Genomic DNA, 50735 nt, shown 5'->3' with positions numbered 1-50735 from the left:
ATTATGGGGCAGAAACTCCATAGTCTCACAGACTTGTAATCAAGATGCCAGAATGTTAGCCCTGACCCCAGAATCTGTATGTTCTAATCCATGTATTCAAAGTTGTAAGACAGTTTTCTATTCTAGTTGTAATGATGCCATGGAAATGACCAAATGTCTCTCAAGTATGAGAGAGGAGAAAAATTTGCTAAAGCATGACAGTGGTTATTCTAAAATGTATTGCAATCCAGATGCTATGTCTTGTCTCACAGAGAAAACTATTTATTCCGGAGAGGAGAACATGGACATTACCAAGAGTCATACAGTTGCAATAGATAATCAAATTTTTAAACAAGATCAATCAAATGTGCAAATAGCAGCTGTACCAACACCTGAAAAAAATGATGCTCCAAAATCATATGACCACATCAGAAGATGGGAAAATGAATGTAAATTGTAACTCACTTCCTCATGTATCTAAGGAAAGAATACAGCAGAGCCTGTCAAATCCTTTATCTATTTCATTGACTGATAGAAAGACTGAACTCTTAGCAGGTGAAGATATGGATTTGACTGAATGTCACACAAGTAACTTAGGAAGTCAGGTTCCTCTTGCAACTTATAATCTAGCACCGGAGAATACCACCAGTGAATCTCACTCTCACAACAAAAGCTCTTCAGATGAATGTGAAGAAATGACCAAAAGTCATAATGAACCATTTCAACGGCCAGACATGATAACCAAAAACAGCTTAACCGATACCTGGAACAAAGACAAAGATCAGGTTTTGAAGGTTTTGCCCTACCTTGATAAAGATTCTCCTCAGTCAGCTGATTGTAATCAGGAGATAGCAGCAAGCCATAATGTAGTCTACTGTGGTGGAGTTCTTGATAAACAAGTAGCTAATAGAAATATAGTTTCATGTGAACAATCTTTGTTTTCTACCACAAAGCCATTATTTTCATCAGGACAATCTTCTATGAAAAATCATGATACTGCTATAAGTAGTCATACAGTGAAATCTGTACTAGGCCACAATTCTAAACTGGCTGGGCCACTGAGGAAAAGTTTAAGCAATCCCACACCTGACTGTTGCCATGACAAGATGATTATATGTTCAGAGGAAGAGCAAAATATGGATCTAACAAAGAGCCACACCGTTGTCATTGGATTTGGTCCTTCTGAACTACAAGAACTTGGTAAAACTAATTTAGACACACTACTAGCCAGCTAACAACAACGAGCAGACAGATAGCTGTGAAAGTTGAAAAATGTGGTAAAAGTCCCACAGAAAAAAGTGGAGTACTTAAATCTAACTGTATTATGGATGTGTTAGAGGATGAAAGTATACAGAAACCTAAATTACCAAAGGAAAAGCAAAATGTCAGCATTTGGGGAAGGAAAAGTGTTGGCGGACCAAAAATTGATAAGACTATTATATTTTCAGAAGATGTTAAGAATGATATGGATATCACTAAGAGTTATACAGTAGAAATAAACCATAGACCTTTATTAGAGAAACATGATTGTCATTTGGTGCCATTGGCAGGAACTTCTGAAACGATTTTATATACATGTGGGCAGGACATGGAGATTACTAGAAGTCACACAACTGCCTTAGAATGTAAAACTGTCTCACCAGATGAAATAACTACTAGGCCTATGGACAAAACTGTAGTGTTTGTAGATAATCATGATGAACTAGAAATGACAAAGTCCCATACTGTTTTCATTGACTACCAAGAAAAGGAAAGAACAGACCGACCCAACTTTGAACCATCCCAAAGGAAAAGCCTAGGAACACCAAAAGTGATATGTACTCCTACTGAGGAGAGTGTTTTCTTTCCAGAAAATGGTGAAAGTGACCGTCTAGTAGCAAATGACAGCCAGCGAACACCTCTGGAGGAATGGTCTAATAATAGGGGCCCTGTAGAGGTAGCTGATAACATGGTATTGTCTAAATCAGCCACTTGGAAAAACATCAAAGCTGTACAAAATTCTGGATTGCTCAATGAACCTCTATCAGGCAAAAGTCAGAGAAGAAAAAGCCTTAAGCTAAAAAATGACAAGACCATTGTATTTTCAGAGAATGATAAAAATGATATGGATATTACCCAGAGTTGTATGGTGGAAATAGGTAACAAAAGTGCCCTAGAGAATAAAGAGGACTTCCATTTGGTGCCTTTTGCAGGGGCTTCTAAAACTATTTTGTATTCATGTGGGCAGGATGACATGGAGGTCACTAGGAGTCACACAACTGCCTTAGAATGTAAAACTGCCCTGTCAAATGAAATAGCTATTAGGCCTATGGACAAAACTGTATTATTCACAGATAATTGCAATGATCTGGAAGTCACCAATTGTGATACTGTTTTCATTGACTGTCAAGCCACAGAGAAAATATTTGAAGAGAACCCTGAATTTGGAATAGCAAAAGGAAAAAACTTAGGTGTTTCCTTTCCTAAGGTTAATAGCTGTGTTCAAGAAATCGCTGAAAAACAAGCACTGGCTATAGGAAACAAAATTGTTCACACTGAGCAAAAGCAACAACTCTTTGCTTCTACTAATAAAACTACTAATGAAATCGTCAAATTCCATAATGCTGCTATGGATGAAAAGGTCATAGGGAAAGTTGTAGAACAGGCCTGTACATTGGAAAAAGCCCAAATTGAAAGCTGTCGGTTAAATAATAGAGATGGAAGAAATGTGGGCTTTACAAGCAGTCATGCAACTGCTGTTTGTGGATCCAGTGATAATTATTCCTGTTTACCAAATGTTATTTCCTGTACTGATATTTTGGAGGGTAGTGCCATGCCCTTATGTGATAAAGATGAGGAAAAAGCCAATAATTGCCCAGTGCAAAATGATCGTGCTTATGCAAATGATTTTGCCAGTGAATATTACTTGGAATCTGAGGGACAGCATCTCTCTGCTCCTTGTCCTTTGTTAGAGAAGGAAGAAGTTATTCAAACCAGTACCAAAGGACAGTTAGACTGTGTCATAACACTGCACAAAGATCAAGATCTGATTAAGGAGCCACGAAATCTATTGGCTAATCAAACTTTAGTATATAGTCAAGATCTGGGGGAGATGACTGAACTTAATTCAAAGCGAATATCTTTTAAGCTTCAAAAGGATCAAATGAAAGTCTTTGTTGATGATATTCGTGTTATTTCTCAGCCTCATTTCTCAACTGACCAACCTCCATTACCTAAAAAAGGACAGAGTAGTATCAATAAAGATGAAGTGATACTGTCTAAAGCTGGAAATAAGAGTTTAAATATAGGAAATTGCTCTGCATCCATATGTGAAAAGCCCAAAATGCTCAATAATGAGAAGTGGTTTGCTGCAGCCTGTGAAAAAGAGCTGAAGGAAAATATTCAAACAACTAACTATAATACAGCTCTGGATTTCCACAGTAACTTAGACTTAACTAAGCAAGTCATACAAACTCATGTCAATGCTGAAGAAGCACCAGATCCTGTAATTACATCTAATGTTCCATGTTTTCATAGTTTCAAACCAAATCTGAATAATTTGAATGGAAAAACTGAAGAGTTCTTAGCTTTTCAAACTGTTCATACCACCCCTTCCAAAGCAATTATTTGAATTAGGGAATAAGGCACACAATGATATGAGTATAGTGCAAGCTACAGAAATATGTAATATTAACATAATCTCCAGCAATGCTAAAGATAGAGATGAAGAAAATAAAAAGTCTCATAATGGAGCTGAAACCACCTGTCTACCATCAAAGACAGTTTTTAAAGATAAAGTAAGGAGATGTTCTTTGGGAATCTTTTTGCCTAGATTGCCAAACAAGAGAAATTGTAGTGTCACCTGGTATTGATGACCTGGAAACAGATTCCAGCAGACACTACTGATTTAACTCACTTAGAAATTCAGCCAGTCTCCAGCAAAGATTCAGGCATTGGATCTGTTGCAGCTAAAATGAACCTAAGTCCTTCTTCAATATATAAATGAGGAAAATCTTCCTATATATCCTGAGAGATCAATTCTTCAGACTCTATTAACATAGAAACTGAGGAAGAAGGCTTTGATTAAGACATACCAAAAAGATATTTCACACATATGAAAATAAAATGGAAAAAACTTGCAATAGCCAAAAAAGAACGTGGGTACAAGAAGAAGAAGATATTCGTAAGGAGAAAAAAATCAGAAAAAATGAGATTAACTTTAGTGATACTACGCAAGATCAGGAGGTGAGCTCTGTCTTGAACCAAGGAATATTCTTGAGTTTTGGGTTTTGTTTTGTTTTTTAAATTGTGGGTATTCTCGAATTTTAATCTTAGTCTCGGGTAAGCAGAAAATGATTATTTCCACTTATAGGGCTGGAGAAGTATTATGTAGAACCTTCAGGAATTAATTGACTAACAGCTAGACTTCAAAGCAATTAAAGTGACAAATACAAAAAAATTAAATGGAAAATTGTACAAAAAGTAGCCAGAGTTATGATTGTATAATTTCAAAAGTGTAAATACTATCACCTCTAGTGATTTGTCAATTTGGCTTTATATAAGAATCTCTAGGGAGGGTATATATAGCTTGAAAAGTCATCTTCATGGAGTTTGTATTTGGGGAAGTAAAAAGTCTTCTATTTTGCCAGCTGCATGAAGTAAAGCTTGACTGAATTTCCTTGTCTGATAAGGATATGTAGAAGTTGAGAGTCCATTTTCCTTATTTTTAATTTTAATTTTAATTTATTTTATTTTTATTTTATTTTTGAGATGGAGTCTTGCTCTGTTGCCCAGGCTAAAGTGCAGTGGTGCCATCTCTGCTCACTGCAGCCTCCGCCTTCTGGGTTCAAGTGATTCTCCTGCCTCAGCCTTCCGAGTAGCTGGGATTGCAGGCACCGGGCACCACATCTGTCTAATTTCTTTTTTTTTTTTTTTTTGTATTTTAGTAGAGATGGGATTTCCTCATATTGGCCAGGCTGGTCTCGAACTCCTGACCTCAAGTGATCTGCCTGCCTCAGCCTCCCAAAGTGCTGGGATTACAAGTGTGAACCATTGCACCCAGCCTTAGAGAGTCTATTTCTTTAGTGTAGTAGGAGAATGCCTGGGTCATTTTGTATGAATTGAAAGAAGAAGACACATTTTTTTAAGTCAAGTACTATTTGGGGTAACTTGGGGAGAACAAATCTGTCACTTAGACCAAATTTTGTAGGCGAGGAATACAGATTAGGAAGTATCAGAGTTTCATAGAAAACAAAAGCTTCAACTCTGTTAAAAAGATAAGCATAGGATGGTGATTTCAAGTGGCTCTGAAAGATAATGTCATGCAATGGCTAGTCATGAAATTATGAGAAAGTGGCCGGGCGCGGTGGCTCAAGCCTGTAATCCCAGCACTTTGGGAGGGCCGAGACGGGCGGATCACGAGGTCAGGAGATCGAGACCATCCTGGCTAACACAGTGAAACCCCGTCTCTACTAAAATACAAAAAAAAAACTAGCTGGGCGAGGTGGCGGGCGCCTGTAGTCCCAGCTACTCGGAGGCTGAGGCGGGAGAATGGTGCAAACCCGGGAGGCGGAGCTTGCATGAGCTGAGATCGGGCCACTGCACTCCAGTCCGGGCGACAGAGCGAGACTCTGCCTCAAAAAAAAAAAAAAAAAAAAAAATTGTGAGAATAGAAGTAGCACTGTAAAATTTAACAGTAACTTTTTTATGAAAATTAACATTCTATTTTCTTTGCTGGAGATGGAGTTTTGCTTTTGTCACCCAGGCTGGAGTACAATAGTATAGTCTTGGCTTGCTACAACCTCTCCCTCCTGGTTCAAGGATTTTCCTGCCTCAGCCTTCTGAATAGTTGGGATTACAGGCGCCCGCCATTATGCCTGGCTATTTTTTGTATTTTTAGAAGAGACAGGATTTCGGTCCATGTTGGCCAGTCCTGGTCTTGAACTCCTGACCTCAGGTGATCCACCCACCTTGGCTTGCTAAAGTCCTGATATTACAGGAGTGAGCCACCGCGCCCGGACTGCCTTCTATTTTCAATAAATGTATAGATTATCTGCTATGTCTTAGGCACTGTTGTTGTTGTTTTTTCTTTTTTTTTTTTTTTTTTGAGATGGAGTCTTGCTCTGTCACCCAGGCTGGGGTGCAGTGGCATGATCTCGGCTCACTGCAACCTTGGCCTCCCGGGTCCAAGCGATTCTCCTGCCTCAGCCTCCCAAGTAGCTGGGATTACAGGCGTGCGCCAACACGCCCAGCTAATTTTGTACTTTTAGTAGAGATGGGGTTTCACCATGTTGGTCAGGCTGGTCTCAAACTCCTGACTGCAAGTGATCCACCTACCTCGGTGTCCCAAAGTGCTGGGATTACAGGCGTGAGCCACTGCGCCCAGCCAGGCACTGTTTTATGTGCTGGGAATGCAGACAAAAATCTACTCTCATGGAGCTTACATAATAGCATTTATTCATTCATTTATTTTTGAGACAGGGCCTTGCTCTGTTGCCTAGGCTGGAGTGCAGTGGAATGACCTCAGCCCACTGCAACCTCCATCTCCCTGGTTCAAGTGATTCTCATGTCTCAGCCTCCCAAGTAGCTGGGAGTACGGGTGCACACCACAACGCCCTGCTAATTTTTGTGTTTTTAGTAGAGATGAAGTTTCACCACGTTGGCCAGGCTGGTCTCAAACTCCTGGCCTCAAGTGACCTACCCACCTCGACCTCCCAGAGTGCTGGGATTACAGGCATGAGCCACCGCAGCCCATAATGGCGTTTATTTATTTATTATTATTATTGTTGTGTTTTGAGATCGAGTCTTGCTCTGTTGCCCAGGCTGGAGTGCAGTGGTGTGATTTTGGCTCACCGCAAACTGCCTCCTAGGTTCAAGTGATTCTCCTCTCTCAGCCTCCTGAGTAGCTGGGATTACAGGCATGTGCCACCACACCCGGCTAATTTTTGTATTTTCAGTAGAGAGAGGGTTTCACAATGTTGGCCAGGCTGGTCTTAAACTCCTGACCTCAAGTGATCTGCCTGCCTTAGCCTCCCAAAATGCTGAGGTTACAGGCATGAGCCACTGTGCCCAGCTCCCTTAATAGCATTTAGATAAAATAATATATTGTTTTCAGCCGGGCATGGTAGCTCACGCCTGTAATCCCAGCACTTTGGGTGGCCAAGGCAGGTGGATCACGAGGTCAGGAGATCGAGACCGTTCTGGCTAACACGATGAAACCCCGTCTCTACTAAAAATACAAAAAATTAGCCAGATGTGGTGGCGGGCGCCCGTAGTCCCAGCTACTTGGGAGGCTGAGGCAGGAGAATGGCGTGATCCCAGGGGGTGGAGCTTGCAGTGAGCTGAGATCACGCCAGTGCACTCCAGCCTGGGTGACAGCTAAGACTCTTCCTCAAAAAAAAAAAAAAAAAAAAAAGTTGTTTTCAAAAAGCATGTAAGAAGGTAGATGAAGATGGCATTTAAAGCTGTGAAGTCAAATGGTTAAAATAGTAAAAGCAAGACCACATAACTTATTCAGCTAAAGAAGTCTTGGTCAGCTGGAGAGGAAAGTAGAAAAGCCTGGAAATAAGTTTATTGTCTGGACTCTAGCCAGGGCCACCACATACAGCCAATATTCTAGTCTGGTTTTCTACAGTGTGGTTGCCCTGCTCTTGGTGGCTAGTAGTTGAATTATTGGATAGGTGAACATTTGATACCTTACAGGATCTGGTTTTAACTTCCATACATAATGAGAAATAATTTGCGTACACAGTATAATCCGTAGAGTTACATTCAATAAAATTACTTTTAACTCTAATTAGGCTTAAGATGCTTGTTACTTGTTCTAATTCTTTACTAAGATATTTCATATGAATTATAGATACATTGTATGTTAGAAGTAGTATTTATGTTAGTGTTCATCATAAGTATACAGTATATATTTTATTTTGATGATATTTCTTAATTGACAATTTCAGATTTTGGATCACCATACTGAACAGGATATAGATAAAGTGCTAACAGCGTATTGACAAAAAACCTGAGCAGGACCCCATCTAGTTGCAGCAGCTCTCTGGATTCAGTCAAGGCTGATGGGACCTGTCTGGACTTCAGCAGTAAGAGCTTCATAAAGGCTAAATAATAGCAGCCTTCTGCTTACTTGACTAATAATAAGTAATTTTCAGTTCAGGAAATACTTGAATGTTGTATATGCCTTTCTGGGATTATAAAAAGTTGATCAGTAAAATAATATTTAGTTTATTTTTAATTCTTAGTTATTGTAATGCACTGAGAAGTGACATACTACAGAGAAATAGTGATTTCCTTCATGGGCTTATAATTAGTGGAGAAACACTGGAGTCTTAAAGCTATAATATACTTTGCTGTGCTACATGACTGTCTTCCCAGAAAGATCCCAGTGGGTGGCTTCAGGATCAGAAACAATCTGAATGATAACCACAGTTAAGTTTACAGTTCAGTTTTGACTTGTTCATCACCAGAATTTGCTTTACTTCTAGCTTACCGCAGTAGTCAAATGGAATCACAGTTTCTCAGAGATACTATTTGTGAAGAGAGCTTGAGGGAGGTATGTTAAAATTATTTTTCTTTTTTTTAATTTATAAAGAAAAGAGGTTTAAACATCTCATTTCTAATACATGTAATATTCTTGGTTTTAAATTTTGTTTTATGAAATATTTCAAATATACAGAAGACTACTTTTCTTAAAGATCCAACCTAGCAATTAATTAAATGGAGTAGTAGTCACGATTAAAAGGTATTTATTTTGGCTGGTCATGGTAGTGCATGCCTGTAATCCCAGCAACATGGGAGCCTGAGGCAAGAGAATCACTTGAGCCCAGGAGTTCAAGGCTGCAGTGAGCCATGATCACACAACTGTACCCCAGGCTGGGTGACAGAGCAAGACCTTGTCTCAAAAAAAGAGAAAAAAAGATGTATGTTTTGGGTTTTGGGATTTTTAAAACTCTATTGTTATTCAATAACCTTAAGAAATAATCTTAGATAAAATCTGCTCATGTATAGCCTGCAGATAGCTGGATGATATTTCCATAAATGTATACAGTATACTTTAAGCTTTTAGAAACAAATGAGGTGGTTATATCAAAGTGAGATCACATTGAATTTTCGTGTGGACTTTTTTTTTCTTTTCTCAGAAACTCCAAGATGGGAGAATAACAATAAGGGAGTTCTTTATACTTCTCCAGGTCCACATCTTGATACAGAAACCCCGACAGAGCAATCTCCCAGGCAATGTAAGTGCAGTTTCTTGGCAAATTGGTTATCTCAGTTAAAATATGTTGCACTTTTTACTAAACTGCATCAAAGCAAACATTTATTTAAAAGCACACAAAGAATGGAAGAGAGCAAATTTTCCTATAGAGAGTTTTCTTTCTTTTTTTTTTTTTTGAGACAGAGTCTCGCTCTGTTGCCCAGGCTGGAGTGCAGCGGCATGATCTCGGCTCACTGCAACCTCTGTCTCCTGGGTTCAAGTGATTCTCTTGCCTCAGCCTCCTGAGTAGCTGAGACTACAGGCACGTGCCACCACACCCAGCTAATTTTTGTATTTTTGTAGAGACAGGGTTTCATTGTATTGGCCAGCCTGGTCTCGAACTCCTGATCTCGTGATCCACCCACCTCAGCCTCCCAAAGTGCTGTAATTACAAGTGTGAGCCACCATGCCCAGCCGAGAGTTTTCTTATAGTAGAGAGATTTGTTATTAGCATAAACAAAAAACAAAAATTTTCACATGAATTTTTTTATCATGGATTTTGATAAGATAAAATTTGAATTTTCCCTTCATTCCTTGCCATCTATTTTTTTGATACATTTTCTTGATTACAAAACTAAATGTGCTTTTTCCTCCATTATAAAAATCTAAGGGTAGCAGAGGTTTTTAATGAACAGTTTTCAAAATCAAAAATACGTAAACTGGATAAAAATCATAAATATTTGAATAATACAGTCAACAAACTCAATTTAAAAGATTAATAGAAAAACTTATATTCCTTACATAGGAATATTTTTTCTCTTTTTTTTTTTGAGACGGAGTCTTGCTCTGTCGCCCAGGCTGGAGTGCAGTGGCTGGATCTCAGCTCACGGCAAGCTCCGCCTCCTGGGTTTACGCCATTCTCCTGCCTCAGCCTCCCGAGTAGCTGGGACTACAGGCATTCACCACCTCACCCGGCTAGATTTTTGTATTTTTTAGTAGAGACGGGGTTTCACCATGTTAGCCAGGATGGTCTTGATCTCCAGACCTCGTGATCCCCCCGTCTCGGCCTCCCAAAGTGCTGGGATTACAGGCTTGAGCCACCGCACCTGGCCGAGGAATATTTTTTCTCTTAAGTCTATCAAACGTTTCCAAAAGTTAGTTATACCCTTGGCCACAAAGAAAACATTAATAAATTTTTTAAAATGGAGGTTTTATAGAGACTACATAATCTAATCTTGATCCAATACAATTTAGAACTAATAAAAGAACCAAAACATTCTGAGATTCTTAGAAATTAAGAAACACAGTATCTTGTAGACAAAGTGTCCCCAACCCCTGGGGTTAGGAACTGGGCCGTATAGCAGGAGGTGAATGGTGGTGGAGCAAACAAAGCTTCATCTGTATTTATAGCCACTTCCCATTGCTTGCATTACCAACTGAGCTCTGCCTCCTTTCAGATCAGCAGTGGCGTTAGATTCTCATAGAAGTATGAACCCTATTGTGAACTGCACACATGAAGGATCTAGGTTGCACACCCCTTAAGAGAATCTAATACATGATTATCTGTCAGTGCCTCCTATCACCCCCAGATGGGACCATCTAGTTGCAAGAAAATAATCTTAGGGCTCCCACAGATGCTATATTATGATGAGTTATATAATTATTTCATTATATATTACAAAGTAGTAATAATAGAAATAAAGTTTAGACTGGGCATGGTGGCTCACACCTGTAATCCCAGCACTTTGGGAGGCCCAGCCAGACAGATCACCCGAGCTTAGGAGTTCAAGACCAGTCTGACCAACATGGCTAAACCCGTGTCTAAAACAATACAAAAATTAGCTGGGCATGGTGGCACACACCTGTCGTCCCAGCTACTTGGGAGGTTGAGGTGGGAGGATGGCTTGAGCCCAGGAAGTGGAGGTTGCATTGAGCCAGTATTGCACCACTGCACTCCAGCCTAGGCAACAAAGCCGGATCCTGTCTCAAAAAAAAAAAAAAAAGAAAGTTCAGAATAAATGTAGTGTGCTTGAATCATCCTGAGGCTATCCCCTCTTCCTGGTCCTTGGAGAAATTGTCTTCCATGAAACTGGTCCCTGGTGCCAAAAAGGTTGGGAACTGCCGTTGTAGACAATGTAGTTGGGTAAAAAAACAGGAAACACTTCTAGATAATTCCTAGATCAGATAAGTTGAAACTATTTCTAATAAAGGAGAATATTTAATGGCTAATCTGTGGGACATATAGCAAAAGCTATACTTAGCAGGAATTAAAAGTCTTAGATATCTTTGTTGTCATGGAGTCTAAAACTAAAGAAATTTTTATTCATTTATTTACTTTTAGAGACAAGATCTTGCTATGTTGCCCAGGCTGTTCTTGAGCTCCTGGGCTTAAGCAGTCCACCCACTTTGGCCTCCTAAAGTGCTATAATTACAGGCATGAGCCACCATGCCCAGCCAGATTATTTTTAATACTCATAATATCCACAAAAAAAATAGAAAGAATTAATATAGGTAAAAAGTGGGGCCGGGCGCGGTGGCTCAAGCCTGTAATCCCAGCACTTTGGGAGGCCAAGACGGGTAGATCGCAAGGTCAGGAGATCGAGACCAACCTAGCTAACACGGCGAAACCCTGTCTCTACTAAAAAATACAAAAAACTAGCCGGGCGAGTTGGCGGGCGCTGTAGTCCCAGCTACTTGGGAGGCTGAGGCAGGAGAATGGCGTAAACCCGGGAGGCGGAGCTTGCAGTGAGCTGAGATCTGGCCACTGCACTCCAGCCTGGGCAACAGAGCGAGACTCCGTCTCAAAAAAAAATAAAAATAAAAAAAAAAATAAAAAAAAAAAAGTGGAGCTAATGAAATAGAAAACAAAAATTGGTGGAAAGGATAAATCCAGGCCAGGCGTGGTGGCTCACACCTATAATTTCAGCACTTTGAGAGACCAAGGCGAGAGGAATGCTTGAGCTCAGGAGTTTGAGACCAGCCTCGGGAAAATAGGGAGACCCTGTCTCTACAGAAAATTTTAAAATTGGCCAAGTGTAGTGGCCTGTGACTGTGGTCCCAACTACTCAGGAGGCTGTCATGGGAGGATCTCTTGAGCCTAGGGGTTCAAGGCTGCAGTGAGCCGTGATTGCACCACTGCCCTCCAGCCTGGTCAACAGAACAAGACCCCATCTCAACAACAACAACAAAAGAATAAATCCAAAAGCTGTACTTCGAAAAGACGATAAAATTAGAAAACTCCTGGCCGGGCGCGGTGACTCAAGCCTGTAATCCCAGCACTTTGGGAGGCCAAGGCGGGCAGATCAGGAGGTCAGGAGATCGAGACCATCCTGGCTAACGCGGTGAAACCCCGTCTCTACTAAAAAATACAAAAAAAAAAACTAGCCGGGCGAGGTGGCGGCGCCTGTAGTCCCAGCTACTCGGGAGGCTGAGGCAGGAGAATGGCGTAAACCCGGGAGGCGGAGCTTGCAGTGAGCTGAGATCCGGCCACTGCACTCCAGCCTGGGCGACAGAGCGAGACTCCGTCTCAAAAAAAAAAAAAAAGAAAACTCCTGAGGAGTCTAATTAAGAAGAAACAAGCAGCTGCACACAGTGGCTGGTTCCTGTAGTTCTGGCTACGTGGGAGGCTGAGGAGGGGAGATCACTTAAAACTAAGAGTTCAAGACCAGCCTGGGCAACATAGCGAGACCCCCCACATCTTTTAATTAAATGAATGAATGAAAAAAGAGAAAGCCGAAATATAGAAGATTAAGAAAGAATACATACTCATAGATTAAAAGAGATCAAAATAATTTTTTGATGGGTGCCATGGCTCACATCTGTAATGTGAGGTGGGAGGATTGCTTGACCCTAGGAGTTTGAGACCAGACTGGGCAACAGGAAAAATCCTGTACAAAATAAAATAATTAGCCAGGCCTGGTTGCACGTGCCTGTAGTCCCAGCTACTCGGGAGGCTGAAGTGGGAGGATGACTTGAGCCCAGGAGGCAGAACTTGCAAGGAGCCAAGATTGTAGCACTGAACTCCAACCTTGGAGATAGAGCTGGACCCTGTCTCAAAAACAAAAAACAAAAAACAAAAAAAAAAACAAGAAAGTGAAAAGGCAACCCACAGAATGCAAGAAAACAGTTGAAATCATACATCTGATAAGAAGCTTTATCCAAAATAGATAAAGAACTCTTACAACTCAATAATAAAAATACAGTCCAATTTAGGCCTGGCTTGGTAGCTCATGCCTGTAATCTTAGCAGTTTGAGTGGCCTAGACTAGAGGACTGCTTGAGCTCAGGAGTTTGAGACCAGCCTGGGCAACATAGTGAGACCCCATCTCTATTTAAATAAATAAATAAAACATAGTGAGACCCTGTCTCTATTTAAATAAATAAATAAAATACAACCCAATTTAAAAATGATCAAAGGATCTGAAAAGATATTTTTCCAAATAACAGTCATGTGCTGCATAGGGACATTTTGGTCAACAGCGAACCACATATACACAGGTGGTCCCATAAGATTTTTATGGAGGCCAGGCATGGTGGCTCACACCTATAATCCCAGCACTTTGGGAGGCCAAGGCGGGTGGATCATTTGAGGCCAGGAGTTTGAGACCAGCCTGGCCAACATGGCAAAACCCTGTCTCTACAAAAATTAGCCAGGCATAATGGCATGTGCCTGGAGTCCCAGCTACTGAATCTCTTGAACCCAGGAGGTGGAGGCTGCATTAAGCCAAGGTCACGCCACTGCACTCCAGCCTGGGCAACAGAGCAAAACTGTCTCAAAAAAAAAAAAAAAAATTATAATGGAGCTGGAAAATTCCCATTGTCTAGTGACATTGTGATGTTGTAGCACAACACATTACTCACATGTTTGTGGTGATGCTAATGTAAACAAACCTGTGCTGCCATTCCTATTAAAGGGTAGTACCTATAATTATGTACAGTAAAATAGTACTTGATAAAGATGACAAACCATTAGGTTGCTGTTTTATGTATTTACTATACTGTACTCTTTTTTTTTTTTTTTTTTGAGACGGAGTCTCGCTCTGTTGCCCGGGCTGAAGTGCAGTGGCCGGATCTCAGCTCACTGCAAGCTCCACCTCCCGGGTTTACGCCATTCTCCTGCCTCAGCCTCCTGAGTAGCTGGGACTACAGGCGCCCGCCACCTCGCCCGGCTGGTTTTTTGTATTTTTTAGTAGAGATGGGGTTTCACCAGATTAACCAGGATGGTCTCAATCTCCTGACCTTGTGATCCGCCTGTCTCGGCCTCCCAAAGTGCTAGGATTACAGGCTTGAGCCACCGCACCTGGCCTATACTGTACTCTTTATTGTTATGTTATTTTATTTTTTTGAACTAGAATCTCACTTTGTCACCCAGGCCAGAGTATAATGACCTTGGCTCACTGCAGCCTCAAACTCCGGTGCTCAAGTGATTCTCTTGCCTCAGCCTCCCAAGTAGCTAGGATTATTGGCACAAGCCACCACACCTGGCTAATTTTTAAATATTTCATAGAGATGCGGTCTCCCTATGTCGACCAGGCTGGTATCAAATTCCTGGCCTCAAGCAATCCTATCTTGCCCCTCAAAGTACTGGGATTGCAGGTGCAAGACACCATGCCTGGCCCTTATTGTTATTTTAGAGTGTGCTCCAACTTATAAATAAAACAAATTAACTGTAAAACAGCCTCAGGCAAGTCCTGCAGGAGTTATTCCAAAAGAAGGCATTGTTATCATAGGAGATGATAGCTCCATGGGTGTTACTGTTCCTCCAGACCTTCCAGTAGAACAAGAAGTGGAGGTAGAAGACAATGATATTAATGATTTTGAGCCTGTGTAGGCCTAGGCTAATGTGTGTGTTTGTATCTTAGGTTTTTGTTATTGTTGTTGTTTGTTTGTTTTTGAGACCAAGTTTCACTCTTGTTGCCCAGGCTGGAGTGCAGTGGCACGATCTCAGCTCACTGCAACCTCCGCCTTCCAGGTTCAGGAGATTCTCCTGCCTCAGCCTCCCAAGTACCTGGGATTACAGGCACATGCCACCACACCTTGCCAATTTTTGTGTTCTTAGTAAATATAGGGTTTCACCCTTTTGGCCAGGCTGGTCTAGAACTCTTGACCTCGTGATCTGCCCACCTTGGCCTCCCAAAGTGCTGGGATTACAGGCATGAGCCACCGCGCCTGGCACGTGAATATACTTTAAAATTCATTTAATTGTATACTTAAATGGATGGATTGCATTGTATGTGAATTATATCTCCATAAAGCTGTTTAGAAACAAATCAATTCCTGGAGAATTATATATTTGAATGTGAAAGGTAAATCAAGAATAGAAATTGGGAAGATGGGCACAACCCTTTTGGGCTTCAGCCTCATTGCCATGATAGCTACCCCTTGCCAGTAGAATCCTCTTGCCTCAGCTGTAGATAGGGAGGAGAAAGGAGCTTAAGTGTGCATCCAGGGGCTAATACTCTTTTTACTTTCCCTTTATAAGAAAAGTAGAAAGACTATCAGGGGACGAAGACCAAACAGAGGAGAGCAGAGGGGAAGGATTGGAACAGAGAGGATGCTGGCAGGGTGAAGGAGGGAGAGGATGCTTTACGAATTGATCCTTGACAAATTGATGTTATGAATCTTCCCCTTTCCTCCCAGGTCTTGCTGAAGTCAGGAGGGGCAATGATAGGAAAATACATGTGGGAACAAACTTATCAAAATGGGAAGAGAGTTCAGGGTACTTCAGGAAAGAAGTTGATAATCCCAAAATAGGAAAAGGCCAAAGAGATGGATTATATATGGACCATGGAAAATGAGGTTCATGGCTGTGGGAATCTGTTTCAGGATTTAAATGACTGTGGCTCTTTTAGGGTAGAGGAATTTGGGAATTTTTTTTTTTTTTTTTTTTTTTTTTTGAAATGAAATTTCGCCCTTCTTGACCAGGCTGGAGTGCGGTGGCACGATCTCGGCTCACTGCAACCTCCACTTCCCGGGTTCAAGCGATTCTCCTGCCTCAGCCTCGCAAGTAGCTAGGATTACAGGCATGTGCTATCACGCCTGGTTAATTTTGTATTTTTAGTAGAGGTGGGGTTTCCCCGTATTGGTCAGGCTGGTCTCAAACTCCCAACCTCAGATGATCTGCCCACCTTGGCCTCCCAAAGTGCCGAGATTATAGGCGTGAGCCACCGCACCCACCTGGGGAATGTATTCTTGAGGCAGGGGGAGAGATGTGTGCCAGCCCTCATAGACATGTACACAGCTCCCATATATACGTACAGTGGCAGGAACTCAGTTGGCAGCATGAGCAGAAGATGCTATTGTAGAGGCCCATGACCCCCTGCATGCTCATGTAGTGACTCAGGGCAAAGCACTGTAACTCACATCCCGTATAAGGTTGAGGAACTGTTGTGGTTTTTTTGGTTTTTTTTTTTTTTTTTTTTTTGAGTCAGAGTCTCACTCTGTCGCCCAGGCTGGAGTGCAGTGGTGTGATCTCAGCTCACTGCAACCTCCACTTCCCAGGTTCAAGTGATTCTCCCTGCCTCAGCCTCCCCAGTAGCTGGGGTTACAGGTGCCCAACACCATGCCTGGCTAATTTTTCTATTTTTAGTAGACATGGGATTTCGCCATGTTGGCCAGGCTGGTCTCGAACTCCTGACCTCAGGTGATCTGCCCACCTCGGCCTCCCAAAGTGCCAAAGTGCTGGGATTACAGGTGTGAGTTCCTGGCAGATCTCTGGAAACGTCATCTTGTGCTTCCCTTTATGTGTTATGAAAGTTTATGATGAAACCTCCTTTTAAAAAAAATGTTAGTATTATAGGAAATTTCAAACATATCAGAAAATAGAGAATAGTTTTATTAACCCCCTATGTGTCTATCACCCAACTTCAGAAATTATCACCTCTTGTCTTGGTGCTATGGCTCATACCTGTAATCCCAGTACTTTGGGAGGCCTAGGCAGGAGGATCACTTGAGGTCAGGAGTTCGAGACCAGCCTAGCCAACATGGTGAAACCCTGCTCTACCAAAAAAATACTAAAATTAGCTGAAAGTGGTGGTGCATGCCTGTAGTCCCAGCTACTCGCAAGGCTGAAGTGGGAGAATCACTTGAACCAGGGAGATGGAGGCTGCAGTGAGCTGAGATCATGCCACTGAGCTCCAGCCTGAGCAACAGAGTGAGACTCCGTCTCAAAAAAAAAAAAAAAAAAAAAAGATATATATGAAACATAAATTAATTTTGTGTATAGAAATTTCCCCTGCCCCCCATTATTGTGATGCAAACCCCAAACATCATCAATCTATAAATATTTCAGTATATATTTCCTAAAGAGATGAAGACTCTTATTTTAAAAACATATCCAATGTCATAATCATACTATAAAATGATTGATTATTCAGTCAGTGTTTATATTTCCCTGATCGTCTTATGCCTTTTTTTTGCCCCAGTTTGTTATCTTGGGATCCAAATGAGATTCAAACATTGCCAATTAGTTGAAATCTCTCTTTAGTCTTATAATCTATAAGGTCCTTTTCCATCTCTTTTTCTCTTTTTGTCTTTTTTTTTTTGTATTTTAAAAATATTTTTAATCTTCATTTTTTTTCTTTCTTTCCTTCCTTTTAATGAAGAAATTGGGTTTTTCCTGTAGAGTTTACCACAGTCCAGATGTTGCTAATTGTGCATGCCCAAATATTTCTCTACCCTTGTTTTTTTTTTGTAAATTGATGATAGGCTTGATCAGATTAACAGGGTTTTTTTTTTTTTTTTTCAAGTTTACTTCATAGTTGTAATCCATTAGGATAATGTCTGGTGATGACGTGTATGCAGCCATTAATTCATTAGGGGTTGTAAAGAAGTGATATACTCCAGGTTGAGCATCCCTAATCCAAAAAATCAAAAATCTGAAATGCTCTAAAACCCAAAATTTTTAAGTGCTGACGTGATGCCACAAATGGAAAATTTCACACCTGACCTCATGTAATGAATGGGTTGCTGTCAAAATGTACTGTGAGTCAGGAATGATGGTGATGCCAAACAGCCACAGATAGTCCACATGGGTGGCTGAGGTAGTGATACCTTTGCTTTATGATGGTTCAATGTATATAAGCTTTGTTTCATGCAAATTATTTAAAATATTGTATGAAATTACTGTCAGGCTATGAGTATAAGATATATATGAAGCCAGGCGCGGTGGCTCAAGCCTGTAATCCCAGCACTTTGGGAGGCCGAGACGGGCGGATCACAAGATCACGAGATCGAGACCACCCTGGCTAACACGGTGAAACCCCGTCTCTACTAAAAAATACAAAAAACTAGCCGGGCGAGGTGGCAGGCGCCTGTAGTCCCAGCTACTCGGGAGGCTGAGGCAGGAGAATGGCGTGAACCCGGGAGGCGGAGCTTGCAGTGAGCCGAGATCGCACCGCTGCATTCCAGGCTGGGCGACAGAGCAAGACTCCGTCTCAAAAAAAAAAAGATGTATATGAAACATAAATTAATTTCGTGTATAGACACGTTCCATCCCCAGGATATCTCATTATGTATATGCAATATTCCAAAAATCTGAAAAAAATTCCACAATACTTAACTGGGCACGGTGGCTCACACCTGTAATCTCAGCACTTTGGGAAGCCAAGGCAGGCAGATTGCCTGAGCTCAGGAGTTCGAGACCAGCCTGGGCAACATGGTGAAACCCTGTCTCTACTAAAAATACAAAAAAAGTAGCCAGGTATGGCAGCATGCACCTGTAGTCCCAGCTACTCGGGAGACTGAGGCAGGAGAATTGCCTCAACCTTGAACCCAGGAGGCAGAAGTTACAGTGAGCCAAGATCACACCACTGCACTCCAGCCTGGGTGACAGAGCGAGACTCCATCTCCGAAAAGAAAAGAAGAGAAGAGAAGAGGGAAGAGGGAAAAGGGAAAAAGGAGAGGGGAGGGGAGGATAATCTGGGTTCTAGTGTTGTCATATTTATATTTAGAGATGGGGTCTCTCACCATGCCCAACTAAAGTTTAAAAACTGTTTTAAAGACAAGCTCTTGCTGTGTTTCTCAGGCTGGTCTCAAGTTCCTATCCTCAAGTGATCCTTCTGCCTCAACCTCCTGGGATTACAGCATGAGCCACTGTGCCCAAGTCTGCCATTTATTTTTCTTTTCTTTTTTTTTTTTTTTGAGACAGAGTCTTGCTCTGTCACCCAGTCTGGAGTGCAATGGTGCGATCTCGACTCACTGCAACCTCCACCTCCCGGGTTCAAGCGATTTTCCCGCCTCAGCCCCCCAAGTAGCTGGGATTACAGGTGCCTGCCACCACGCCCGGCTAGTTATTGTATTTTTTAGTAGAGATGGGGTTTTGCCAGGTGGGCCAGGCTGGTCTTGAACTCCTGACCTCAGGTGATCTGCCTGCCTTGGCCTCCCAAAGTGTTGGGATTACAGGCGTGAGCTACCACGCCCGTCTGCCATTTCTTTTTTTTTTCTTTTTTCTGTTTTTTTTTTTTTTTTTTTTGAGATAGAGTTTTGCTCTTGTTGCCCAGGCTGGAGTGCAATGGCGCTATCTTGGTTCACTGCAACCTCCACCTCCCGGGTTTAAGCAATTCTCCTGCCTCAGCTTCCCGAGTAGCTGGGATTACAGGATGCGCTACCACACCCGGCTAATTTTGTATTTTTAGTAGAGACAGGATTTCTCTATTGTTAGTCAGACTGGTTATGAACTCCCAAACTCGGGTGATCCGCCCGCCCCGGCCTCCCAAAGTGCTGGGATTACAGGCATGAGCCACTGTGCCCAGCCTTCCATTTCTTTTTTAACCAGTACATACAGTTTTGATTGTTATGTTTAAGTCTAGCCTTAAAAATCTTTTTTTTTGGCCGGGCGCGGTGGCTCAAGCCTGTAATCCCAGCACTTTGGGAGGCCGAGACGGGCGAATCATGAGGTCAGGAGATCGAGACCATCCTGGCTAACACGGTGAAACCCCGTCTCTACTAAAAATACAAAAACTAGCTGGGCGAGGTGGCGGGCGCCTGTAGTCCCAGCTACTCGGGAGGCTGAAGCAGGAGAATGGCGTAAACCCGGGAGGCGGAGCTTGCAGTGAGCTGAGATCTGGCCACTGCACTCCAGTCCGGGCGACAGCGAGACTCCGCCTCAAAAAAAAAAAAAAAAAATCTTTTTTTTTTTTTGGCTGGGTGCAGTGGCTCATGCTCGTAATCCCAGCACTTTGGGAGACCAGAGCAAGAGGATCACTTGAGTCTAGGAGTTTGAGACCATCCTGGGTAACGCAGCAAAACCCCATACCTAAAAAAAAAAAATTTGGCCGAGCATGATGGCTTATGTCTGTAATCCCAGCATTTTGGGAAGCCGAGGTGGGCAGATCACCTGAGGCCAGGGGTTCGAGACCAGCCTGGCCAACATGGTGAAACCCCATATCTACTAAAAATACAAAAGTAGCCAGGCATGGTGGCACACACCTGTAATCCCAGCTACTATGGAGGCTGAGATAGGAGAATCGCTTGAAGCCAGGAGGTGGAGGTTGCAATGAGCTGAAATCACTCCACTGCACTCCAGCCTGAGCAACAAGAGCAAAACTTAATCTCAAAAAAAAAAAAGGAAAAAAAATTTCGTTTTAATTAGCCAAGCGTGGTGGCTGGCATGCACCTGTAGTCCTAGTTTCTTGGCAGACTGAGGCTGGGGAATTGCTTGATCCCGGGAGGCTGAGGCTGCAATGAGCCGTGATCACACCATTACACTGCAGCCTAGGTGACAGCCAGACCCCATCTCAAAAAAAAAAAAAGTCTAGTCATAGCTGGAGACAGTGGCTAACATCTGTAATCCCAGTGCTTTGGGAGGTTGAGGTAGGAGAATCACTTGAGGCCAGGAATTCGAAACAACGAATTGCTGGGCAACGTAGCAAGACCCCATCTCTACAAAAAATTTTAAAATTAGCCAGGCATGGTGACACACCTGTACTCCTAGCTACTGGAGAGGATGAGGCAGGAAGATCGCTTGAGCCTCGGAGTTGGAGGTTCATTTGTGGGGTTTTGTTTGATTTTTGTAAATAAGGAACTGACTTGATTTTTATCTTTTCTTTCTTTCTTTCTTTCTTTTCTTTTCTTTTGTTTTTTTTTTTTTGTTTTTGTTTTTTTTTTTTTTTTGACTGAATCTTGCTCTGTTGCCCAGGCTGGAGTGCAGTGGTGGAATCTTGGCTCACTGCAACCTACACCTCCCGGGCTCAAGCAGTTCTCCTGCTTCAGCTTCCAGAGTAGCTGGGACTATAGGCGTGCCACCACGCCCAGCTAATTTTTGTATTTTTAGAAGAGACAGGGTTTCACCATTTGGCCAGGCTGGTCTCAAACTCCTGACCTCAAGTGATCTGCCTGCCACCTCCCAAAGTGCTGGGATTACAGGTGTGATCCACCAAACCTGGCCCTGACTTGATTTTTTCAATACTGCATCAAGGACATCAAAGCCATTGGATTAGTGCTATAAAAACATTTTTAAATAACCAAATTTTCCCTGTCTTATTTTGTAATTGGAGGATATGCCAGAAAAGTTTGAGTTCAGCTTGGGATAGAGTAAGGATTATGGCTAGAGAATGGGAATAGTTACTAGGAAACTGGCTTAAAAAAAAAAAAATTAAAAAGCGTTCCTGGTAAGTTTGAATTTTTAGGTAGTATTTATTTTCTTAACATAGCCATATTCAAACTACTGTCATTCCCATGTGAGTAAGAAAAACCACAGTTCCAGTAAACATCTATGGGGAAAGGGACTTAGAAGTCAGAGACTTGAATTCAGATTCCAATTTTTTGCTTACTGGCATTATGAACTTGATGGAATATGTCAAATTTTTCTTTGTAGAATGTTTTAAAATAGGCACTCTGAAATTTGAGTTAATTCTTATATATGGTTTTGTCTACAAGATACCAGTTCTAAGGGACTGAATTTTTTTTTTCCAGTTTACTATAAACACACCACCTACTCCAGAAGACCTGATGTTAAGTCAATATGTTTACCGACCCAAGATACAGATTTATAGAGAAGATTGTGAGGCTCGTCGCCAAAAGATTGAAGAGTATGAAAGCTTTAATTTTTATGTGTGTTTTTTTGAGGGGAGGGGAGGGATCAGTGAATAGTTTGGTAAGGTTTTGATTAGAATAACACTGGCATGGGGTAAAGTTGATGGCATTAATTGGCAGTGTGATGTGGGAGAAAGAGCTTTGGCCTTGTAGTCAGATTGAAGCTCAATCTTGGCTTCAACACTAGCTGTGTAGCCTTGGGTAAGTCATTTAACCTTCATTTCCAAATCCATCAAGTGGGGTTAATAAAACCTACTCGGCCAATAGATATGAACAATAGAAATGGCGTATATAAATTGTTTTCATACCATTCTTAGGAAAAAATAGGTGTTCTAAGAGATGGGGTCTCTCACCATGCCCAACTAAAGTTTAAAAACTGTTTTAAAGACAAGCTCTTGCTGTGTTTCTCAGGCTGGTCTCAAGTTCCTATCCTCAAGTGATCCTTCTGCCTCAACCTCCTGGGATTACAGCATGAGCCACTGTGCCCAAGTCTGCCATTTATTTTTCTTTTCTTTTTCTTTTTTTTTTTTTTTTTTTTTGAAACAGAGTCTTGCTCTGTCACCCAGTCTGGAGTGCAATGGTGCGATCTCGACTCACTGCAACCTCCACCTCCCGGGTTCAAGCGATTTTCCCGCCTCAGCCCCCCCAAGTAGCTGGGATTACAGGTGCCTGCCACCACGCCCGGCTAGTTATTGTATTTTTTAGTAGAGACGGGGTTTTGCCAGGTGGGCCAGGCTGGTCTTGAACTCCTGACCTCAGGTGATCTGCCGTGGTGATTCTGTTCATAAGAATGAACAGTAATTATTAGATTATGATATCATAAGTTGATTGCTAGAGAACATCTTCAAAAGAAAATACCCTTTAGAGATTTATGCAAGTTGAGTAACCCTAATATGGAAATTGGAAATCTGAAATGCTCCAAAATCCAAAACGTTTTAGCCACCAACATGATGCAAGTGGAAAATTCCACACATAAATACTTAAGTACTTTACACAAACTTTGTTTCATGCACAAAATTGTTTAAAATATTGTATAAAATTACCTTCAAACTATGTGTACAAGGTATACATGAAACATAAATTAATTTTACGTTTAGGCTTGGGTTTCACCCGCAAGATTTCTCATATATCCGAATAGTCCAAAATCCAAAATACTTCTGTTCCCAAGCATTTCAGATAAGGGGTACTCAATCTGTATATAGTGCCTGAAATCAGATTGCCTTTGAGTGTATAATTTTACCACATTTACGCTTGTTTATGTATATGAAAGAACATGGTTTTACTTAGAAGATAGCTCATTGCTATGGTATACGTAAATACTGCAGACTGATTTACAAATTAGATATATCTAGATTGCCTTAGGTAAATCAGACTTTAAAACTCAGAATAATGTTTATGTCATACTCATCTGGGACTATCCGACTAAATTTGAACCAATCTAACAGAAAAGAAATAAAATAATCTTTAAGAATTATCTGTGTTTTAGAAGTAGAAGAAAAAGAATATTAAAAAATTTCAAAAAGAATTACGTAGTTTTAAAATCAGAAATGTAAGATATTTCAGATTTGCCTGATTCTGTTCATTTAACAAATATTTATTGAGCACCTGTATCTGCCAGTGTACTATACGATGCACTGGGGTTCATCACTGAACAAAACTGGCAAATTTTATATCTTCATATTGTTGGAAAGAGTTGGCTCGGTCAGGATTTCCCTGAGAATGTTTGTTTGTTTGTTTCTTTGTTTATTTTAATTGAGACAAGAGTCTTGCGATGTTGCCCAGGTTGGAGTGTAGTGGCACCATCTCAGCTCACTGCAACTGCCACATCCTGGATTCGAGCAATTCACCTGCCTCAGCCTGCCGGGTAGCTGGGATTACAGGTGCCCGCCAACATGCCGGGCTAATTTTTGTATTTTTAGTAGAGACGGGGTTTCACCATGTTGGCCAGGCTGGTCTTGAACTCCTGACCTCAAGTGATCCACCCACCTCAGCCTCTCAAAGTGCTGGGATTACAGGCCTTGAACCACCACACCAGCTGAGAATGTTTATTTTGAATGAAAGAGGATCTTACACTCAATGAGCAGTTGGTTTAGGTGTGCTTTACTGTTTGATTTTGCATCTATGTGCCTGCATATATCCTCTACAAGAGATCTTTTATCTCCGTTAGAAATTTATTTTCTCCATTTATTAACAAAATACTAATATATATTGAGACTATAATAGCTTTGCTGCTTTTATAAATGCTATTCTAAAAATGTGAAATATGACTTTAAACTGAATTGGAAAGTTTTATTTATTTTTTATTTATTAATTTTTTGAGACAGAGCCTCACTCTGTCACCCAGGCGCAATCTTGGCTCACTGAGAAATTCACCTCCCAGGTTCATGCCATTCTCCTGCCTCAGCCTCCCGAGTAGCTGGGACTACAGGCGCCCGCCACCACACCCAGCTAATTTTTTATTTTTAGTAGAGGCAGGTTTTCACCGTATTAGCCAGGATGATCTCTATCTCCTGACCCCGTGATCTGCCCGCCTCCGCCTCCCAAAGTCCTGGGATTACAGACGTGAGCCACTGCACCTGGCCAGGAACTTTTATTAAAATAATATACAAAAAAATTAAGTGGGCGTGGTGGCACGCGCCTGTATTCCCAGCTAACCGGGAGGCTGAGGCAAAGGCTGAAGCAAGAGAATTGCTTGAACCCAGAAGGTGGAGACTGCAGTGAGCCAAGATTGCACCACTGCACTCCAGCCTGGCAACAGGGTGAGACTCTGTCTCAAAAATAATAATAATAATGATAATAATAACAGTAGCTACAACTTTATAGCAGCGATCATTGACAGACCTTAGGATTCTTTATAAGCAAAATGTTTCACATTGGAACAAGTTGGTATGTTGAGATGAGAATTCTATTAGTGACAGAAGTTTTTTTGATTTATGACATTCTTGAACTGTTATTAAAGTGAATAATCAGATTGAATAATCAAGCTTTTTTTGAATGAATTCCCCTCTTATTATGTAGGAAAAAACTAGGAAGAATTAAATTAAGCCTGACTGTAGATCTGGGCTGGTTCGTTCAAGCTGGCTTCTGAACCCTGTGCTAATTAACTTTTCTGTATTTTAGATTAAAGCTTTCTGCATTGAACCAAGATAAACTGTTGGCTGATATAAATAAGAACCTGTGGGAAAAAATGAGACACTGCTCTGACGACGAGGTACTTTTGTCTCATTTTCTGAATGGGAATCAGTAAAGACATTCTGATCAATGTTTATTGTGAAATAAGTAACTGTTACTTGGTCATCAGTGATAAGTTATTTAACTTATTTTTTAGGTGTAATGTGGTACCAGGGTCTTATTTAATTACACACAATTGTTAATACGTAATCTTTTCAAACCTGAGATCAATTTAATATATGAACTATAGTTGAAGTTTATTTAGAGTTCCCTCCTGGCTATTTGCCTTTCACTTAGATTTAGACGAAGAAAAGATTTACTTTAATTGATTAAATAGCAAGCGACCCACTTTATAAATGTGCCCTAATATATTAAAAAGTTTCATTAACTAGGAGCCTGTCATTTTCTAATTCATAATATGAATAAGTGAATTAAAGGCAGGAATCAAAACTGAAATCTTTTTTCTGGTCTTACACAACAATTATATGGAATTAAATTTGCCAATGACACACGTCCTGCCTTAGGATAGGCAAATCCATTTACCCCTTCTGACTCATCTGTTTTAGTACAATGTACTCTCTAACTTTCCCTTCCAGCTGAAGGCCTTTGGAATTTACCTTAACAAAATAAAATCACGTTTTACCAAGATGACTAAAGTCTTCACTCACCAAGGAAAAGTGGCTCTGTATGGCAAGCTGGTGCAGTCAGCTCAGGTAATTTGAGACAGTTAATATCATAGAAAGAGATATTAAAATTACTTTATAGTGGTTATAGAATATGAAGAATGTTCCTTCGAAGACATGTGAGTAAGACTTGGGCAAAAACTTACAATTAAGAGGTAAGGTTCAATTTGTCAAAAGTGGCAAATCCTGGCATCTTGAGTAATACTGGAATATAATTACTAATGTGGACCTATGTCTAATCTCAAATACTATTATCCATCATACATACTGAAATAAAATATATAGGATTCTGGTCTCCCATTGCTAAGGACTATATCATAGTATTATCTTCTTCATAGTCCATACTAAGCTGTATATGTATGTACTTGTGTTTAAAGCAGCATTTCCCAAAATGATTAGCTTTTTTAAAAGGCTCTGCATTAAAAAACTTTCCATTGGCAAATAAGTATGGGAAATGTTGCAAGCAATATGCCCTTTCAGAGAAATACAATTTTTTAAAGTCTAAGCATAGGCCGGGCACGGTGGCTCAAGCCTGTAATCCCAGCACTTTGGGAGGCCGAGACGGGCGGATCACGAGGTCAGGAGATCGAGACCATCCTGGCTAACATGGTGAAACCCCGTCTCTACTAAAAATACAAAAACTAGACGGGCGAGGTGGCGGGCGCCTGTAGTCTCAGCTACTCAGGAGGCTGAGGCAGGAGAATGGCGTAAACCCGGGAGGTGGAGCTTGCAGTGAGCTGAGATCTGGCCACTGCACTCCAGCCCGGGCGACAGAGTGAGACTCCGCCTCAAAAAAAAAAAGTGTTTTTAAGTAATAAATATTAATATATTGTATTCCATGGAACACTTATAGAAATGCTAAAATAAGGCCGGGCGCGGTGGCTCAAGCCTGTAATCCCAGCACTTTGGGAGGCCGAGGCGGGCGGATCACGAGGTCAGGAGATCGAGACCATCCTGGCTAACACGGTGAAACCCCGTCTCTACTAAAAAAATACAAAAAACTAGCCGGGCGAGGTGGCGGGCGCCTGTAGTCCCAGCTACTTGGGAGGCTGAGGCAGAAAAAAAAAAAGAAATGCTAAAATAAAGTACCAAAATTAGTTTTATGTCAATATGCTTTTTAAATTATTTCATTTTCTTTTAATAAAATATTTTATTAAATTTATAAAATAAACTTATTTTCCGGAGTTCTTTTGGCTAAAACTTATTTTAATAAAATTATCTTTTATTTTTTAAGTTCCAGCTTAAAGCTTTGACCTTCATTTTAAGTTTTGCCTGTTTGTGGCCTGGGCGTGGTGGCTCACGCCTGTAATCCCAGCACTTTGGGAGGCCGAGGCAGGCAGATCACAAGGTTGGGAGATAGAGACCATCCTGTCTAACATGGTGAAACCCCATCTCTATTGAAAATACAAAAAATTAGCCGGGCGTGGTGGCGGGCGCCTGTAGTCCCAGCTACTCGGGAGGCTGAGGCGGGAGAATGGTGTGAACCCGGGAGGCGGAGCTTGCAGTGAGCCGAGATCGAGCCGCTGCGCTCCAGCCTGGGCAACAGAGCGAGACTCCACCTCAAAAAAAAAAAAAAAAAAAAAAAAAAGATTTGACTGTTTGTGATCATGATAGAGCAATTATGTGAGCAATCTGAACCATTTATAATATTTTCTTTAGAGGTTTAACCTGACAGTCTATAATCTTTTGTATTTAGAATGAGAGGGAGAAACTTCAAATAAAGATAGATGAGATGGATAAAATACTTAAGAAGATCGATAACTGCCTTAGTGAGATGGAAACAGGTAAAGTATTTTAAATACTTTTCCAAAAAAAAATTTTAATTGTATCTAAATGCTGTCCTACAGTAGAGAATGTTGATACCACAATATTGAAGACTTTTTAAGCAACTTGAGATATTAAATTAGAATAAATTGGCTGGACACAGTGGCTCACGCCTGTAATCCCAGCACTTTGAGAGGCTGAGCTGGGCAGATCACTTGAGGTCAGGAGTTTGAGACCAGCGTGACCAACATGGTGAAACCCCATCTCTACTAAAAGTTTAAAAATTAGCTGGGCGTGGTGGCGGGCGCATGTAGTCCCAGCTACTCAGGAGGCTGAGGCAGGAGAATCCCTTGAACCCAGGATGCGGAGGTTGCAGTGAGCCAATATTGCGCCACTACACTCCAGCCTGGGTGACAGAGTGAGACTCCATCTCAAAAATAATAAAACAAATACATAAATAAGTAAATTAGAGCAAATTAAACTTCCTTTACTATAGTCATCCATAATACAATCAAGAGCTTCTCAAGATAACCTAGACTGTAATTTTGTGTTTTTTAATAGATGAATTTATCTCAGTTTGAAAACTTATCTTTTCAGTTTGGCCTTTCATAATCCCAACTTTTTAGAGTTACTCTCCTGAAACTGCTTTCTCAAAGATCACATGATTCTGCATAGTCATCAAATTTTGTTCTTCTCAGTCCTTAGCCATTTTGACCTCTTTCAGCATTTGACACTGATGACTGTTATTTTCTTCCTGAAATGTTCATCTCCCTTAATCTCTGTGATAATGCACTACCTTGACCCAGTTGTTTTCTCCTGGCTGCTCCATCCAGCTTCCCTGTTGGCCTCTCTTTCTCTAACTGATCCCTTGTGGGGATTTATATTTTATCACCTATTCTTTTCTATATTCTCTCCCCCAGTGCTTTCGTCTGCCTTAATAATTATGTGACTGATTCCCAAATTTAAATTCCTCAAGCATTTTTTGAGTATGTACGGCATGCCAGGTACTGTGCTTAATATCAGAAAAGAAATAAAAATATTTAAGACACAGTTTTTGCCCTAAAGTAGCTTATAATCATTTCAGGTGAGGGCATCTTTAGCCTCTCTCTCTTGAGTTCCAGACTTAATTTCTAGCTTCCTTCTGAACCTGTATGCAAAAATATCCTTAAACACCTTAAACTCTGAATACAGTCTGGGCAACATAGCGAGACACTATCTCTACAAAAACAAAAGTTTAGCTCAGTGTGGTAGCACATGCCTGTAGTCCTAGCTACTTGGGAGGCTGAGGCAGGAAGATCTCTTGAGCCCAGGAGGTCAAGGCTACAGTGAGGCAAGATCACACCACTGCACTCCAACCTGTGCGACCGAGTGAACTAAATAAATAAATAAATTTAAATACATTCTCCCAGCTCAAAAATAAAATCCAAAAACTTGTTCTCTCTTATGATGTTTCTCATCTTTATTTATAGCAGTCACAATTCTTATACATTGTAAAAGGCTCAATACTTTCATTGTCTTTTAGGTTCTCTTAACAAGTCCTGTCATCCGCAGCTTCAGTATCTCATGTGTTTATTTCCCTTTCCCATTAAGGCTCATCTTAATTCTGAAATGTGCTATTTCAGTCTTCTATCTAACCTTTATACATTCTTACCATTATTCTGCCTCCTTCCAGTCCAAACTGCACATTGCTGCCAGATTAATAAGTATGAAAGACAGTTTTCATTAATGTTACTCCTCTGAAAAACTTCTGTCTTTCCATTTATTACAAAGTAAAGTCCAAACTTAACTTTCTTTTTTTTTTCTTTGAGACAGAGTCTCGCTCTGTCGCCCAGGCTGGAGTGCAGTGGCCGGATCTCAGCTCACTGCAAGCTCCGCCTCCCGGGTTTACGCCATTCTCCTGCCTCAGCCTCCCGAGTAGCTGGGACTACAGGCGCCCACCACTTCGCCCGGCTAGTTTTTGTATTTTTAGTAGAGACGGGTAACCCGTGTTAGCCAGGATGGTCTCGATCTCCTGACCTCGTGATCCGCCCATCTCGGCCCCCCAAAGTGCTGGGATTACAGGCTTGAGCCAGCACGCCCAGCCTTTTTTTTTTTTTTTTTTTTTTTTGAGACAGAGTCTCACTCTCTTGCCCAAGCTGGAGTCAATGGCGTGATCTCGGCTCACCGCAACCTCTGCCTCCCGGGTTCAAGCGATTTTCCTGCCTAAGCCTCCTGAGTAGCTGGGATTACAGGCATGCACCACCAGGCCTAGCTAATTTTTTTTTTTTTTTTTTTTTTTTTTTGCATTTTTAGTAGAGGTGGGGTTTCTCCATGTTAGGCTAATCTCAAACTCCCGACCTCAGGTGATCCACCCGCCTCGGCCTCCCAAAGTGCTGGGATTACAGGCGTGAGCCACAATGCCTGACCCAAACTTAACTTTCTCTGTGGTTGGCTTAAAGGGAAAAAAAAAGGTCCAAACTTCTGAGCTTGACATTTCATACCCTCCACAGTTGTATTCAGATTTACATGATTTGTTACTACTCCCATACACGTCTTAAATTCCAACCAAGCTGGGCGCGGTGGCTCAAGCCTGTAATCCCAGCACTTTGGGAGGCCAAGACGGGCAGATCACGAGGTCAGGAGATCAAGACCATCCTGGGTAACACGGTGAAACCCCGTCTCTACTAAAAAAATACAAAAAACTAGCCGGGCGAGGTGGCGGGCGCCTGTAGTCCCAGCTACTCGGGAGGCTGAGGCAGGAGAATGGCGTAAACCCGGGAGGCGGAGCTTGCAGTGAGCTGAGATCCGGCCACTGCACTCCAGCCTGGGCGACAGAGCGAGACTCCATCTCAAAAAAAAAAAAAAAAAAAAAAAAAAAATTCCAACCAAACATTGCTATTTTTATGCAGTTTGGCCACTTTTTGAGACAAAGTCTCGCTCTGTCACCCAGGCTGGAGTGCAGTGGCATGATCTCCGCTCACTGTAACCTCTGCCTCCTGGATTCAAGAAATTCTTGTGCCTCAGCCTCCCAAATAGCTGAGATTACAGGCATGCATCACCGCCCCCAGCTAATTTTTGTATTTTTAGTAGAGATAGTGTTTCACCATCTTGGCCAGGCTGGTCTCAGAACTCCTATCTGCAAGTGATCTGCCCATCTCGGCCTTCCAAAGTGCTAGGATTACAGGCGTGAACCACTACACCTGCCTTTTTTAAAAAAAAAGAGAGAGAGAGAGAGAGAGTCTCACTGCAGCTTCAAACTCCTGGGCTCAAGGAATCCTCCCTCTTCAGCCTCCTGAGTAGTTGGACACTTACAGACACATGCCACTAGCCTGATCATTTCTACTTTTGTCTTTGCTGCTACATACTACATTCTCCTGTTTTTCACCAAAGAAAGTAGTCTATATTCCTTGAGCTCCCACGGCTCTTTTGCTAATACTTCTTATTTTACCCATCACATCTACTTGTATTATAGTTATTTTGTATAGTTTATCTTCCTGATTAAATTATAAGCTCGGTGGAGGCAAGAATCAGCTCTTCTTTTTCTCCACGTCCTTCAGAGTCCCTAGGACTATGTTTCATTCAGAGTAAGTGCCTAGTACATGTTTTTTTGCACTGAATTGACCACGAGTACATGAATTCCATAGTCTAAAGATCACCCCTTTGTTGACTACCTTACTTTCTCTCTCACAGAAAAAAAATATATAAGCCATCAGACCGGTACTTCTAAACTTTCTACTACCAAAGAAACAATCTCTCGTTGTTTAATACATTGTTTTTGACTGGATTATTCTCTTTTTTTCTTCCTTATTTTGTTTTCTTTTTTACTTTTTTTTTACTGAATTATTCTAACACATATTGTCTATTTTAGAAACTAAGAATTTGGAGGATGAAGAGAAAGACAATCCTGTGGACAAATGGGATTCTGAAATGAGCGCTGCAGAGAAAGGTAATTGAATTAGTTAAGGAGATAAATGGGTGTGGGAGAAGCCCTTCTGTTCTGAGTTTGTTTGTATACTTAGGTGAGATTAAGTTAGGTACAATTTTCAATAAAACATGATTTTTGTGGCAACATTCTAATATGTTTGTTCTGTTTTTTTTTTTTTTTCTTTTTTTTTCCAAAGAATTGGAACAGCTGAAAACTGAAGAAGAGGAGCTTCAAAGGTCAGCCTTTAATCCAAGTGTTAGAAAATATAATGCTAAACTACAGAAGGCTAGATGACTTCCTACCTCCAGAGACTGACAAAATTGGGGACATGAGTCTTGACTTAGGCTGACTCAGGGCTTCTCCACTTTGAGTGGAAACCTAGAGTCCATCTTAGTCAACAGTAGTTTTGAAGCACTTACTGTTTACAGGGCATTTATCCACCACAGTGCTTCTCAAGCTTGAATACTACCAGTATCCTTTTTGTTTAATAAATATAAATATAAACAAGTATAAAATGAACTATATATTTCTGCCGGGCGCGGTGGCTCAAGCCTGTAATCCCAGCACTTTGGGAGGCCGAGACGGGCGGATCACGAGGTCAGGAGATCGAGACCATCCTGGCGAACACGGTGAAACCCCATCTCTACTAAAAAATACAAAAACTAGCCGGGCGAGGTGGCGGGCGCCTGTAGTCCCAGCTACTCGGGAGACTGAGGCAGGAGAATGGCGTAAACCCGGGAGGCAGAGCTTGCAGTGAGCTGAGATCCGGCCACTGCACTCCAGCCTGGGCGACAGAGCGAGACTCCGTCTTAAAAAAAAAAAAAGAACTATATATTTCTTAGGCCTATAAATCTTATTCAACTATAAATCTAAAAGAAAGTAAATAGAAATAATGACAAAACCACTAAAATTCTAGTTGACAACATTAATTTGACAGGTGATAGTGTTTGGCTGAAATTAAATTGATACTAGCAAAATGATTAACAAGGATATGTTCTGTTTAGCTCTAACAACTAAACAAAACCAAATACAGGTAAAAAAAAGCAAAACTGACATCTCAGTTTTTTTTTTTTTTTTTGAGACGGAGTCTCGCTCTGTAGCCCAGGCTGAAGTGTAGTGGCGCGATCTCGGCTCACTGCAAGCTCCGCCTCCCGGGTTTACGCCATTCTCCTGCCTCAACCTCCCGAGTAGCTGGGACTACAGGCGCCTGCCATCTCGGCCGGCTAGTTTTTTGTATTTTTTAATAGAGACGGAGTTTCACCGTGTAGGCCAGGATGGTCTTGATCTCCTGACCTCGTGATCCACCCGTCTCGGCCTCCCAAAGTGCTGGGATTACAGGCTTGAGCCACCGCGCCCGGCAAAATGTAATATTTAAACAGTATCTTAACATGTGAATCCCAAGGATATCTTCATGGATCCTAATTTGAAAAACAATGATTTATGCCTTTCCCAGGTAGACGCACTTCTAAATTAATGCTTATTAAAAACAACAACAACTAAGAATGCAGAAATGGATCCCATACACCTAACATTATTACCTCAGTGGGGAGTCATGTAGCATGCGACTTCTTATTATAAACTTTTTATATTGATAGAGTCTGAATTCTCTAATTCTCTAAAGCCTTATCTCTCTCTGAATACCTGCTTTTATTTGCAGAAATCTCTTAGAACTGGAGGTGCAAAAAGAGCAGACCCTTGCTCAAATAGACTTTATGCAAAAACAAAGAAATAAAACTGAAGAACTGCTGGATCAGTTGAGGTAAGGAAATGCAGGTGTCATTTGTTTGTGTTTTATTCTGTACCTTGTGGTTGTCTGAAGCGACTGGAGCAATTGATGTAATTTTAGTGTGTTGGTGTTCTTAACCTCTACAGTGCTGTTTCAAAAAGAGTCGGTGTACTCAGCAGTAAGTTGAAAATAGAGTAGAAGAACTATGGAATTATAATTTCTCAATATTTTATGCTTTTCATTGCCTAGACTTGGTGTTTCTCCGATATACAACTCAAGATTGAGTTCTTAGTTATTTTAAAAGCTTAAGTTTATACATTCACAATATTTGAATTGAAATATTGTCTCCCAGTCCAGTGGAAAAACATTAGCAGCTGTTGTTGGTACTGTTTGGGTGGTATCAGAAGTTCTCTTTTATCTTAATTTTAAAAATACTTTTTAAAAATCTTGTTTATCTCTCTTCAGCTTGTCTGAGTGGGATGTCGTTGAGTGGAGTGATGATCAAGCTGTATTCACCTTTGTTTATGACACAGTACAACTCACCATCACCTTTGAAGAGTCAGTTGGTAAGGAGCCAAAGTGAGATAATTCCTTTACAAAAAATAAATGGCTACACTCACTAAAGATTCAAATCTTTATTTTACTATACTGATAACTGTTGACATGATGAGAGCACTGCTGAAAGTCTTAGAAGAGTCAATCATAAATAAAAATTTTGCTATCAAAACAATGGATAAACATGCTACTCATGTCTATTTACTGAGTTTCTTTCTTTTCATCTCCATCTTTCGTGATAGAGAATTTACCCTAATGACTGGTGATTCTTCTTTTTTTTTTTTTTTGAGACGGAGTCTCGCTCTGTCACCCAGGCTGGAGTGCAGTGGCCGGATCTCGGCTCACTGCAAGCTCCGCCTCCCGGGTTCACGCCATTCTCCTGCCTCAGCCTCCCGAGTAGCTGGGACTACAGGCGCCCGCCACCTCGCCCGGCTAGTTTTTTGTACTTTTTAGTAGAGACGGGGTTTCACCGTGTTAGCCAGGATGGTCTCGATCTCCTGACCTTGTGATCCACCCGTCTCGGCCTCCCAAAGTGCTGGGATTACAGGCTTGAGCCACCGCGCCCGGCCTTTTTTTCTTTTTTTACTTAAGAGTGAGGCCCTGCCTATAATCCCAGCACTTTGGGAGGCTGAGGCAGGGGAATCACCTGAGGTCAGGAGTTTGAAACCAGCCTGGCTAACATGGTGATACCCCCATCTCTACTAAAACTACAAAAAATTAGCTGGGCATGCACCTGTAATCACAGCTACTCGGGAAGCTGAGACAGGAGAATCACTTGAACCCGGGAGGTGGAGCTTGCAGTGAGCCAAGATCGCGCCACTGCACTCCAGCATGGGCAACAGAGCGAAACTCTGTCTCAAAAAAAAAAAAAAGAGGCCCTAACAAGTTAATTGGAAGTTCTGTGTGTATAGGTGGGTTTATCATCTAAAAGGATGAAATCACTGTATAGGGTGGAAATCACTATATGGTAACTGGACAGAGGCCCAGCTGTTTTGTTGGAGTTTACTAATTGTCAGTCTCTTTTAGGTCTTTTCTCTTTAACCAGTCAGCATCAACATGGACAACCATGGGCAAACATGGCTGTATTGAAACTTAGGATCTTCACAATCTCTGGGCCTCTAAACCTGATTCTCCTTGAAAGTTTCTTTTCTCGATGAGTAGTATTACCTTCTGTCCAGGTCCAAAATTAAAACTTAGGAATCACTTTATACCTCTTTCTCCCTTGCTGTACATAATTCAAATCATCAGTACGACATGCTGTTTTTGTTTTTATTTTTTTTTATGTATTTATTTTTTTGAGACAGTCTCACTCTGCCACCCAGGCTGAAGTGCAGTAGTGCAATCTCTGCTCACTGCAACCTCTGCCTCCCAGGTTCAAGTGATTCTCCTGCCTCAGCCTTCCAAGTAGCTGAGATTATAGGCTTGTGCCACCACACTCGGCTAATATTTTTATTTTTTGTGGAGATGGGGTTTCACCATGTTGTCCAGGCTGGTCTCAACTCCTGACTTCAAGCGATTTGCCCACCTTGGCCTCCCAAAATGCTGGATTACAGGCATGAGCCACAGCGTCCAACCTACTGGTTTTAGTTTCTTAATATTCATCCACTGTTTTTCATCTGTTCTGTCAATAATCATCTCTAACCTAGATGACTACAGTAACATTCCAACTGGTCTTTATGGATCTTCTTCTCCCTGAAGCTACAGTGATTATTGAAAATCTGACTATGCACCTATTACTCAGGCTAATGATCAAAGTATTTGATCTAGCCTATGAAGCCTTGCCTGAATTGAATTTTTCTCCTTTTCCTGTCTCATACTACCTTCCTACCTCTGCATGCTGGCCACAGTGGACTTCTTTTATTTCCTTAAATGATCGTGGTCTTTCCTGCTCAGCCGTATATATCCTATCTCAACACCTTCATGCTGATGTTTCCTATGCCTGAACGCTCTTTTCCCCCACTTCACTAATGAACTTCTTTTTTTTTTTATTTTATTTTTTTTTTTGAGACGGAGTCTCGCTCTGTCGCCCGGGCTGGAGTGCAGTGGCCGGATCTCAGCTCACTGCCAGCTCCGCCTCCCGGGTTCACGCCATTCTCCTGCCTCAGCCTCCCGGGTAGCTGGGACTACAGGCGCCCACCACCTCGCCCGGCTAGTTTTTTGTATTTTTTAGTAGAGACGGGGTTTCACCATGTTAGCCAGGATGGTCTCAATCTCCTGACCTCGTGATCCGCCCATCTCGGCCTCCCAAAGTGCTGGGATTACAGGCTTGAGCCACCGCGCCCGGCCCACTAATGAACTTCTACTAATAATTGTAAGAGCTCAGCTCTCAGTGATCAGTTTCTTGCCCTTCTGTTGTATGTTCTTGCTTCCTGTGGTTTTCCTTAATAGTGCTTATCATAGTTTGTAGTTCTTGCTGTGTTTATTAGTGCAGTTATCTGTGCGTCTCCCTGAGTTGTAAGCTTCTTGAGGGCACAGGTTGAGTATGCTGTTTTTCTCATGGTATCCACAGTACCTAACACATAGAAAATATGTAACAAATCATTCAACAGAGAGAAAATCAATTTAGGAGACACATAACCCTAGACTCTGGAGGAGCTAGCAGCTATCTCAGCTACCTAAAACGTATTATAGCAATGCTAAAAGCATAACTCATTTTTACTGTATTTATACAAGGATAGTAGTTGTAGGGAGATCATAGCCATTTTCCTTATATGATTGTTGAAAATAAAATTATCTTTTCACAGAAGTTAGGGGTTAAAAGAGGAGGCCTTAACAAATATAGCTGTGTACTACCTTTTAAATGTCCTTCAAAGACATACCAGTCAGTGTAGTTGAACAGTCTCAGGGGAGCCTTTACTAAATACAGAGAACAATGATTCAAGGATAACCCTTCAACTTCGTGTGGAAAAACTTGCTACACAAAAGGAGTAGGATTCTAAAGTACTGAGTTTTATGTGACTTCAAATCAGGTAGTTAAAAAAAAAAAGGCCGGGCATGGTGGCTCATGCCTTTAATCCCAACACTTTGGGAGGCCAAGGTGGGCGGATCACGAGGTCAAGAGATTGAGACCATCCTGGCTAACATGGTGAAACCCTGTCTCTACTAAAAATACAAAAAATTAGCCAGGTGTGGTGGCACGAGCCTGTAGTCCCAGCTACTCAGGAGGCTGAGGAAGAAGAATTGTTTGAACCTGGGAGGCGGAGCTTGCAGTGAGCCAAGACCACGCCATTGCACTCCAGCCTGGGAAACAAAAGTGAGACTCTCTAAAAAAATTTTTAAAAATCATTATTCTGGTTCTTTCTAGTTGGTCTCCCTTTCCTGGACAAGCGTTATAGGAAGATTGTTGATGTGAATTTTCAATCTCTGTTAGACGGTAAGTTGAAAACATTTAAGCCTCTAAAAATTTGTTGGGGCTGGGCACTATAACTCATGCCTTTAATCCCAGCACTTTGGGAGACTGAGGCGGGTGGATCACCAGGGGTCAGGAGTTTGAGACCAGCCTGACTAACATGGTGAAACCCCATCTCTGCTAATAATACAAAAACTAGCCAGGTGTGGTGGCGCCCTCGTGTAGCCCCAGCTACTCAGGAGGCTGAGATAGAAGAATCACTTGAACCTGGGAGGTGCAGGTTGCAGTGAGCCAAGATCACGCCACTGCACTCCAGCCGGGTGACAGAGTGAGACCTTATCTCAAAGATAAATAAAAATAAAAATAAAAATAAGGCCGGGTGCAGTGGCTCACGCCTGTAATCCCAGCACTTTGGGAGGCCGAGGTGGGCGGATCACGAGATCAGGAGATTGAGACCATCCTGGTGAACACGGTGAAACCCCATCTCTACTGAAAATACAAAAAAATTACCCAGGTGTGGTGGCAGGTGCCTGTAGTCCCACCTACTGGAGAGGCTGAGACAGGAGAATGGCGTGAACCCAGCAGGCAGAGCTTGCAGTGAGCTGAGATCCCGACACTGCTCTCCAGCCTGGGACAACAGAGCGAGACTCTCTCAAAATAAATAAATCATAAATAAATACATAAAAATAAAAATTTGTTGGGCCAGGTGCAGTGGCTCATGCCTGTAATTGCAGCACTCTAGGAGGCCGAGGTGGGCAGATCATTTGAGCTCAGGACTTTGAGACCAGCCTGGGTAACATAGCAAGACCCTGTTTCTACAAAAATAAAAATAAAAATTTTTTAATTAAAAAATAAAATTGGCCGGGCGCGGTGGGTCATACCTGTAATCCCATCACTTTGGGAGGCTGAGGCAGGTGGATCACCTGAGGTCAGGAGTTCGAGACCAGCCTGGCCAACATGGTGAAACACCCTATCTCTACTAAAAATACAAAAATTAGCCAGGCGTGGTGGTGCATGCGTATAGTCCCAGCTACTCAAGAGGCTGAGGTGAGAGAATCGCTCGAACCCAGGAGGTGGAGGTTGCAGTTAGCCGAGATTCCACCACTGCACTCCAGCCTGGGCCACAGTGAGAAACTCTATCTCTAAATAAATAAACAAATAAATAAATATTTGTTGGTGCTTTACAGGTATAAATTGCTCCTTGAGAACTCTTTCACAAACTACGTTAAATATAAGCAATGACAACAGTAACAATGTTTTCTTAGAAATGTGTATTAGACATAAAACTGCTTGGGTAATGTTCCAAATTTTTGGTAGCTTTTAAAAGAAATGATTTTTTTGGCCAGGCACGGTGGCTCACGCCTGTAATCCCAGCACTTTGGGAGGACAAGGAAGGCAGATCATGAGGTCAGGAGTTTGAGACCAGCCTGGCCAACATGATGAAACCCCATCTCTACTAAAAATACAAAAATTAGTTGAGCACAGTGACAGGTGCCTGTAATCCCAGCTACTCAGGAGACTGAGGCAGAATTGCTTGAACCCGGGAGGTGGAGGTTGCAGTGAGCTGAGATCGTGCCACTGCACTCCAACCTGGGTGACAGAGCAAGATTCCGTCTCAAAAAAAAAAAAAAAAAGATTTAAAAAAGATTATTGGCTGGGTGCAGTGGCTCAAGCCTGTGTGTAATCCCAGCACTTTGGGAGGCCGAGACAGGCGGATCACTAGGTCAGGAGATTGAGACCATCCTGGCTAACATGGTGAAACCCCGTCTCTACTAAAAAATACAAAAAAAACTAGCCAGGCGAGGTGGCGGGCGCCTGTAGTCCCAGCTACTCGGGAGGCTGAGGCAGGAGGAGAATGGCGTAAACCCGGGAGGCGGAGCTTGCAGTGAGCCAAGATCCGGCCACTGCACTCCAGCCTGGGCGACAGAGCGAGACTCCGTCTAAAAAAAAAAAAAAAAAAAATTATTACATGCCAGGGCACGGCGGCTCATGCCTGTAATCCCAGCACATTGGGAGGCCGAGGCAGGTGGATTACGAGGTCAGGAAATCAAGACCACGCTGGCTAACACGGTGAAACCCCGTCTCTACTAAAAATATAAAAAAAATTAGCCAGGCATGGTGGTGAGCACCTGTAGTCCCAGCTACTCAGGAGGCTGAGGCAGGAGAATGGCGTGAACCCAGGAGGCAGAGCGTGCAGTGAGCCGAGATCACTCCACTGCACTCCAGTCTGGGTGACAGAGCGAGACTCCGTCTCAGAAAAAAAAAAAAAAAAAAAATGATTACTAGGTCTTGAGCAATGATTAATAGCTATTTTCATAATTTAAAAACTACTATTATGAGCACTTAGTCTGTATCAGGCATGTGTATTACTTAACACTATGAAGTCCACGCGATTTGTTCCCCATTTTACAAATTAGGAAACTACAGATCAAAAAACTTAAGTGTTGTGTCTAGGATCACTTAGATATTAAAGAAAGCCAAGATTGCTGGGTGCCGTAGCTCACGCCTGTAATCCCAGCACTTCAGGAGACCAAGGCGGGCGGATCACTGGAGGTCAGGAGTTCAAGACCAGCCTGGACAACATAGTGAAACCTTATCTCTATTAAAAATACGAAGAAGGCCGGGCGCGGTGGCTCAAGCCTGTAATCCCAGCACTTTGGGAGGCCGAGATGGGCGGATCACGAGGTCAGGAGATCGAGACCATCCTGGCTAACACTGTGAAACCCCGTCTCTACTAAAAAAAAAAAATACAAAAAACTAGCCGGGCGAGGTGGCGGGCGCCTGTAGTCCCAGCTACTCCGGAGGCTGAGGCAGGAGAATGGCGTAAACCCGGGAGGCGGAGCTTGCAGTGAGCTGAGATCCGGCCACTGTACTCCAGCCCGAGCGACAGAGCGAGACTCCGTCTCAAAAAAAAAAAAAAAAAAAAAAATACGAAGAAATTAGCCGGGTATTGTGGTGTGTGCCTGTAGTCCCAGCTACTCAGGAGGCTGAGGCAAGAGAATTGCCTGAACCCAGGAGGCGGAGGTTGCAGTGAACTGAGATCACACTGCTGCACTCCAGCCTGGGCAATAGAGTGACACTCCATCTCAAAAAAAGAAATGAAAAGAAATCCAGGATTTAAACTCAGGTCTGTGTTACATGTAAACCCACACTCTTACTCAAATACTGTTTCTATATGTGATAAAGGCTTGAGTTTTTGTAGAAATGTCTTATCTTCGCCATATGTGTTGTAATCATGTTTGAAAATAAAAATGGAGAGAATACGTCTGGGCATGATGGCTCATGCCTGTAATCCCAGCACTTTGGGAGGCCAAGGCGGGTGGATTACCTGAGGTCAGGAGTTCAAGACCAGTCTGGCCAACATGGTGAAGCCCTGTCTCTACTAAAAATACAAAAATTAGCCGGGCATGGTGGCGGGTGCCTGTCATCCCAGCTACTCGGGAGGCTGAGGCAGGAGAATTGCTTGAACCAGGAAGGCAGAGGTTGCAGTGAGCGAAGATCATGCCGTTGCATTCCAGCCTGGGCAACAGAGGGAGAATGGAGACTCCAGAAGAAAAAAAGGGACAGAATACTTATGTACCTGGTAGTGTTTAGAGTATTTCTAGCTTATATAATATAGTATTTTTTGCTTATATAAAATACATGTATCATAAATATTAACCTGCTATTGCTTTTTTTCCTTCCCCAGAGGATCAAGCTCCTCCTTCCTCCCTTTTAGTTCATAAGCTTATTTTCCAGTACGTTGAGGAAAAGGAATCCTGGAAGAAGACATGTAGAACCCAGCATGAGGTACCCAAGGTAAAGCCTGATTGAAGTATTTAAAGGAAAATTTGTGATATCTTTCCAAAAAAAGCAGAACTGAAACTTTACATAAATGATAGTGAATCCTGAAATGATAAATGTATTCAATTGTTAAGCTTTTTTGAGTTAGTTATAAGTGAGCCACTAAGCATTGAAATGTTTTCATAATTTCATTGGATTTTTTTTCCCACTTTTTCTAGATGCTTGAAGAATTCTCACTGGTAGTGCACCATTGCAGACTCCTTGGAGAGGAGATTGAGTATTTAAAGAGATGGGGACCAAATTATAACCTAATGAACATAGATGTTAATAATACTGAGTAAGTGTATTAGTTCCCAAGGACTGCCATGACAGAGTGCTACAAATTGGGTACCTTAAACAACAGGTTCTGGAGGCTGGAAGTCTGAGATTAAGGTGTAAGCAGTGTTGTTCTTTCTGAGGGCTGTTAGAATCTGTCCATGCCTTCTCCCAATGTCTGGTGGTTTGCTGGCAATCTTTGGCATTCCTTGGCTTGTAAATGCATAACCTCCCTTCATGTTCACATGGTGTTCTTTCATTGTGCATGTCTGCTCCACATTTCCCCTTTTTATAAGGACACTAGTCATAGTGGATTAGGGGCCCACCTTACTCTAGAAGGACTTCATCTTAACATATTACTTGTGTAGCGACTCCAAATAAGGTCACTTTCTGAGGTATTAGGGGTTTGTAATTCAACATATGGATTTGGGGGAATCCAGTTCAACCCAATAGTAAGTACTTGGTCAACAGTTTATTAAATGAATATATATATAAAGTAAGTACTTGGTCAACTTGGTCAACAACTGGCGCAGTGGCTCACTCCTGTAATCCCAGCACTTTGGGAGGCTGAGGTGGGCGAATCACAAGGTCAGGACTTCAAGACCAGCCTGGCCAATATGGTGAAACCCTGTCTCTACTAAAAATACAAAAATTAGCCAGGCATGGTGGTGGGCGCCTGTAGTCCCAGCTACTCAGGAGGCTGGGGCAGGAGAATCACTTGAACCCAGGAAGCGGAGTTTGCAGTGAGCCGAGATTTCGCCACTGCACTCCAGCCTGGGCACAAAAAGACTCCATCTCCTCACGCCTGTAATCCCAGCACTTTGGGAGGCCAAGGTGGGTGGATCACGAGGTCAGGAGTTCAAGACCAGCCTGGCCAAGATGATGAAACCCCGTCTCTATTAAAAATACAAAAAATTAGCCAGGCGCAGTGGCAGGCACCTGTAATCCCGGCTACTTGGGAGGCTGAGGCAGGAGAATCGCTTGAACTTGGAGGGCGGAGGTTGCAGTGAGCCGAGATCACGCCACTGCACTCCAGCCTGGGCAACAGAGCGAGACTCCGTCTCAAAAAAAAAGAAAAAAAGGAAAAGAAATAATGTATACCTAACTTGGACATGCCAGTGTAAAAATTAAATGAAATTGGGCTGGGACAGTGGCTCATGCCTGTAATCCCAACACTTTGGGAGGTGAGGCAGGAGGATCACTTGAGGTCAGGAGTTTGAGGCCACATTGGTGAAACCCTGTCTCTACTAAAAATACAAAACTTAGCTGAATATGGTGACAGGCGCCTGTAATCCCAACTACTTGGGAGAATCGATAGAACCTGGGAGGTGGAGGTTGCAGTGAGCCAAAATCATGCACTGCACTCCAGCCTGGGAGACAGATCTAGACTCCATCTCAAAAAAAAAAAATTTGTGTTTCATGCTGTTATTGTGTTGCATTTTTAACTGTGGATCTTGTCTTTTACAGATTGAGACTATTATTCTCTAGCTCTGCAGCATTTGCAAAGTTTGAAATAACTTTGTCTCTCTCAGCCTATTATCCATCTGTACCATTACCTTCCACCATTCAGAATCATGTTGGGAACACTAGGTGAGTCAAGGGCCAACCGGGTAAGACTCGGGACTACTTTTTAATGTTCATTTTATTTGAAGAATTCCTCAAAGTGGTCAGCAAATCAGTAGACCATAGTGAGAGCTAAATGTCAGTTCTCTTGAGTTCATTTTGAAGAGTGAGTGTGTGTGTGTGTGTGTGTGTGTGTGTGTGTGTGTGTGTGTGTGTTGGAGTCTCACTCTGTCACCAGGCTGGAGTGCAGTGGCACAATCTCGGCTCACTTCAGCTTCCTCCTCCCGGGTTCAAGTGATTCTCCTGCCTCAGCCTCCCGAGTAACTGAGACTTACAGGCACACACTACCACACCCACCCAGCTAATTTTTGCATTTTTAGTAGATATGGGGTTTCACCATGTTAGCCTGGGTCATCTCGATCTCTTGACCTAGTGATCTGCCCACCTCAGCCTTCCAAAGTGCTGGGATTATAGGTGAAGAATTTTTTCTTAAAGTCAGTGACCTTCATTGCTATCTCCAGTGAATGCTGGAGACCACTGGTCTATTCTTTTGTACCTGCTTCACTGTTTGAATACTTCAACCTAAAACATGAATCAAGAAGAAAAAAACTCACCATTAGCTTAGTACAGATAATACATAAACAACTTTTATGACCTTTAAAAACAGAGTTGGCCGGGCACGGTTGCTCACACCTATAATCCCAGCACTTTGGGAGGCTGAGGCGGCTGGATCACGAGGTCAGGAGTTCAAGATCAGCCTGGCCAAAGCGGTGAAACCCCACCTCTACTAAAAATACAAAAAATAGCCGGGCGCGGTGGTTCAAGCCTATAATCCCAGCACTTTGGAAGGCTGAGATGGGCGGATCACGAGGTCAGGAGATCGAGACCATCCTGGCTAACACGGTGAAACCCCGTCTCTACTAAAAAATACAAAAAAATAGTCGGGCGAGATGGTGGGTGCCTGTAGTCCCAGCTACTCGGGAGGCTGAGGCAGGAGAATGGCGTAAACCCGGGAGGCGGAGCTTGCAGTGAGCTGAGATCCAGCCACTGCACTCCAGCCTGAGCGACAGAGCGAGACTCCATCTCAAAAAAAAGAAAAAAAAAAATTAGCCAGGCGTGGTGGTGGGTGCCTGTAATCCTAGCTACTCAGGAGGCTGAAGCAGAGAATTGCTTGAACCTGGGAGGCAGAGGTTGCAGTGAGCCAAGATCACACCACTGCACTCCAGCCTGGGAGACAAAGCGAAACTCCGTCTCAAAAAAAAAAGTTAGGGCCAGATAGGATGGCTCATGTCTGTAAGCCCAGCACTTTGGGAGGCCAAGGTGGGCGGATCAGTTGAGCTCAAGAGTTCGAGACCAGCCTGGCCAACATGGCGAATCCCCGCCTCTACTAAATATACATAAATTAGCTGGGTGTGGTGGTGAGTAGTCCCAGCTAATCTTGAGGCTGAGGTGGGAGGATTGCTTGAGCCTGGGAGGTGGAGGTTGCGATGAGCCAGGATCATGCCACTGGCCTCCAGCCTGGGACAGCCAGGCTGTCTCAAAACAGAGTCTGTGGAACCAGACCTAAATATCTCATTCCTCCTAGACTGTGATGTATTCTGTGACTTTTTAGATACACTGCTGACAGATTGGAAGATAACAGATGTTAAAAATGTGCTCACTTAGGCCGGGCATGGTGGCTCATGCCTGTAATCCCAGCACTTTGGGTGGCCAAGTTGGGCAGATCGCTTGAGGCCAGGAGTTTGAGACCAGCCTGGCCAACATGGTGAAACCCTGTCTCTACTAAAAATAGAAAAAATAGCCAGGCGTGGTGGCAGGCGCCTGTAATCCCAGCTACTCGGGAGGCTGAGGCAGGAGAATTGCTTGCACCCGGGAGATGGAGGTTGCCATGAGCCTAGATCGTGCCACTAACTGCACTCCAACCTGGGCGACAGAGCAAGACTCCGTCCCCCCCAAAAAATAAAATAAAATGTGCTCATCTTATATTTGTCAGCAAACACCAAGGCTAACATTTTTTATGACCAACAAAAGTAGCTAGGTTAAGATACTTCACAATTACATATAGAATTGGTTCTTAGGCCCTGTTTTGGAATCCCATTTCAAACTGGACATGTGATTATTTCCAGAAATGCTCATTTGTGCTTCCTAGGAAACTGAGAGACCAAGAACGTAAATTCCACTCAGTTGGAGACAAGTGTAAGATTTTTAAAAAATTGATTAACCTGGCCAGGTGCGGTGGCTCATGCCTGTAATCCTAGCACTTTGGGAGGCCAAGGCGGGCGGATCACAAGGTCAGGAGACCATCCTGGCTAACACAGTGAAACTAAAATACGTCTCTACTAAAAATACAAAAATTAGCCGGGCATGGTGGCAGGCACCTGTAGTCCCAGCTAATCGGGAGGCTGAGGCAGGAGAATGGCATGAACCCGGGAGGTGGAACTTGCAGTGAACTGAGATTGTTCCACTGCACTCCAGCCTGGGCGACAGAGCAAGACTCTGTTGCAAAAAAACAAAAAAAAAAAATTGATTAACCTTTGTTCTTTCCAGCCAAGATGATATTGCTGCCATTCTATCTAAAGTGCCACTGGAGAACAACTACCTGAAGAATGTAGTCAAGCAAATTTACCAAGATCTGTTTCAGGACTGCCATTTCTACCACTAGACCCTTGGACCACCGTTGGAACAACCAAGCAGAATGTACTTGATATTATTTCAGGGTCCCATTGCTGTTTAGCCTTTGTTTTTAGGTCATTACAAGCTGAGTAAAATTCCTTCCGGTGATGTTATAGTTAATCTGTATGTTTTTTAGATCTCTGCAGAATGATGGTGATGAAGTCTGGATAATAGGCCTCATAGCCTACTATCAACTTATTCATCTTTGTACCAAAGGTTTAAGTAATAGGACACTTAGGAAAAATGTCTCCTAACTAAACTAGTGCTTTCTGCTTTAGTACAAGCCCTAATGATTAACTTTTAAGTATAAGAAGAAGTGTTACCACTGACAAAAACATGAGCCATTTTCCCATAAATAGATAGAGCTATGATTTTTAGGTTGCCTGGCTTCTGCCTAGCAGATATTTCTGGAATAGAGATGTATCTGTCTACAAACTTTTATCCTTTTTCTCCATTACTAAAATGCTATTAAGAGAAAGTAGGGCTGGGTGTGGTGGCTCACACCTGTAACACCAGCAGTTTGGGAGGCCAAAGTGGGCAAATAGCCTGAGTCCAGGAATTCAAGACCAGCCTGGGAAACATGGCGAAACCCCACCTCTACAAAAAATACAAAAATTAGCCAGGCATGGTGGCTTGCGCCTGTGGTCCCAGCTACTCAGGAGCTTAAGGCAGGAGGATCACTTGAGCTTAGGAGGCAGAGGTTGCAGTGAGCCGAGACCGTGCCACTGCACTCCAGCCTAAGCAACAGAGCAAGACCCTGTCTCAAAAAAACAGAGAAAAAGCAATAGCACTTAGCTATTGAAATGGTTGCCTTTTTTTTTTTTTTTTTTTTTTTTTTTTTGAGGGCCTTGCTTTTTATTCTATGGTGTCTATTAATGTTTTCTTTTTTTTTTTTTTTTTTTTGAGATGGAGTCTCGCTCTGTCGCCCAGGCTGGAGTGCAGTGGCACGATCTCAGCTCACTGCAAGCTCCGCCTCCCGGGTTCATGCCATTCTCCTGCCTCAGCTTCCTGAGTAGCTGGGACTATAGGCGCCTGCCACCACGCCCAGCTAATTTTTTGTATTTTTAGTAGAGATGGGGTTTCACCGTGTTAGCCAGGATGGTCTCAATCTCCTGACCTTGTGATCTGCCCGCCTCGGCCTCTCAAAGTGCTGGGATTACAGGTGTGAGCCACCATGCCCAGCAGTGTTTTCTTAATAAGTATAGTTTTTCTAGGGAAAGTTAATTCATTTTTGTCTAGTACATACATGTAAATATATTAATGTTGTTTTTGTGCTTGTGATGTAGTAAGGAGATGTATATAGAAATTCATTGAGATATATAGATACTCACTTGCCTAGGCAGTTTCCGTCTTTCTGAAGAATGTTTTACAGCAAAATTTTCTATTTTATTTTATTAAATAATGACACATCAAACAATGTCACATCCAAAACACTAGTTTTATCAATTTCTAGCAGTAATAATAGACTTGCTATAAGTATTGTTTTCTGATGCCATACCCTTGTCATACACATTAAATGACCAATATGATGTATGAAGTAGACAAAAATTTACTCAAACTTCAGTCACATCCTAATTGTGATAATTTTTGTTTAACATTTAATTCTAAACCAAAATACATTTGCATTTTTAAACTAATTTGTCTCAAAATTTTGCTTTATGTTTTCAGATCAGGTTAAAGTCCTGTGGGTCCCCTGAATGTTATTGTCCCTCTTGATTCGTTTTTACTTCTGAGCGATACGTCAAAAGACATATAAGCTTCAAAAGTCAACACAAATCTCATTTGCCATAAAAATCAAGATATAGATGTTCTGTTCCGTAAACTCCTTGAAAAACATTTTAAAGTCATCAATATGATCTGCTTCCCATGAAACTTAAGTTAGCTTTCTTATTGGAGTTTTTTTATTTCTTTTCTGTAAGTCTGAAAAGTAGAGATTTTGTTTTATGCATTTTAGTAACCTGCAACAACCAACTCTAAAAAAGAGTTGGCTTGTAATGATGGTCTCTGTTTTTTGGGGTTTGGAGTACATAATTGTAATATTTACTTAGTTGTTTGCGTTTTTCTTTGTTCAAGGTATTGACTGGTTTCATAAATTTTTTGAAAGTTTTTCTTTCATTGGTTGGAAAGCAGATTACATTTTGTACTATTAAAATAAGTGTATTACTTGAAATCTTTTGTGAGTAGTGTTTCTTTATAAAGAGTATTTTAGCATTTATCCAGTCGTCCTTTGAAGATATACCAAAGAAACCTTCCTGTGGAGACACCTACCTATTCAAAACCGATTAGGCCAAGTGCAATGGCTCACACCTGTAATACCAGCACTTTGGGAGGCCAAGTTCAAGCAGGTTGCTTGAGGCCAGGAATTCAAATCCAGCCTACACAACATAGCAAGACCCTGTCTCTGAAAAAATTTTTTTCTTGGCTGGGTACAGTGGCTCATGCCTGTAATGCCAACCCTTTGGGAGGCTGAGGTGGGCAGATCACCTGAGGTCGAAAGTTTGAGACTAACCTGACCAACATGGAGAAACCCTGTCTCTACTAAAAATACAAAATTAGCCTGTCGTCGTGGCGCATGCCTGTAATGCCAGCTACTTGGGAGGCTGAGGCAGGAGAATCGCTTCGATATGGGAGACAGGTTGCAGGGAACTGAGATTGCACCATTGCACTCCAACCTGGGCAACAAGAGCGAAACTCCATCTAAAAAAAAAAAAATTACTGTTTTTGAGATGTCATCTCACTATGTTTCCCAGGCTGATCTCGGACTCCTGGGCTCAAGAGATCCTCCCATCTCAGCTTCCCAAATTGCTGGGATTACAGGTGTCAGTCACTGCGCCCAGTTTGCTATTCTTTTTCTAACTTCTTGTGATGGTAAGTACCTAGCTCATTTTCATTTTTTTTTTTTTTTTTTTTTGAGACAAAGTCTTGCTGTGTCACCCAGGCTGGAGTGCAGTGGCTGATCTCGGCTCACCAAAACCTTCACCTCCCAGGTTCAAGCGATTCTCTTCCCTCAGCCTCCCAAGTAGCTAGGATTACAGGTGTGCACCACCACACCCAGCTAATTTGTGTATTTTTGGTAGAGATGGTTTCACCATGTTGGCCAGGCTGGTCTCGAACTCCTGACCTCAGTTGATCCATCCACCTCAGCCTCCCAGAGAACTGGGATTACAGACATGAGCCACTGTGCCCAGCCTATTTTCATTCTTTTAACAAGTACTTAAGATGATATTTTTCTTTTCTTTTCTTTTCTTTTTTTAGGTAATCCATCTGCCTCAGCATCCCAAAGTGCTGGGATTACAGGCGTGAGCCACTGTGCCCGGCCCAATATATTTGATTCTAAGTAATGTTTTTTATCACTCATTCTTCTCCTAATCTGTTTTTTTGTTTGTTTTTTAATATTTATGTTGTTTTTGTTTTGAGAGAGAGACCAAGTCTCACTATGTTGCCCAGGCTGGTCTCAAAACTCCTGAGCTCAAATGATCCTCTCGCCTCAACCTCCAAAAGGGCTGGAATTACAGGCCTGAGTCATTGTGCCCAGTCTTAAATATGTATGTCTTTTTTGGTCAATAAGAAAATGAGATTATTATTACTGTTTCTTAGAACATGACTTCATAACAGAGCTCAGCCCCAAAGATCCAGATCAGACTTGAAGAACAAGAGTTTGAAGGTGATAGCTCCACAAATAAAAATACTTGTGGGGCAAGAGATTGATTCCTGGCACTAATATGTTTACTTCTAAAATTTTTTCTTTTTTTTTTTTTTTTCTAGACAGGGTCTCTGTCACTCAGGCTGAAGTGCGGTATCATGATCATGGCTTACTGCAGCCTTGACCTCCCTGGGCTCAGGCGATCCTACCACATCAGCTTCTTGAATAGCTGGGACTACAGATGCACACTACCACCCCCAGCTAATTTTTGTGGAGATGTGATTTCAACATGTTGCCCAAGATGGTCTCAAACTCCTGGGCTCAAGTAACCCACCCACACTGGCCTCCTAAAGTGCTGGGATTACAGGTGTGAGCCACCACACCTGGCCTAAAATTTTCTTCAGTTCTAAAGTTTGTGAAAAGGAACAGTAAGGCTGGGCGCGGTGTCTCACGCCTGTAATTCCAGCACTGTGGGAGGCCAAAGCGGGCGGATCATGAGGTCAGGAGATCGAGATCATGCTGGCTAACATGGTGAAACCCCATCTCTACTAAAAATACAAAAATTCAGCTGGGTGTGGTGGTGCTTGCCTGTAGTCTCAGCTACCTGGGAGGCTGAGGCAGGAGAATTGCTTGAACCTGGGAGGCGGAGGTTGCAGTGAGCCAAGATGGCACCACTGCACTCCCGCTAGGGTGACAGAGTGAGACTCTGTCTCCAAAAAAAAGAAAAGGAACATAAATAACAAATCAGACTGAGCCTGGTAGGACCTATAGCTGAGAATAATTACACTTAGCTGAAGAAGGTCTTTAGACTGAATGACAGAATAAATCCTAAGTGGCAAAAATACACATTTCACTCCTTTAAAAATATTTCACCAGAAATATTTAGGGAAAAAAATAATGATGTAAGAGATTTTAATCCCCAGGATATGGCTGGGCGCAGTGGCTCACGCCTGTAATCCCAGCACTTTGGGAAGCCAAAGTGGGCAGATCATGAGGTCAGGTGTTCGAGACCAGCCTGACCAACATGGTAAAACCCCATCTCTATTAAAAATACAAAAATTAGCCAGGCGTGGTGGCACATGCCTCCGTCCCAGCTGCTCAGGAGGCTGAGGCAGGAGAATCTCTTGAACTCGGGAGGCAGAGGTTGCAGTGAGCTGAGATCCCTCAGGTTTGCCACCACAGTTGTCTATGGGTAAATACATAGATTTCACAATGCATAAGCAGATTCTGTCTAAAATCTTTTCCTAGGTCAAACTTTCACTGGAGCTCTGTAAGGTATTCAGACTTGCACTAACCAAACACAAGAGACTTCTACATGGCAGCTCTTATATAGTGTAACATAAACACATTTTATTAATTGTTATTAATGAAACCTTAACACATTTATTCGTATACTTTATTGTAAACACAAC

General features: G+C 42.2%; 1 protein-coding gene across 1 annotated transcript; it reads left to right on the top strand.

Annotated features, from left to right (window-relative positions):
- Positions 1 to 7955: 7955 nt before the first annotated feature.
- LOC104682181 (kinetochore scaffold 1-like) lies at positions 7956 to 41806 on the top strand. The gene is made up of 14 exons (XM_030931487.1): positions 7956 to 8051; positions 8454 to 8521; positions 9108 to 9206; positions 22075 to 22190; positions 25315 to 25405; positions 25962 to 26078; positions 27745 to 27832; positions 31660 to 31737; positions 31913 to 31952; positions 33374 to 33475; positions 33908 to 34008; positions 37302 to 37370; positions 41035 to 41144; positions 41348 to 41806. The coding sequence occupies exons 2-14, from the start codon at positions 8471 to 8473 to the stop codon at positions 41468 to 41470; spliced, it is 1185 nt and encodes a 394-aa protein (XP_030787347.1). The 5' UTR covers positions 7956 to 8051; positions 8454 to 8470; the 3' UTR covers positions 41471 to 41806.
- Positions 41807 to 50735: the final 8929 nt, after the last annotated feature.

The sequence above is a fragment of the Rhinopithecus roxellana genome, chromosome 5, assembly GCF_007565055.1.
Source record: "Rhinopithecus roxellana isolate Shanxi Qingling chromosome 5, ASM756505v1, whole genome shotgun sequence".
Classification (NCBI taxonomy): Eukaryota; Metazoa; Chordata; class Mammalia; order Primates; family Cercopithecidae; genus Rhinopithecus; species Rhinopithecus roxellana.
Note: the sequence above shows the minus strand (reverse complement) of the source record. Positions and strands in the feature narration are given on the sequence as shown.

Coding starts and splice junctions, on each gene's coding strand:
- LOC104682181 (XM_030931487.1), top strand. CDS start 8,471: ATGGAATCACAGTTTCTCAGAGATACTATTTGTGAAGAGAGCTTGAGG. Junction 8,522..9,107: donor GTGAAGAGAGCTTGAGGGAG/GTATGTTAAAAT, acceptor TTCTTTTCTCAG/AAACTCCAAGATGGGAGAAT. Junction 33,476..33,907: donor GAACTGCTGGATCAGTTGAG/GTAAGGAAATGC, acceptor ATCTCTCTTCAG/CTTGTCTGAGTGGGATGTCG.